The sequence below is a fragment of the Mastigoproctus giganteus genome, unplaced genomic scaffold (genome assembly GCF_048544385.1).
Source record: "Mastigoproctus giganteus isolate SK-2022 unplaced genomic scaffold, ASM4854438v1 scaffold_57, whole genome shotgun sequence".
Classification (NCBI taxonomy): Eukaryota; Metazoa; Arthropoda; class Arachnida; order Uropygi; family Thelyphonidae; genus Mastigoproctus; species Mastigoproctus giganteus.
In genome coordinates this window covers 31,092-103,180 of record NW_028328334.1, presented here as the reverse complement: position 1 = coordinate 103,180, position 72,089 = coordinate 31,092, and the positions used below count along the sequence as shown (strand labels likewise).

Below are 72,089 nucleotides of genomic sequence, written 5' to 3'. Positions count from 1 at the left end.
TTCTCCTATTTTTGTTTATTCCTGGCCATTGGCCTTGTGTTAGATTTTGCCCATGCCGTGGATAAGTCCCTAAGCACAATGCTTCCATCCACAGCTTTTGCACTCTCAACCAGTAGCTATGGGATTTATTCATTCATTTATTTTTATTTTTTTAATGATTCCAAACTCGTTTTAGACATGTAGTATGAGACAGTTTCGGTCCAGCACGGTTCACGCTTAGTTGTGGCCCCTCTTCGTGGTTTGGATGGGCACTGGGCAGGCATCACTTGATTAACACCCGAGTGCTATCCAAGTGATGGCATTCCTGGTGGCAAAGTGGCCAGAAACAACTAAACACACAACACTACACACAAAGCATACATATAATATAACACACATTTATGGTGGTTTCATAGGGTCTTGTATCATCTTAGTGTACTACAGCTGACCTAAAATAGCATTCCGGAGTCCTACAGTTAGAGTCCTACATTTGATGTTACCAACAGCAAATTCTAAGTGGGAAGCATTCAAGGAATTAATCGTGGAACCTACTAGGCTTTCGTAACAACTAAGAACTACTATTCAAGGTTTAGGCGTAAATGGAAGTCAAATGAACTAATTAGACTCGTGGCAGAGAAGAAAAATGCATGGGATGCATATAAATTTTCAAGCGACTCAGAAGCCTATGGTAGATATAAGCTAGTCTGTAATCAGGTCACAAAGGAGGTTAGGGAAGCGAAGGAAGATTACAAGACATCTTTGGCAAAGGATGCAAAGCAATACAGCAAAGAGTTCTTTACTTATGTAAACTCTAGAAGGAAAGGAATGAATCAGATTGGTCCACTTGACATCGATGGTTCGACTGTTGATGATCCTGCTCAGATAGCAAACAAACTGAATGATTATTTTGCATCGACATTCACACATGAGGAGTTATTCAATGAGCGGAATGTCAGAAGTTTATCAAACTCTAACAGGGTGCTTAATGATTTTGTAATAACTGAGAGCAAAGTGTAGGAAAAATTGTTGATGATAAACATAAGAAAGGCACCTGGGGTGGATGGGATCTATCCGGTTATATTAATAATTATGAGAGCTTCCTTGGACTCAGGGGAGGTTTCCCGGACTGGAGATGTGCAAATGTGACCCCAATTCACAGAGGGGGATCGAAGGGTAACACGAGTAATTACAGACCAATTAGTTTAACTTCTGTTCCGGGTAAAATAATGGAGTCACTGGTTAAAGATGCATTGCAGGATCATCTAGACAAGACTGCAGCAATAATTCAGACACAGCATGGGTTTGTTAAGGGAAAGTCTTGTCTGACAAATTTCATAGGATATTATGATGTGGTTACAAAGGAACTGGATGCAAAAAATAATTTTGATATCATATATTTGGATTTCAGGAAAGCTTTTGACACTGTTGCGCATGGAAGACTATTGTACAAATTGGAGCAGAATGGTATTAAGGGTAAGTTGCTACAATGGATAAAAGGATGGTTAAGTGGGAGAAGACAGAGGGTGGTAATTAATGTGTGCTGCTCTTCGTGGACTAATGTTATTAGTGGAGTCCCACGGGTTCGGTGGTGGGTCCACTGTTGTTTTATATATTTATCAATGATATTGATGAAGGTATATCAGGCTTAATGTCGAAGTTTGCAGATAATACAAAAGTTGGCAGGGTTGTTAATGACAGTAATGGCAGTGTGCTACTGCAACAGGATCTAGAAAATTTGGGTAGATGGGCTGAGAAGTGGCAACTGAAGTTGAAGCTGGACAAATGCAAAGTACTGCATATGGGTAGAAGTAACCCCAGAGAAACGTACCAACTGTGTGGTACTACACTTAAGGTGGTAGAAAATGAAAAAGACCTGGGAGTAATTGTGCAGTCAGATATGAAGTTTTCTGAGCAATGCAGACAGGCTGCCAGGGCAAGTCATGGGGTTTTGTCGATAAGATACAGGAATTTTGCTAGCAGGAAAAAAAGAGGTGATTGTCCCTGTGTATAAGGCAATGGTCAGGCACCGCCTTGAGTACTACGTACAGGTGTGGTTGCCTCATTTTATTAAGGATGTCGGTTTGCTTGAGGGTGTACAGAGAAGGGAAACAAGATCGGTGAGGGGAATGAAGGGATTCTCTTACCAAGAGAGGCTTAAGTTCTGCATCTCACGTTAAGGTGTATAAAGGCCTTGAATGTGTTGAGCACGCTGAATTCTGATGTGAATCTTCCACTTGTTCAGACTACGAACCTAAGGGGATATAAATTCAAATTGAGGAAAGACAGATGTAGATGTTCGGAAATTTGCCTTTAGCCATCGGGTGGTTAATTGCTGGAACAAACTTCCATCTGTTGTTCTGGAAGTTGATAAATTAAATAAATTTAAGGAGGAACTGAACAAACATTTAGAGGGAATTGTTTTGTAATTTTTTTTTTTTTTTTTTTTTGGCTTGTGCTGCATAAGCTCATACACTTGCTTTCTTGCATCACATGCCACCACTACTACTACATGCCAACATTCGAGAATTCGACTGTTGTCATTTGTAGTGAGCAGACGTTAGGGAGCGCATTAAATATTTTATTTAATATATTGTAGCGTTCCCCAAGTTTCAATTCTTTCTCTCATTCTTTTCCTCTTGTATATTAATGACCTTCTTCCATTGACTGGAAATCCTATCCATAGTTTTGCCGATGATAGCACATTGAATACCACTTTCCATTTTGAGAAACCTTGCCCTGCTCAATCAGCTGCAACTTCTCGAATATCCGCTACCAATTCCTTAAATGCCGATCTACAGGTAATTCTCCAATGCTGCCAAGATAACTTAGTTGATTTCAATCCTTCTAAAACTCAGTCTTATCTTATAGCTCGCAAAGAGTATTCTTCTGCTCCTATGCTTATATTCGATGACATTCTGATTTGTAGACAGGATCACATTTCTCTATTGGGGATTATTTTCACTTCTGATCTCTTTTGGGTAAGCATCCTTTAAAATATTACTTCCTCTGCATCTAAAAAAAAAACTGTATTTTTCTCTTTCGCTCTCCCACTCTCGGCATTCTTTTCTTCCAGACAGCTGTTCACTCTGTACAAATCGCAATTCCTCCATACCAGGGAATATTGTTCCCACATCTGGGGCGGCGCTCCCAAAATCTCTCTCAGGCTTCTATGTTCCATTCAGAAGAACGCAATTAGGTTAATTAATGACTCGCCTTTATGACTCACAGAGTCTCTCCACTCAGAAGAACTAATATGGCGGCCTTAGTGTCCGGACACGTTTTATCGCGCTCCTGATTTTTAATGGAATTTAGTAGTTTAAAATGTGCATATAGTTCAAAAAAGTGTTCAAGCTGAAAGAAATTTAGAAAGGGTGCAAGAATATTTGCTGATGCTATCGAGGCAGTGTTAGGTGGGTCGGAAAACTGCTAGCTTGGAGGATACAAGGACTAATAGATTAACAGTAGCCACTGGCAGAGGTGAAAGTGATTCTTGCACTGCTTCTATTGGAATGAGCAGAAGCCTGAAAAACAAGATGCAGGATATTTCAGAGACTGCTGGGAGTCATTGCGGTATAAGTAAACACATGAGTTGTGTTAGGGTAGCTAAGAATAGAAATAGGTGCATGTATAGTTGCATGTTCACCAATGCTAGGAGTTTAGTAAATAAATTTGATGAATTTGAGGTATTGCTCAAAACATCAAAGGCAGATATTGTTGGGATATCAGATACATGGTGTCACCCAGATATAAGGAATGCGGAATGGAATTCTGGAATTTGGGGAGTACAACGTCTACAGAAGGGAGAGACAGGATAGGAAGGAAGGAGGGGTTATGCTATTAGTTAAGAAATACATAAAGTCCAAGGAAGTGAAGCCAGTCGACATCGATGGACAGGGCAGTGTCGAGTCAGTTTGGTGTGACATAAGCATTGGGAGATCAAAATTGAGAGTAGGAGTGTGCTATAGGCCTAATGACTCTGATGAGTATAATAAGGAACTGTACAGGGAAATAGAGTGGGCCAGTAAATCAGAGAGTCTTATAATGGGAGATTTTAATTTCCCAGATATTGACTGGAATTTGGGGGTTGGTCACTCACACACTAGCAAGGCTTTTGTGGATTTATTGGATGATTGTTTTCTACATCAGCATGTTCGGGAGGCAACTAGAGGGAGTAATACTCTTGATTTGATTATCAGCAGTGATTCTTCATGCATTGAGAATCTGTAGGTAAATGAACCACTAGGTGGCAGTGATCACAGTGAGCTGAAGTGGGATTTACTCAAAGAAGTAACTACCATCAGGGATAAAGGGAAGGGTTATTGCTTTCGTAAAGGCGACTACGGTGGCCTCAGAGTATTTAAATTCCATATTGTGGGACCAACTGATGATGTTACCATAGCAAATTCTAAGTGAAGGTTTCGCTTAGTGAAGCCCTAAGGCAACCCTAGCCCTAAGTGAAGTCCTAAAGAAGCCTTCAAGGAATTAATTTTGGAGACTAGTAAGCTTTTGATAGCAACTAAGAAATGCTGTTCAAGGTTCTGGCCTAAATGGATGGCAGATGAAACCTGAGGCAGGGAAGAAATATGCATGGGGTGCGTATAAATTATGAGGCAACAAATAAGCCTATGGCAGATATAAGCTAGTGTGTAATCAAGTCACAAAGAAGATTAGGCAGTCAAAGGCAGATTGCGATCATTGGCAAAGGATGCATGGAAAAACAGCAAATACTTAAAAAGAATTCTGTGGGGAAGTGGAGGCCAGAAGTTTATCAAACCCTAACAGGAAGCTAAATGATTTTGAAATAACTGAGAGCGAAGTGGAGGAGGAACACAAGAAAGGTACTTGGGATAAATGAGATCTACCCAGTTATATTAAAGGAGACAGCAAAAGAAGTTAGAAAAGTCTTAGTCATAATTGTGAGAGCATCCTTGGACTCAGGAAAGTTCCCAATGACAGGCGATGTGCAGATGTGATCCCAATTCACAGAGGAATCAAAGGAAACATCACAACAATTACAGTTATTATAGACTTGGTAGTTTAACTTATGTTACGGTTAATATAATGGTGTCACTGATTGAAGAGTCATTGCAGGATAATCTAGAGAAAACTGCAGTTACAGCTCAGGCTGAACATGGGTTTGTTAAGAGGAAGTCTTATCTGACCAGTTTGACTGGACACTACTGTGGTCACAACGGAACTGGATGCGAAAAAAAAAAATTTTGTATATGATATACTCGATGGTTATAAATTGAGTTTCCTGTTAGATGAAAGGCCAACGCCAACTTCAATAACCATTATGACCCTTACAAAAAAGGAATGAGCTCTTTTAGTTAAACTCTTCCACCACAATAAGAGTAACGCTAATCAGCGCTATGTGAATATCTGAAAAACGTTTTGGGTAAAGGACCTTTGACCTTGTCAGTGGGATTTCGAAAACTAATAAAGAAATTTGAAGCGACCGACCGGAGAGTTAGGTGTAAATCCAGGCAGGGGACTGAACGACCACTTATCGGAACGGAGGTACTGGATGAAGTGGCGGTTGCAATGGTCCCAATGAGAAACACTAGCAGTCAGTAGTGCCTGCCAGAGGTGTGTGTGTCTGAAGAGGCTTGAACCTTCCTTGGTCTACTACATGTAAAGTGCTTCGAATAATTTGAAGCTGATTGACGTACAACATTCACGTAGTGGAAGAACTAGTCTCGTGATCAGCAACAACGAATAGACTTTGCTCTACGATTTCTGCCTCGTATGGGACTTGACGATACATGGGCGCGAATGATCTTGTGGTCTGATGAGGCAGATTTCACTCTTCATGAGGCTGCAAATGCACAAAACTGCAGTATAATCTCGTCCATCTGCTGTGCAAGAAAGACCACTACAAAGTCTATACGTTATTAGGTTACAATATGGTGTCAATTCACAGTAGAGTTTATAATTGGAAAATATTTCTTTGGAGAGCCTAAACCTCATGCCACCCCCTACTGTAAGGTGTACAGTAACTAGTGCACGGTACTGCGCCCTTTTAAGAGATCACATTCCCGCTCTGAAAGAAAGGTAATGCTTGGAGACCGTAGTGTTCATGCAAGATGGTGCCCCTCCCCACGTTGGTTGACAAGTGAAGGAAATGCTTCGTTGAACATTCGGAAGTGATTGCATAATTTCTAGAGACTTTCCGTAGTTCTAGCCAGCCTAATCAGCAGATCTCAATCGCTGTGCTTTCTGGCTATGAAGGATAACTGAACGCCAGAGTTTACCGTGGCGGCATGCAGACGCTTGTCGATTTGAAAGCGAGCATTAAACGGAATGTAGCCAACATCCCCAAATGAGATGCTACTCGAAACTATGCCGCACATCGTCCTTCGTTTTGAGAATCTCATCTCAAGGGAAGGATAGCACGTAGAACAATATCTGTGGATTTCTAAGTTCTGATATTAAAATCTAATCCTAAGTTAAATTCTCCATTGGTGGCAGAAATTTGAACTAACATTTTTGTTCTACAAATCGCCTCCCCATACCCTAAATGACAAACTTACCGATTTTCACAGCGCTAACTCTAACTGTTTGGACACTAGGGTCGTCTAAATAGGGAAACTTATTTTATAACCACTCGGTACTTGAATTTCACGAAAGCTTTTCATCCAGTTGCTCACCGAAGATTCTGTACAAATTGGAGCAGTATGGCATTAAAGGCAAGTTATTGCGATGGATAAAGGAATCAACGGACGCTGCTCTTCGTGGATTTAGTGGAATCCCCCAGGGTTGGTGTTGGGCCCATTGTTGTTTTATTTATTTATAAATGACATTGACGAAGATATATTAGGATCAATGTCCAAGTTTGTAGAAGATAGTAGGAAGATTGGCAGAGTTGTTAATGACAGTACGCTACTGAAACAAGATCTAGAACAGTTGGGCAGATGTGCTGAGAGGTGGCAAATGGTGTTTAAGATAGACAAATGCAAAAATACTGCATATTGGTAAAAGTAACCAAAGAATAACGTACCAACTCTGCGGTACTACCCTCAGAGTAGTGGAAAATGAAAAAGAACTGGTGGTAATTGCGCAGTCAGATATATTAAGCTTTCAGAGCAGCTCATGGGGTCTTGTCAATGATATTCAGTCGCTTTGCTAGCAGGAATAAGGAGGTCATTCTCCCTTTGTACAATGCAATGCAATGGTCAAACCGCACCTTGAGTACTGCATACGGCCAGTGGTGACTTGTGAATATTTTAACAGTGGACTCTCAGTTTTTCCGACTTCCTACCAAGTAGGAAGGATACCAAGTATCCTGAGGGGATCACATCTAGTAAGTACGGGCTTGGCATACCAAAGGTCCTGAGCTGGATATCATTATTCTACTCTCTCTCTCAGGGTAACTCGGAAATTCTACTCTCTCTCTCTCTCTCTCTCTCTCTCTCTCTCTCTCTCTCTCAGGGTAACTCGGAAATTCTTTTTAGCTGGTGCAGGATAAGTCTGAGGCTTGCTTCCATTATGTGGCTAGTAATAACAGTAATAATAAATTTGATCTGTCACGGAAGTGACGTGATCCTCGGCTTCCACAGAGAGCGCTTTCCACACTCGCACTACTAGTAGTGTATTTTGAGCGCGCGTGACGCATTTTTCCTTAATTATCTTCCTTGACCTTTTATTTAATCTTTGTTTATTATTATGTTTTTGATATTTATGTTAATTTGGGAAATTTAACTAGATTGCTTGCGTTGTTTACTTTGAAACCACAAAGTATCACCTGTGTTTACCTCAATCTGTTGAGGTTAATGTTATGAGTAGTATTTAATTTTTGTATAGTTGTATAAGATTCTTTCTTTTTTAAAATATGGGACTCTGCAGAAATAGCCAGAGTCTTCTGGCCATTTGTGGAGAGTTCTATATTTTAAATGTGAATCGAGGCGGAGATAAACTACCGTTCTACGTGCCTTCCTACACAAATACATTCAAAACAATCTCGAGTCAGGAGGGTGGACAGATGGGCTTATTACCCCCTTAACCATGCGTATAAAGCATATGTGAATAATGTTCCTAGGTCTATCTAAAAAGAAACGTAAAAACCTGGTCGTCATGGCTCCCATTACGATAGTACCCAGATACGACAGTGTGTAAAAATTCCAAAAGTTAGACACAGTTCTAACTTTTGGAATTTTTAAAGAGTATGAAGTCACAATCATTCTTCCTGAAGTTACTACTGCAGTAAACATGATTGCAACAATACAAACATTTCTCATATGACAATGACAATACAAGTGATTATCCTATGACTGCAACAATACAAATTTTAGTCCATCTGGGTGGGGGAATGATTCCCAGTATCAGTCTGAATAATACTAGGATGTTATTTACAGAATCAGCCCAACGCACGGTTGGGGTTACATCTGATTTGACAATAGTTTCCAAGACATCTGCTCTTGGCAGCTTGTTGGTTACCGTTCTGTAGACAACTACCCAAGGGTTACTGTTTCCAGTGGTTCCCACCAAGTGCTTCCAGCATTTTTTGCTGTTTTTGTTAAAATGTTTGTCATAGTCAGTGCTTGCTCGTCCGGGCTACAGTTGCGTGATCTAAACCACTCAATTTCCTGGTTTTGCAGCTCAGCTGCTGTATGTTCTGCGAAAATCTGCCAGTTTGCCTCTTTAAGGTGAAAATCTGCCAGTTTGCCTCTTTAAGGTGAAAATCTGCCAGTTTGCCTCTTTAAGGTTATACCTTTTGATACCCAACAAGAAGTGATGGGTGTTTGTAATTGCATGTTTAGTTTGAACGTGATGGCTCTATGATCTGAATGGTCCAGACTGTCTAGACACACCAGTCTGTGATTTTAGAAGCTCTTGAATTGGTGACAAGAGTAACATCAATGTCACTCTCCCCCATGGTACTATTAAAAGTTCGGAGGTTATTTGGTTGGTTTAGCACTTTAAAGGGTGAGGCAGCTATATAGTCTGAAAGTATCTGGCTGTTGTGGGTGTGCCACCGCTGGCTTCCGTACGGCTATGCCATAAAGCTGACCGGCAGCTGACATCAACCCTCGCTATATGAAATTGCTGTCCGTAGCAGGTCTGTGACTGCAGAGTTGAATTGACGTCTAGAGATCGTCCAACATAAAACACATCGCGTGTCCATGATCATGTCTCGTGGGATTATCGGACGTTACAGATTCAACGGCACTATTACTGGGGGAGATTTATATAACTGGTGCAGCTCCCACAGTGATGACCTTTTGAAATTGCGTGATATTTTTACGTGATATCTTTACCATGACCAGATGCTAATTAGTACTGCTGTAGAGTACGAAGCTGTTTGGCTTTTTATACTGCGAGCCGTGCGGCAAAGTCCATTTACGAATGGATAGTCGTAATTTAGTAATCAGAATGCTGGTATCCTTAATTACTTTTTGCCAAAATGTAGTAAAAAATATATAAAAGACGGTATTTGAAGGCTAAAATAAATTATTCTTTAAAATCCCTTTGAATGCAAACGGAAAAGAAAAAAATAATACAAAATGTAGCGTAAATTCGAATAAAACCTCTGTCCTGGACTTCATTACAGAAGAATGGTCCACCAGAGTCTTATCAATATCCACAAAGGAGCATCTGACATCCCTAAGTTAAGGAGGAATTAAAAGAAAATTCAATGCGACTTACGTAATTGAGTGGTGAAACGCAAATAGAGGATTACAGGAGTATTTGGTCGTTATTCGAATCCACGACACTCCACGATATAGTTAATGGTATTATCCTTGTCAAATCTGCAGCCATAAACTGAACTGATATATTTAGTTGTTCAGTATTATTAACTGACCTTGCAAACAAACAAACCAACAAACTAACCCTCCGTCTATTCTTGAACTAAGCCACTCGACACTATTTAAGGTATACCCCATAGAGAAATCTACGATACGATAGAGTGCACTATTGCTTCGTCTTTGGCAGTATTTACAAAATAAAAACAATATTCATTGATAATATACAATTATCAAGTATATAAAGTATATCAAGTATATCAAGTATATAATATACTTGATAATAACATTGATAATATACACGTAATAATATTCATTGATAATATACACAACAGGCCGTGCACTGCGCCAGAAAGCTCCTCGAGAACGACTTAAGCCTCCAATCCAGAACATCACTATCCACTGATGACATCTGTACCGCCCTCAACCTATGCTTATCAAGCAGCATCTTCACTTTTGAGGATTCACTCTACCAGCAGGTACATGGCACTGCTATGGGTGCCCCTGTCAGTTCCGTAGTAGCCAACATCGTTATGGAAGATCTGGAGGAGCAGAAACACCAGAACCCACCTACACCTATTACAACATGGTGTAGATACGTTGACGATATTTTTACCGTAATACCACGTGCTTCTGAAACTGCACTGCTGGAATACCTCAACTCCCTATCTAATTTCATCAAGTTTACCATAGAATCAGAGGTGAACGGTACGCTCCCGTTCCTGGACGTCCTATTGCATCGCGTAGGCCCACATCTAGAGACCTCATCATCATCATCATCATCATCAGCCATTTTCAATCCACTGCAGGATGAAGGCCTCTCCAGCAACTTTCCAGTTCCTTCTGTTTTGAGCACTGGCCATCCATTTACTACCCAAAACCTCATGAATTTCATCTGTCCATCTCCGCCTTTGTCTTCCAGGTTTTCTTCTAGCTCCTCTTGGATACCATTCTGTTATTTTCTTAGTCCATCTGTCATCATGTCTTCGAGCTATGTGTCCTGCCCAGGACCATTTTAGTTCTTTAGTTTTGATAAGAATGTCCTTTACTTGAGTTTGTTGCCTAATCCATGTGTTTCTCTTCTTATCTAACAGTCTGATTCCCAATATAATTCGTTCCATTATACGCTGTGTAGTTCTCTACTTCTCTGCCATTCTTTTGGTGAGTGCCCAAGTTTCACTTCCATAAGTCATGGTGGGGAGTATACATTGGTTCATTATTTTACGTTTCAGACAAACTGGGATATTGCTCTTCACTATGTGACTATATTTCCTGAATGCTATCCATCCAAAATTTATTCTTCTCTTGATTTCCAGCCATTTATCATTATTACAGCTAATAACTTGTCCCAGATAAGTATATGACTCCACCTTTTCAATTACTGCTCCTTCAATCTTTATTTCCCTTTCTGTGGCATACTTGTTCATCATTACTTTTGTTTTAGCCATATTCATCTTTAGTCCAAAATCCTTACTAACTGTGCATAACTGATTAAGATTTTCCTCTAATTCTTTGGGATCGTGGCTTATGACCACAATGTCATCTGCAAATCGTAAATGGTTTAGGTACTCTCCGTTCACATTGACTCCTTTCTGCGACCAGTCTAATCTTCTGAAAGCTTCCTCAAGGGCAGCAGTAAACAGCTTCGGGGATATTGTGCCTCCTTGTCGAACTCCTTTCTCAATTTTAAATTTCCTACTGTCTTTGTCTAGTCTAATAAAGGAGGTAGCACTCTTATATATTTTCTTCAAAATCATAATGTATGGGGTACCTATGCCTTGTCTTTCCAGTGCCCGAAACATTGCCTTATGCTGTATGGAGTCAAATGCCTTTTCATAATCCACAAATGCCAGGCATAATGGTGTTTTATATTCATTTGCTTTTTCCATTAGCTGTGATATTACGTGAAGGTGATCCATAGTTGAGAATCCTGTCCTAAAGCCAGCTTGCTCTTTCGGTCGATTCTCATCAAGTATTCTGTCTAATCTGTTAGTAATGACCCTTGTGAACAACTTGTAGATGTGGGATAACAAGCTAATTGGTCTATAATTTCCAATTTCTGATTTATCTCCTTTCTTACGCAGCAAAACTATGATTGCATTATTCCACTGCTTAGGCGTCACACCTTTTCTAATGCACTTTGTGAAGAGCCTTGCCAGTTTTTGTGTTATGTCTCTTCCTCCCAATTTTAACAACTCTACAGTAACTTCATCTTCCCCCGGGGCTTTCCGGTTCTTCATTTTCTTCAATGCATGTTCTACCTCATCAGGAAGAATATCGGGTATGTCGTATGTGTTGCTACTTTGCAATCCATCTTCCCCACTGCTGGTATCATACCCTCGCTCCTTGTATAATTCTCTATAGTAGTCTTCTGCTATTTGAATTATGCCTTCTCTGCTGTTTATAAGTACACCATCGCTATTCTTCAGTTTCAGTATCATTTGTCTTTCTGTATTACTGCTCATGGCTGCTGATTTAATTCCTTTGTTTTCCCTTAATGCTTGTTCTACTTTTCTTGTGTTAAATCTTCTTATGTCCTCTCTGAGTCTCTTTCTAATGGCTTTGCATAACTCAGTATACTCAATTTTCTCCCTGTCAGTGTTTTTCTTGGTTTTCATTTGTCGTCTTCGGTTCATCATGACAAGTGTTTCTTGACTAATTTTTTCTTCTTTGGATTTCTGTTTCCCTATAGGTTTCTTGGGCTTTATCACTTTCAAAAAGTTGTAATATTCCTCGTCGATATCTTGGTCCTCAGCAGTCTGCAGAAGCTCATACTTGTTCTTAAGTTCCAGTACATACTGCTTTTTCTCCTCTTCTGTTATCTCAAAGACCTTTGTATTATTTACTTGGGTCAGTTTTTTCCTTTCCTTTCCTACATCTATATCAAGTGTACATCTTACCATTCTGTGATCACTTCCAACATTTACCTTATTCAGGACGGTAACATCATTCACAATATATCTTCTGTTAGTGAGGATGAAGTCCATTTCATTGGTTGTTAATCCATTTGGACTCTTCCATGTCCACTTTCTGTTCACCCTTTTCTAGAAAAAAGTGTTCATTACTGACAATCCTTGAGATTCTGCAAATTCCACAAGTCTTTCACCTCTTTCATTTCTTTCACCAGTTTCAAAATTTCCTATAGTTCCTCTTTCTGCGCTGTTTTGTCTTTTTCCAACCTTAGCATTGAAGTCTCCCATAATAATAGTGTAGTGGGTTTTCTGTTCATCTAGAAGACTCTCAATTTCGGTGTACATTTCTTCAACCTCATCATCATCATGGCTCGATGTTGGTGCATAAATCATTATAATCTTTAGCTTGTACCTCCTAAAAATCTTGAGTATTAGTCTTGACACCCTTGGTGATGTACTTTTAAATTCCAAAATGTTGTTTTTAAAATCTTTATGGACCAGAAACCCAACTCCACCTTCACTCCTTTCACTGTTTCCATTGGTGTACAGCAGATTTCCACTTGATAAACTTATAAGTGATTCATTTCTTCTTCTTGTTTCAGCCAAACCGATGATATTCCAATTCACATTTTCTAATTCCTTTTCCAGCTCTAATATCCTGTCTTCACCGATGAGTGATCGTACGTTATAACAGGCCAAGTTCAGTTTCCGTGCATGGCAGCCTGGTCGTACCCAGTGATTCTTAGCATCCTCTACTTCCACTCTAATCCTCTCGCTGCCGTAAGAGGGAGTGTGAAAGCTGCTGGGGACTGAGGGCCATTTGTTTCGTCGTGCTTTCATGTGCTGGAGGGTTTGGTCTTTTCCTCTTCACGCTGACCAGGCGTCTTGAAGAGAACCACTCTACACGTTCGTTGCCACCTAAGTGACGTAACAGGGCTTACCATCGAGAAGGTGTGCATGAGTGGATTTTAGGGAGGCAAGTCAACCGGACTTCTCCTAAATCTTCTGTAATAGAGAGATATTGGATCCATCAGTGTTTTAGGCTGAGTGTCTGATAACACACAGGATACCTGTTCCCCTTTAAGCCACTAGAGACCTCAGTATACCGCAAACCTATGTGGTGCGGTCAATTCACTAACTACAGGTCCGGCCACGCACCAAGCCATCTCAATAGCACTGCTCGCACCCTATTCTCCATGGCTTGGAGCCATTCCAGCACCGACACAATTAGGCGTAACGAGATCTCCCGTGTGAAGACGGACCTAACCAAATGCGGTTATCCACCCCATGTACTAAGCAGATACCTATTACAGGCAGAAGAACTCACATCCAACCCAAGACCACCGAACCAAGTCGGTATATCGTCCGCCTACATTCCCTATTATCCAGGCGTGTCAGGACGGATCTCGAAGGTCCTTAGAAGTTACAACATCAAATGTGTGCAGTTACCCTGCAGGAACCTACGTTCACTTGTCTCCAGCGTGAAGACCCCTGTCACACCTGTCTTACGCAGCAATGTGGTATATCGCATCACCTGTACAGACTGTAACTGTTTCTACATAGGAGAAACATCAAGGCGTCTCCAGGATCGCCTCACGGAACACGACAGAGCAATCCGGCTTGCCGAAACTGACCAGTCCGCGCTCGCAGAACATTTTTGGGCTACCAACCACGATCTTGACCCCAAACGCGACTTTGAAATAGTAGACCACTCACGACACTTTCGCCACCGCCTATGGCTAGAATCACTCAACATAGTAAACAATCCAAAGGCATTAAATCGCCAGAAAGGCATACGTCTACATCACATCCTGGAGATAACCGTTTTATTGCTGGATGATCAGTGGTGTAGAAAGCAGCGCACGCCCGTGCAACAACAATGACGCATGATTAACGTGCCTCACTCAGCTCGTTGTATTTTTGTATTTAATTTGTCAGTTGACAAAGAGACACGCGTCTCGAAAGCTACTGATTTTGTTAGTATATATTTGTATTAAACTGGATTATAACTAACTTACGTGTATATTATAAACTATGGACCCCAGTACTCCAGGCCCATTCGTTACTAATATTCATTGAATATTTCCAATGACAAATGAAACAAAAACAAATTAAAATAGCGAATCACAATTATTAGAAATATCCTTTAGTATCACGATTAAAAATAGAGAAAAAATGTTTATTATTATTATTTTAAATTAAAAACAACAGTATTAACTGGTCATTGGCAATTTTTATCAGTAAAGGCAGAGGACTTGTTCTTGATATGGGCGACTGAGACCATAATGCACTGCTCAACAAAATTAACAGAACACGTTGACAACGTGGAGAAACTGGTGCAGCATGCGATGAAGCGGGTAAACATTTGATACGGTGGTGTGCCATAGAATAACGATGAACTCGAGAGACAGAGAAATGTCGGACAGACATAAGAGACATTTATAGGGGTTGTAGTACACTGGTCTGCAAAACTTAAGGACCAGTCAGATTTTCACCTCTAGATTCTCATAGGAGTGGCCTGGATATGGGAAAAGCATACCAAAAAACCTCGTGAGTTACAGAAATGATGGAGGAAACAACAACGGAAACAAAACGGTACAGAGGGACTTTATTCAAAAATGGCAACATAGCACTGCATACCATGATACAGATGCATCACTGCCAAAGATGGAACAAAGGGAAGAGGTGGTCCTCAGTAGGAGAATGGCCACCCCTAATGTCGGTGCAGGCTTTGCATCGCCTGTCCATACTTAAAACAATGTTGTTGATAAGTTCTTGTGGGAACATCGTCCATTCCTCTATCAGCGCCATTTTCAGCTGGTGAACATTTTCTGGTGGGTATGGACGTGCCGCTAGACGCATCCCCAGAGCGTCCTATATGTGATCATTGGGATTTCGAACGACGGAACGGGCAGCCCAATCCATACGAACAATGTCCTCACTTTCCAAAAGCTATCAACAGCTGCAGTGCGATGGAGTGTGGCGTTATCATCCATAAACACGAACTCAGGGCCAATGCCACCTCAGAACAGACTCACATGGGGAAGGATTACCTCAGTACAGTAGCGTGCACCGGTTACAGTACCACCTTCTAGTATCTGGAGTTGTGTACGTCCATCCAAGATAACGCCTCCCCAGACGAGAACACCTTGACCGCCATATCGATCGCTTTCAGTGATGTTTGCGGAGTGATACCGTGTGCCAACCTCTCTCCAGATTAGCTGAGGTCCAGAATCGCTGCTGAGACTGAATCTACTCTCTTCCCTAAAGAGTACCTTACTCCATTGCGCTGTTGTCCAGTCCTTATGTTCGATGCACCACTGTAAATGGTGTCTCAGATGAGAAGGTGTTAAACGGACACAGCCTTACTGGCCGTCGGGCAACAGTCCACCTTTGTGAAGTCACCTGGCCACAGTAAACCCACGTCTGTGCAGATGGTTTTCAATAGATCCCGCTGTCTGGTGTGGGTCCTTCTTGGCCTGTAGGAGTATATAGTGGTCTCAGAAAGTTTTTAAATTCTCTACAGTGGGATAAACTGACGATGTTAACAACAGTAAATTCTAAGTGGGAAGCATTCAAGGAATTAATCGTGGATGCTACTAAAAGTTTCATACCTATTAAGAAATATTGTTCAAGGTTTAGGCCTAAATGGTTGTCAAATGAACTAATGAGACTCGTAACAGAGAAGAAAAATGCATGGGATGCATATAAATTATCAAGCGACTCAGAAGCCTATCGCAAATATAAGCTAGTCTGTAATCAGGTGAGAAAGGAGGTTAGGCAGGCAAAGGCAGATTACGAGAAATCCTTGGCAAAAGATGCTAAGAAAAACAGCAAGGATTTTTTTACTTATATAAACTCTAAAAGGAAGGGGATGAATATGATTGGTCCACTTGACATCGATGGTTCGACTGCTGATGATCCTGCTCAGATAGTAAACAAACTGAATCAGTATTTTGCCTCTACATTCACACGTGAGGAATTATTAGGGTTTGAAAATGGCAGAAGGGTATCAATGATTTTGTAATAATTGAGAGCAAAGTGGAGGAGAAATTGTTGAAGTTAAACATAAGAAAAGCACCTGGGGTGCCTGGGATCTATCCAGTTATATTAAAGGAGGTAGCAAAGGAAGTAAGTAAACCATTAGCCATAATTATGAGAGCATCCTTGGACTCAGGGGAGGTCCCCCCAGACTGGAGATGTGCAAATGTATCCCCAATTCACAAAGGGGGATCGAAGGGTGACATGGGTAATTACAGACCAGTTAGTTTAACTTCTGTTCCGGGTAAAATAATGGAGTCGCTGGTTAAAGATGCATTGCAGGATCATCTAGACAAGACTGCAGCAATAATTCAGACACAGCATGGGTTTGTTAAGGGAAAGTCTTGTCTGACAAATTTGATAGGATATTATGATGTGGTTATGTAAGGACCCATCCTTACAATAATAATTAATAAAGTCTTGTTAAATATTGGGAGAGTTAATTGTAGAGTAAATAGTTAGCTTTCAGCTCAAATATCATGGGTTAGGAAACACTGGAATTTGAAAGTTATTCCAGACACTCCCAGTTAATTATATCTCGGTTGTAAAGGATTCCTTAAGCGAGTCGGTAAAAGTAATAGACCGAAACAAATCCCACTTAAGACAGGAGCATATACTCTATAGAAAGGGCACTGAGTGCAGAAGTGGCCCTCTTAAAAATTTCACAGTGCGACTACTAGCAGGTGTGGGCGACGTAGTAATGGATGTGAGTGTGAGGTCACAAAGAAGGCCTGAAACTTTCTTAGTTGACCGGAACTTCCGTTTTACCTTCTAGAATGATCCCGTAATTTCTAGACCAACAGAAGTTCGGACATAAAGGAATGGAAAACACGCCCACGGAAATGAAAGGAGACGAATAAGAATCGCGAAGGAAAGGATGTGGAAGTCAACGATTGGCCAGGAAGAAAGCGGAGGGATTTTTGAGAGAACGTAGAGAGGGGTCTGGAAAAATTGATATTGGGAAGATTCGGGGAGTTTTTTTTGTGGGGTGATTCGGAAAGAGTCGTGGTCTAGTTTGGGTGGCGGCTGCAGTCCTGGGGTAGATGGAAGTTGTAGCGGGAGAATTGTGATAAGAACTCTGGGTAAGACTAGAGTAGGAAGGAATGTTCGCTTGTAGATATTGAAGCAGTATGGAGGGAGAAAGGAGAAACACACTCAGAGAATTCTAGAGGTAAAGTTTAATAAAATGAGCTGTCGAGCGACTGGCCTACTCGGAAAGCACCTCAGTCCACGGAAAAAAATGCAGACTAAGAAAGAATATAGGATCCTGAATTAAATCCAGCAGCGTAGTACCCGGTAGGGAAACATCAGAAAGATTACCGTGATCCCCGGATGGGCAACCTTCCGCATTCCAGTCCACGCCTAGGAAAGTAAACCGAGCAAGGAGAAAGGCCCAGAAAATCACATAAGTGTTAGGAAGTTTTCTGAGAATAAATGAACCTAAATTAGAAAGGGAAGGACTATAGGAGAATGCTGTATAGTTACGGAGGGATGTCTAAGTGATAAATATATATAAGTGTACTAATGTAATATATAAAGAAAGATAATCAGCCTAGAGGGTGGAATAAGAGTAATGTAATTAAGGTGTAAGTAGTCTATAATTGGAAGTGAAGTTCTGTATTTAATGTTTGATAGAAAGAAATGACCTATTAAGTAATTAAGAATTGTTAACGATTGGGTAAAGGTTTCCTAACTAGTGTAGAGTTAAAAGTTGAATTTTGAATTATTGTGAATGTTGATTTATTGTGAGTATGTCTGATCGGAGTAGGAATTGATTAAACAGGTAGGCTATTAAGGAGTTGTGGATTAATTGATCGGAAGGGTACTAATTAATTTGGTTGATTAATGTTGACTGTTAACCTGGCTATAAGGAAATGTTTGATTGAATAAATGTACTTTCCTTACAATTTTGGAAAACGAACTCTTAATGAATTTGTTAGCCAGCTCATTGGCTGATAGTTGGTCGTTCATTTATACGGACTGTTTAGGAGTAGAGAGAGAGGGATTGTGTGAGGTGAATACCATGACCTATCGAAGCCTATGTAGAAAATGAAGAGACACAATGTTATAATATATAAGAATATGTATTAGAATTGGATAATTGTTGGTGAAATGATTGATTTGATATCACGATATATACACATTTAAACGTTAGTAAGATAACAAGTCTCCAACTAAATATTGTATTCAGTTAAATGTTATTGTAAGTTTTTTTATGTATGATGTGTCAATAAACATTGTTATATTCTACATTCATGTGTGTGTCTGTCATTCCGAAACTCAGCCAGTCCAGTGGAAGAATACCTAATATAATTGGGGTCCCCTTGAGTCTGGGATTTTCTGAAATCAATCAAGTCAGGTGTTAAAGTGGGAGGGGTTAAAAAGGGGATAAATAAATAAATATATATAAATAAAAATATAAAAATAAAAAATAAGAAACACCCCCACCCCCACAGTTACAAAGGAACTGGATGCAAAAAATAATTTTGATATCATATATTTGGATTTCAGGAAAGCTTTTGACACTGTTGAGCATGGAAGACTATTGTACAAATTGGAGCAGAATAGTATTAAGGGTAAAAGTAAAAGTAAAGTGCAGCCATTATCAACCCACTGCAGGATGGAAGCCTCCTCAACAATTCATGCTGAGGGAAATGGACCATAATCTGCCACGCTGGTCCAGTGCGGGTTGGCAGATCGACCGTATTCAGCAGTCAGGGGCTTGAACCCCGGTCTACTCAAAGAGCGTGTGTTACTGCACTCCCGCTCCTGCCCACTTGGCTACGGAGGCCGGTTATTAAGGGTAAGTTGCTACAATGGATTAAAGGATGGTTAAGTGGGAGAAGAGAAGACAGAGGGTGGTAATTAATGGGTGCTGCTCTTCTTGGACTAATGTTATTAGTGGAGTCCCACAGGGTTCGGTGTTAGGTCCACTGTTGTTTTGTATATTTATCAATGATATTGATGAAGGTATATCAGGCTTAGTGTCGAAGTTTGCAGATGATACAAAGGTTGGCAGGGTTGTTAATGACAGTAATGGCAGTGTGCTACTGCAACAGGATCTAGATAATTTGTGCAGATGGGCTAAGAAGTGGCAACTGAAGTTTAACCTTGACAAATGCAAAGTACTGCATATGGGTAGAAGTGACCCCAGAGAAACGTACCAACTGTGTGGTACTACACTTAAGGTGGTAATTGTGCAGTCAGATATGAAGTTTTCTGAGCAATGCAGACAGGCTGCCAGGGCAGGTCATGGGGTTTTGTCAAAGATATATAGGAATTTTGCTAGCAGGGAAAAGGAGATGATTATCCCTTTGTATAAGGCAATGGTCAGGCCACGCCTTGAGTACTGCGTACAGGTCTGGAGGCCTCATTTTAGGAAGGATGTAGATTTACTTGAGCGTGTACAGAGAAGGGCAACAAGATTAGTGAGGGGAATGAAGGAATCCTCTTACCAAGAGAGACTTAAGTTCTGCAAATTGCAGCGGCTGGAGACTAGGCACCTGCGCGGTGATCTGATTGAGGTCTATAAGGCCTTGAATGGGTTGAGCACACTGAATTCTGATGGGATCCTTCCACTTGTTCATTTTACGAACCTTAGGGGGCATAAATTCAAATTAAGAAAGGACAGTTGTAGAATAGATGTGCGGAAATTTGCCTTTAGCCAGAGGGTGGTTAATTGCTGGAACAAACTTCCATCTGTCGTTGTGGAAGTTGATAGGTTGAATAAATTTAAGGAGGAACTGGACAGGCATTTGGAGGGAATGGTGTGATTTTTAATCAATTTTAATCAAAGGTATAACTTTCTGCCTTAATGTAAAACTCCTGTTTAATGTCTCCATGATTGAGTATTATTGTTCCTCGTACTTGTACTGCACTTCGCAGCATTGAAGATAATTTATTTAAAATTTACTAAAAATGCCATTAATTTGGTATAATTTTCAAAGCTATGAAAAAAAAAAAAATCAAGGTGCTAAAAAAAAAAAATATATATATATATATATATATATATAAATACAAAAGAAACCAGCTCCAATTTATTAATTCAATTTTTATTTTGAAAATTGGAAAAATGCGAACTTCAAATCACGTCATTATGGAATTAAAAAGCAATCCAATGCTTCTATATTTAAAAAAATAATAATAAAAAAAGTATGCCATTTTAGAGAAATGAAATGTGTGGATGAATGACTGGAAATTATAAGTTTGGTGTATAATCCTTGAGAATTTTTCTTTGGGATCAGTTGAACCGCAGTTCAAGATGATCGAGATCCAATCGAGATTAATTCGCTGAATTGTCTTCACTTTTATCCCTTCAAAGAATTTGCCAGATGCTAACAAAAATGCACATATTTGAGGAAGGCACGAGACAGGTGGTTGGAGTTTACGTAACCAGCGACCGATCTCGGAGAGGATGAGTGGCCTAGAGAATAGGCGTCGCTTTGCCCTGTTGAGATCGCTTCTTATCTCGCGCTGGTACAACTGGATTTTTAAATTTTTTTTTGATAAAAGTGGAAAGATAATAGATAGAGGAGGAGTCATATTGACTGGGTGAGTGTAGTCGTCAATTTTCTTAAATTTTTACTGAACTTTAATGGAGAAATTAAAGATTAAATTCCGGGCCATCAGTCGTTAAGCGCGAGATACACATCGTGCTTCGTCTGCTGCTAAGCCTAACGCGACCCCAAAGTTTCAGCCGACCTTGAATCGGATCTGTTTGACAATTAAGAAATATTTCATCGACTTTCTCGAATCCAAAACATTAAAATTGAGGCGTGAATGTCGTCTACCTGGCTCAAATAGTGCCATGAAACATTTGTGAGTAAGAACTTAATTCTTGGAAAAAGTCAGCAACTTCCAGTCTCTTCGCCTCTTACGAGGCTCATGACCTTCAAACTTTGGACATTCGTAACAAACTTTTAAGCAGAAACTGAAAAGTGAAAATCATATTACATTATATAGAACCATTTTCGTGACCTATCTTAAAAAAAATTGTGTTAGGTTATCGAATATAATTAGCATGCGTTGATAGTTTCGGTTTCCATAGGAAACACACGCGATTTTGTCGTTTGAAAGTGCACAACCTTTTCATGATTGTAGCGGTCGACTCAAAATTATGGATGTCGTGTAGAAAGAGTTTCTGCCCTTCGCCCATATTGCGTTTGTTTATGACACGTGGATCCTGAGTTAATCACTGTTTTATAGCTCACTTAGTACGGATTCAAAAATTTCCTCAGTCACGTGACAAATCGCCACTTATTTCAGTGGGGATGTGGCTCCACCTGTTGCTTACTTCTCGAACTGTTTAAATCTCAAAGAGGAATCCATTTACTTCACGCTGGATTGGTAAATATTTTATTGGACTCATTGGATGCAAATTAGAATTATAAAGCACCATTTTATCGATAACCATTGCATTTAAAGAGCAACAATGTTTCTACTACATTGAAAATTCAACTTGATTCCGTCTACCTTGTGATCGAAACAGTTCGGTCAGAAGGTAGACGGATTTCTATCCCATTATTAAATTCTATCACCAATCGAGGTCACTGTTGGCTCTTGATTTTAAACTGACGATATTTCGCCGCTTTTCATCTTTCTTCTGATTCAAAGGTTTAGAAACAATCTTCAATCTAAATCAAAGTTTTCCCCCTAAATTTCAATGGCAAACGTAATTTTATAAAAGCAACGCAACATCTTTCCTGCAGATGTTAAATTCTTTGAAAATTTGAAACAAATTTTCAAAGAATTTAAAAGAATTTATGCCAAGCACGATCGAAAGATTCGCCTTTGAGATGTCAAGAGCAACTACTTGTGTTTCACGGAAATTTTCCATTGAATTAGTGCATAAATGGGTAACATAAGCCAGAATATCACCAGTGGATCGACACTGGCGGAATCCATACTGGCGATCGTTGATCAGACGGAAGGTTTCTAGGTAGTTTCAGAGTTGGCGGTTAATTGATTTCTCCATTACTTTAGAAAGAGTAGAAGTAACTGCAATGGGACGATAATTGGATGGGAGGGATTTGTCACCCTTTTTAGGAACTGGCTAGATATAAGCAAATTTCCAAGCAGAATGAAAAACACCTTTGGAAAAAGGAAGTGAAAAAAGGCGGCAAAGAATAAGAGTAAGTTCAGGAGCACAGATTTTGAGAACAAGTGGAAAACATCATCAGGAGATTTCTTAGCCTCAAGATTCGTCAAAATCCTTCTGACAACCTTTTAACGGAAGACCACAGGAGGCATTGAATGGAGTGTGTTGGGAATGGTGGAAGGTGTTTTACCGGAGCAGAGATGGGCAAATGCTGCGGCCAATAGCTTTGGCAAGAGACAGAATGCTCGGCTACCATTAGGGAAAGAAGCAAGTTTTCTACTCTTAGCCTGTTCAAACTGTAGTTTGGACTGATTAATAACTGCTTTGCAATTGTTTCGAGCTTTGGTGTAGGCAAAAAATGAAACTGAAGAATTAGAAACAAGCCAATTACGATATGCAACATTCTTCTCTAGAACAGCCTTAGCACATTTATTGGAAAACCAAGGTTCAGAAAAAGGAAGAGATTTTAAAGTGGAGTGTGGGATAAAGGATTCCATTCCTGCAAGAATAATTTCACTGACACGATCTGAGCAAACGTTGATATCAGAAGTTTTGAAACAGTAATCCGACCAAGGAAAAGAAGAAAAGAAATCTCGCAGGTCATCCCATTTTCCGTTCTTGTAATGCCAAACAATACGAGGTTGGGAACAGCCATGAGATAGAGGCTCCATTGGAGAAGAGACAATCACCGAGTTGTGAACTGAGGTGCCTAAAGTACTTCTCACTTCGACCGTGTGCTTAGAAGGGTTGTTTGTGAAAAAAAGATCAAGCGAATTGGCTGTATGATTGGGATTGTCCGGTATTCTTGTAGTTAAATGAACAATCTGTGTAAGGTCATCAGTAATTGCAAAAGCCTCAGCATCTCGACCAGCTGGGTCGGAGTGACTAGAAAACGGAAGCCAGCTGGAGTTGTGAACATTAAAATCACTAGGTAAATTACCTCACTGTTAGGAAAGTTGGACTGGAGAAAGTCAAGTTGCAAAGAGAGGAAGTCAAAGAGCTCCAAGTGATTAGTGGAGTTGGGAGAACGGTAGAGACAACAGATGAATTTGACACAATCCAACCCAAAAACCTGTAAGTAGGTTTAGAACCTACTTGCAGGTTTTTGGGTTTGGCTCTTTATCGCTCAAACAGCGATAAAGAGTAATACAACCATCAGTTTGTGGTACTCTCATTCCAGTGGTTACCAGCCATATGGACCTCGGAGTCTAATTTGATCCGAAGCTACGTACACAGAATGCCACCGGAAGTAATTTATCACCTTACGCTTGACAGAAAAGCAACACTCACATCACGCCAACGGTGCTGCAACCACTTCCAGATATCTACAGACCACTTTATCTGGTTATTTTATGTGATTCTCAAATTTGGGCATCTGCTCCACCCTCACTTCAAAAACCGGTGTTTGCATGTGAATACTGGACACTTCAATGGGCCACAAACAAGCATTGCTTACCCCGTCCATTAAGAACCATTGACGTGGCTCAGCAGCTAACTGAACCCAGGCTCCAAAGGTTAATAGACATCAGGCGTTTAATGACTACGGTAAAAATGGTCACAGGAGTGATAAATCCTCGGACAGGTGGAGTTTCTGTCAGTTCACAAACCTCAGCCATCCTTGATGTCTGACCGCACACTTATCCTCAAATTCAGCAGTCTGAAAGTTTGTAATCGATTCCTACCTGCCCAGGTACTTTCTGTTTTTATTTTATTTGATTTCCTAAAATTCAGGCACTGCTACGTTTTGAAATTACCGTACATAGCAGCAATAAAGATAATTCATTTATTTAAAATTTAGTAAAACTGTAATTAATTTGGTACAATTTTCAAAGCCATTAAAAATCTAGATGCTAAACAAATAATAGAAATACAGTATACAAAAGTCGCGAGCTGCAATTTTTAATGCAATTTTTATTTAGTGAAATAGAAAATGCAAACTTCAAATCATCGTTATTGGAAGTAAAAAAGCAATCGAAATGCGGATATATTTTTAAAAATTATGTTTATGGTGAATTGTCTCCAGACTCTCCTTTCCCTACAAAAAAAATAGGCAAAAGGCATTCAAAAATACACATATTTGATACGAGGCAAGTGGTTGGCGTCTACTTAAACATCGACCAATGATGTCAGAGAGAGAGAGGTGACCTAATTCAAAGAAAAGTTTCCTCATTGGAGAAAGAGTTGGCGCTTTGCCCTGTTGAGATCGCTTCTTTTCCCGCCCTGGTACAACTGTTTCTTTTTTAATTTTTTGGACTGAAAGTGGAAGAAGAACACACAAAGGAGAGCTCATACCGAATAGTGAGTGTACACGCCAATTTTCTTAAATTCTGCTGAACAAATTAGGGATTAAAATCCGGCCCATTGCTACTCGGGCCGTAAAAAAGCCCAGGGATGCATCGTGCTGCGTTTGCTACTTAAGCCTAACGCGTCCCAAAGTCTCGGCCGACCCAGAGTCGTGGTAGTGTAGCAATTAAGAAATGTTTCTTTGAGTTTCCCTAATCCGAAACATTAAAATGAAGGACGTGAATGTGTCTACATTGTTCAAATACTGCCATGAAAGATTTATAAGTAAGAACTTAATTCTTGGAAAAAGTGAGTAACTTCCGTTCTCTTCGTAAGAGGCTCACGACCTTCAACAAACTTTGGACATTCGCAACAAACGTTTAAACTGAAATTGAAAAGCGGAAATCATATCACATAATAAAGAACCCATTTCGTGACCAGTTTTGCCTTAAGTTATTGAAAATAAGTACCACTAAGCTAATAGTTTCGGTTTCCATAGAAAGCCATGCTGGAAATGGGGTTATCTCCTAAATTTGAAAGTTTACAATTTTTTCTTGATTCTAGCGATCGATTTAAAACTAAGGAAGTGGTGTAGAAATGCAGTTTCTACTCCTCGCCCAAATTGTGTTTGTAGATCTAAGTTATACATTATTTTATACCTCAACCTCAATTAGTACGGATTTCCAAATTCCCTCGGTCACGTGACAAGCAGCCATTATTTCAGGGTAGAAGTGGCGCCATCTCTTGCTTACTTCTTTAACTGATTAAAAACCGCAAATGCGAATTCTGTTTCTTCTGCTACTGGAGTGGTGAATGTTTTACTGGACTCATTCGATTCAAATTAGACTGATCAACTACCATATTCTTGATAACCATAGCAGATTCCAAACGGGTTGTGTTTATCGCTTTGACCAAAGAAGTCAAATCGGTGACGAGGCTAGGTAGACTCAAGACGTGTGTGTGCGCGTGGATTATTACAATTTATTTGATTTTTAGTTAATTGTATGCATTCTAAAACCATTCTGAATTAATTGTTTCAGTTAGTTGAGTTTAATACTAATATTTTCATTATTTGAATTGTGTTGGAATTACAGGATGTTAACAGCGCTCTAGTGCAGTGTAATGGCCGCCTTATTGGTTGAATATCGTATCGTTATTCGTTGCAGTTGCAGCTTTAAGTTATATTTGAGGTATGGATAATAAAACGAAAATCAACGAGGGGGATGAGGATGAGATTGGTGCTTTCCCCCTTGCCATCTAGAGTTCCTAGGATGCATACAGAGGGTGGTAAAAAATCCCTGACAATAAATTCTTGAAAGGAATGAGTTTGAAAGTAAGTGGTTCTAGTGGAATAGCTGCTACCACCAGTACGATTGCAAGTTCCAGTAATGCTATTAGTACTGGGGAAGTTTGTGTGCAGGCATCAGCAGACAAACAAGTTGAGGTAGCTGAGCAGGGAATTCAAATTGAAGAAACCAGAGAAGGTATTCAGGACAGTTATTTTCAGAGCCACAATCCTCTGATGTTTCAGAGGTTCAAGTGAACCTTCTAAACTTTGATGTAGACAGGTTTTTTGGTGATAATAGTAGGAAAAGTACAGGAACAAATTTGCTAGAGAGTGATATTATTGTTGCTAATATCCACGAACAGAGATGTTTAGGAGTTAATTTCAAAATTGAAGAAAATAGTGGTGGATTATACCACTAATGATGCTAACAAGGTAACTAAATCGGATTCTAATTTTATTCTCGATAAGTGAATTGATATGGAGATTGTTACCAGAGCTCTACTAATTGATAACGAGCGTTTGAACGCAAGAATATATGAACTACAGATGAGAGTTAATTTATTTGATGATCTTGTTAGAGGACAGCCCATTATTTCTGGGTTGGGAGAACATCAAATGTCGTATGCTGATAAAGTTAAGTCTGTAAGAACAGAGGAGGTGACAAATAATCGATATGTGGGGGTACATTCTATCGAAGATGAAAATAACAGGGCTACTGTTATTAAAACCTAAGACAGGCAACACCTTGATATTGAGAGCGGAGAATGAAACCACGTACAGTACAAGCCAGGAAGGTAAAGAAGTGATGGTAAATACTCTAAAACAGGGTTTTAGGGATATAAAAGTTAGGAGCTTGAGATTGATTCGCAACAGGGGGATGTTAATTGAAAGTGAGACGGAGGATTTGAATAAAGTAGTTGGTTCTGGGAATTTGGTAGTGAAAGGATTAAAGAATGATAATGTCAAGTTTGTCAATCCGACAGTTCTGATTTATGATGCACCCAAGGAAGTTACCAAGGAAGAAATTTTGGAGGATTTGTACCGTAAAAATTTAAAAGATTGATTTTACTGAGCAGGAAGTAAAAAAAGGTTTTCTTTCCATTTAATACTGGCTTAAAATCACGGGTAACTAATTGGGTTGTAGGCTTAACTGCATAAGTCTTTATTTGAATCTGATAGAATTTTTATTAAACTATGAATAATAAACTCAGAATTTCTTCTAATAAGAATGCAGTGATGTTATTGAAAGGTAAACTGGACTACAGGAGACCACCCCGATTAATTATGAATAGTAAACAGATACCTTTGGTGTCTGAGGTCAAATACTTAGGGATTTTAAATTTATTCTTTACACCCCACTAGAAATACTTAAGTGGTAACATAAAGAAATGCACAGCCTTTATAGTCCGGATTACCAGGAAAGACTAGGGGTTCAGTAAACGGGTCCTCAGTCTTTACTATAAGGCTATTTTTTTACCCATTGTAGCTTTCGCTGCCTCTGTCTGGTTTATGCGTGTAAGTAATATCAAGTTTAGAAATAAGCTGAATTCATTACAGCGTATTGTGTTATTAACGACTCTGAGAGTGAGTAAGACAGTATCGACTGATCCCCTTCAGGTGCTTGCTGGGGCACTCCCATTGGATTTGTATATCGTATATAGAGCTTTTAGTTACTTTTTAAGGAAGGGCAGACAAGTTATAATCATGGGAATTACGAATGATATTTTGATTGATCGGAAGAGAGAGGAAAAAATATTTTATTGAAGTTGACAGGAATATGGCAAGAACGCTGGAGCCCCAGTGTGACTGGTACTAGGCTTTTTATTCCTGATGCGTGTTTTAATATTGAAAATACACATAATAAATGGTTCTTTCTCTGCATGGAAGCCTCTTATATAATCACATGGCATGACTCGCTTAATTATAAGTTATGTGTCTTAGGTTTGGAGGAGGATCTTTTCTGTATATGTAGATTAACTGAAACATCGGAGCGTGTTTTTTATGACTGCCCTCTTTATGAGGAATTTAGGCATAATTTAGATCAGTTATAACAGATCTTAATCGATTCGATGCGGGAGTGCATGTGCAACGCTCATGGGGTAGGAGTTTTCACAGAATGGTCTGTGCTTGTTAACAGGAGACACTTTTTACAGGGATAGGATACACTTGAATAGAAGGGGTGCAAGAAAGCTAGCAGATGCTTGCGGGGCAATCATAGTTGGGTCTCAATACTGCTAGCTTAGGATCACTACACAGGCATTATTTAACTAGCGCTGCAGGCAGAGATGAAAGTGATTCTTGAATTGCTACTATTGGTACTTGCGGCAGCGTGTAAAGCAAGATGTTGGTTCTGGATTTCAGGTCTTTTTTGGGTCATCATGGAACAAATAAATACATGACCTGTGTTAGTTTAACTAAGAATAAGAACATATGCATGTATACTTTCATGTATATTAATGCTAGGAGCATTGTATACTGAGTGGACACAAATCATGGGATAGCAACCGAGTAATGGGTAGACCCACGTTTCGCCCGGATAAGGGCAGTCACACGACGAGGCATTGAATTCACTAGTTCACGAAAGCGTTCCACGGATATTTCCATCCATGCTTGCTGCACCGCTGTCCATAATTCCATCGCAATCCTGGGTGGAGGATCCAAAGCTAGAATAGACCATTCTGCAGCATCCCAAAGATGCTACACGGGGTTCATATCCGTTGAACAGGGAAACCATTCTATTGTGGTAAAATCTGCGGAATGGTCTTCAAACCGTGTTCTAGATACCGCAGCTCTTTGTGGGGGCGCATTGTCCTACTGGAAGATTCCATTGCTCTGTGGGTCCACGATGACCACGAAGGGAGTGCAGATCATCTGCAAGGATATACACTTAATCTGGACCATTTAGAGATTCGTCTAGACGTACCAGAGGTCCCAACGTGTGCCAGTTGAACACGCCCCACGTCAACCTGCCTGAAGAGTTCCTTGTTGACATAACGGGTGCATAGCTTAGATACGCACCCTCCCGTCCGCTCGAAATAATTGGAAACGGGAATCATCGTACCAGGAGACTCTTCACTTCTCGTATCTTTTTTTTTATTTTGAGATTATTTTTTTAGCTCAAATGGCCAGCACAACGGCAAAAGATTACTAGCATTTACACTTATAGCCCTACCTCCTGTAGTTTCAGGATTCTGCTTTATCTTCATTTAGTACAGTACAATACGCACTGACTCCACCTTTTTCTTGGCAAGGAGGGTTAACCGGGTAGAAGTTTTTTCTGGCCTTCGCTGTTCCTTGATGGTGAAGTGGCTATCAAGCATTACAGTTTCACTCCAATAATAGCAAAACTTTACAAATTTGACACACACACGACTGGCCCTTTTCGCAGAGCATTGTATCATGACAAAGAACGAAGGAGGTATTGAATTAACACTCACAGTGCCGCTATACTTCATAATCTCTTTAATCGTGAATAATATGATTTACACCCTGGTTAAAGGAAGCATCAAATTTATTAATGTTTGTTCCTAAATATTTTTTCCGAATTTGTTTAGGTAATCATGGTACCAGTGAGAGAGAGACTTCAGTCCTCGCTGAAGGATTCAAAATTTTGTGACGTAACTTTCGTTGTTGGAGAGGAAGAAGAACGAGTGGACGCCCACAAATTCATACTTGCCATTGGAAGTCCTGTGTTTGAACGCGTGTTATACGGCTCTTTGAAAGAAGAAGGAGACATTCTGATCCCTGACGTGACTCCCGAGGCATTCAACATTATGCTCACGTGAGTCATTCCTCACGTGTTTTCTTCTTATTAGAGTAATGTAATGCAATTTGTTTTTTGAAATATTATGGACAGTTCGAAGTTTTTTTAGAAATTAATTGATTTATCACCAGCTGAATTTTTGAATGTTATTTTCTTTTTAATTGTATTCAGTTTTTTTTAAAGTTAAAAGCATGGGTTTGATACCTTAGGAGAGAAGCACATTCAGGGAATTTTTTTTACATGGCTTTCAATTACAAAAAAAAAAAAAAAATGGAACTAAGAAACCAGACACACGAACCATCCCTGTGGAACACTTTCAATACCTCACTCATTTCATGTCCCGAATTCTTCAGTCGGTATTGATTGGGAAACGCGGTGCTACTTGGGATTACGTAGGGATGCAATTAATCAACTGGCTATACACAGTTTGTCAAAATTACTTTTTCACAATTAGTGTCCAACCTAAAAGTTCATCAGCTTATCGGAAATTATGGTAGGAAGGGTAACAGAAAATATGCCGATTATTTGATAAGTAGAGAATGCTTAGGAAGATATCGTTCAAAATTGGAATGTTTAGCTTAAAATGTTTTGTTTACATATCAGAATTACAGATTTTTATTTTTATTTTTATGAAAACGCCAAACACCAGAGGAGTTAGAACCTATAGTACTTATTGCTGTTCATGCGTTGGAGGATGGGAAGATGAAAGAAGATAATTGTCGTCATTGGACTTGAACTTCTGTAGACTGTAATTTACAGGATATACGTATGAAGGAAGGTTGTTCCAGAAAACGAAAATTGAATGAATGAAGGAAAAAGAAATAACAATACACCATGGTAGGGCGGATTTGCGATTTGTACAGAGTGAACAGCTGTTTGGAAGAAAAGTAACGTCGAGAGCGAAAGATAAAACCGAGTTTTTTAGATGCAGAGGAAGCAATATTTGTAAAGTGCTTGTGCCAAGGGAGATTAGAAGTCAGGGTAATCCCCAAAAGAGATATATCCTTTTGCCTAGGAAATCGGAGTATCACCAAAGATAGCCGTGGGAGCAGAAGAATTTTTTTTGCGAGATATAAATCAAGACTGAATTTTAGAAGGGTTGAAATCAACTAAGTTGTCTTTGCCCCGCTCGAGAATTACCTGAAGATCGGCATTTAAGGAATTGGTAGCAGATTTTCGAGAAGTTGAAGCTCATTGAACAGGGCAAGGTTTCTAAAAATGGAAAGTTGAATGCAATGTGCTATCATCGGCAAAACAATGGATAGGATTTCCAGTCAATGGAAGGTCATTAATATACAAGAAGAAAAGAGTGGGGGAAAGAACTGAACATTGGGAGACACCGGCATTTGTGGAGAAGTTAGAAGACAGAGAGCCATCTACCATCACCCTCAGTGAGCGATCAGACAGAAAACTGGATAACCAATTACTAAAAACAGTTGGCAAACCATAAGATGGAAGCTTGTTTAGAAGAATTTAGCGAAACACGATCAAAAGCCTTTGAGATGTCAAGAGCAACTACTTGTGTTTCACTGAACCTTTCCATTGTTTTAGTCCATAAACGGGTAACATAAGCCAGAATATCACAAGTGGATCCACACTGACGGAATCCATACTGGCGATCGTTGATTAGACGGAAGGATTCTAGGTAGTTTAAGAGTTCGCGGTTAATTGATTTCTCCATTACTTTAGAAAGAGTAGAAGTAATTGCAATGGGACGATAATTGGATGGGACGGATTTGTTACCCTTTTTTAGGAACTGGCTGGATATGAGCAAATTTCCAAGCAGAAGGAAAAACATCTTTGGAATAAGAAAGTGAAAAAAGGCAGCAAAGAATAGGAGCACAGGTTTTGAGAACAAGTGGAGAAATACCATTGGGACCCGGAGCTTTCTTAGCATCAAGATTCGTCAAAATCCTTCTGACATCCTTTTGACTGAAGCCCACAGTAGGCATTGAATGCAGCGTGTTGGAAATGGTGGGAGGTGTTTTACCAAGATCATTAATACACGAGTTGGAAGAAAAATGGGATGCTAGCAGGTTACCTTTATCCTTGCCTGAAGTGGCAACAGAACCACCTGGTTTGGACAGAGGTGGGAGCAGAGATCGACAAAAGTTGCGGCCAATAGCTTTGGCAAGAGACCAGAATGCTCGGCTACCATTAGGGCAAGAAACAAATTTTCTACTCTTAGTCTGTTCAAACTCTAGTTTGGACTGATTAATAATTGCTTTACATTTGTTGCGGGCTTTGGTGTAGGCAGAAAGTGAAACTGAAGAATTAGAAACAAGCCAATTACGATATGCAACATTCTTCTCTTGAACAGTCTTCGCACATTTATTGGAAAACCAAGGTTTAGATAAAGGACGCGATTTTAAAGTGGAGTGTGGGTTAAAGGATTCCATTCCTGCAAGAATAATTTCACTGACACGATCTGAGCAAACGTTGACATCAGATGCTTTGAAACAGTAATCCGACCAAGGAAAAGAAGAAAAAAATCTCGCCGGTCATGCCATTTGGCATTCTTGTAATGCCAAACAACACGAGGTTGCGAATAGCCATGAGGTCAAGGCTCCATTGGAGAAGAGACAATCACCAAGTTGTGATCTGAAGTGCCTAAAGGACCTCTCACTTCGACCTGTGGGGGGTGGAATCGAAGAGATTATATTTATTTATTTAATTATTGTTTTTTTGTTCTTATTTCGTTTTGTTCCCTATTATGTGTTTTTCCACTTTATTCTTATTTCCCCCACTTACGCATCTGATTTTACTTCCTAGGAGAATTCCAGATTCGTGGGAACTTCTCAATTGTGTATAATTCCCTTCGGAAAGGCTGAGTGTTCAGGAATAACAAACTCACAAATTAATAAACAACAAAGTTTATTTACATACATATATACAACATAATAAATTATTCTTATATTAACAATCAATGTGCTACTTTGATCATTATACTCTGTGTTCTCGCCATTCTGTTACAATACACTGAAGACCAATCTTTACTTTCCTAAAGTCTCTATTTGTTATTAGTCTTTCAGTTGGACCAACAATTCTTCATCAATACAAACACTATATTCAATTATCTATCCTTAGAACATTCAAAGATTCTCACTATATTCAATTATCTATCCTTAAAACATAGTCAAAACTTCTCATATAAACTTTATTATCCTTCTAACATATTATAATCATTTGAACAACAATTTAATCTATTACTTATCTTTCGTTTCTCTTGCATTTTACAATAACCATTTTGAATTAATTAAACTCTGTTAGTATTGTGGAGTTGAGGAAGATTATCTTGTTGGTGCCATTGCACAAAACAGAAAAAACTGGAAAGTTACTGGAGTGCCCTTCATTCTTCAGTGGATTGAAAATGGCTGATGACGATGATGATCTTCATCACTTGTTGGTTAAAAATAAAAGTTTGGCAATAATGATTATGAAACCTATTCATATCTAAAATAGCCTTGGCAAACTTTGCAGCCTCATACCATTTGTTCGTACCAGAAATCTGTTCTAATAGTGTTTTAATTTGAATTCTCTTAGATAAACTCTTCCTTGTACTTATCGGGTTATTTACGATACTCCATTTCTCCTTTTCAGTTATGTGCTTATCTATAAAAAAATTGATTATACACAGGGTTTTTTTTTTTGTTTTTTAATCATACCTGTCAGTTTATTCAGTTTATTTCTAACTGATTTATAATTGTGATAATGTTCTACCTTTGATGGACAACTCCTATACTGCCTAAAATATTTATTCATTTGTCCCATTAATTCTTCTGTTTCCATAGTCATCCGTGGTTTTTTAAATTCTGTCTTATATGCCTAGAATTTAAGTTGCAAACTGAGTAATTTTCACTTCTCTGTTTATTAAATTTTCACCCTCCATTTCTTGCTACCCAGTAATTCAAAACATGGTGAGTTCAAACCAATAATTCTTTAAAATCACATAGTATTTGAGTATTACATTATTTGATACATTATTAAGTATATTAATATTAAAATTTCCTACAAGTAGCCTTATAAGCCTGGATATCATCCCATTGAAAAATTATCTTTCTAATTCTATGAGGAAATTGTTCATAGATTATTATGGAGGTCAATAAAAAGCACAAATCATGAGTGTATTATTAGGATCATCTTCTAATAATTTCAAACAACAGTTTTTACAAGACTGAATTAAGTGGTATACCTGTGCTTCCTTGAATTAGAATTCCTCCCCCTCTCCTAGACTCTCTCTCTCTCTCTCTCTCCACATATACACCTTGTCATAACCATATATGTCATAATGAGGAATTTCATCTTTTTTTAATTTAACCTGTCTTAAAACTATACATGAAATATATCTGAGCAGTGTAGACGGTCTGCAAGGGTAGCTCATGGTGTATTGTCAATGATATACAGGAATGTTTCTAGCTGGCATGAGGAGGTGATTATCCCCTTGTATAAGGCAATGGTCAGGCCACACCTAGAGTACTGTATACAGGTCTGGAGGCCTCATTTTAAGAAGGATGTAGAGCTGTTGGAATGAGTACAGAGAAGGACAAGATTAGTGAATGGAACAAAGGGTTGTTCTTACGAAGAAAGGCTTAAATTTTGTAAATTACAGTGTCTGGAGACTAGGCACCTGCAAGGTGATCTGATTGAGAAGTATTGAATGGTTTGAGCATGCTCAATGCGGATGGAATTCTTCCTCTTGCTCAGAGTAATCGCCTGATTCGAAATAAATTGAAATTGAGGAAAGGCAGATGTATGATAGACGTGCGGAAATTTGCCTTTAGCCAGCGGGTGGTTGATTGCTGAAACAAGCCTCAATCTGTGGCACTGGAGGTTGACAACTTAAATAAATTGTAGGCAGAACTAGACAACCATTTGAAGAAAATTCATGGGTGAAATGGGAGGGTTTTTTTTTTTTTTTTGGCTGTTGCTGTATTAGCTTGCTTTCTTGCATCATATGCCTCTAATAATGTTAATTCTAATATTCTTTCATTGTATTTATATATTCCAAGAAGTTATACCAATTTTTTTCTTAATGATCTGACATTTAATTTTATCATAAAGAACTGATTTTTATCATGATAAGAGCTTTAATACTAGGATTGTTCAAAAAATGTAATGGTGAATTAAAAGAGCTGTGAAATAGCCGGTACCCCCACCAGGCATCAATCCTATGCCTCTTACCGGATTAAGATCAAAGGTCCCAATATAGAAAGATATCTAAACACAACTATCTGGCCCGCAGGTCTCTTGGTAATGCCATCGTTTGGTAATCATGATCAACAACCAGCGATATAACCGATCCCGAGACCGGAAATGGGCAGTGTGCCCTTCGCTGCGTAGCTAGGCAACGAACCAGACTGTCCCTTCCAACTAACAATCGTGCAGATCAATGCACAACACTTTAGACGCGTTGCGGATGAGATCAGGCTCATTGCAACGGAAAATTTATTTGATATTATATGCATTCAGGAACCTCATGTCCCTAAGCACTTTTATGGGGAATCTTCCAAAGTTATGGGATATCCCATGACTTCAAGAATCATTTAGTCCTCTGAAACAGATCCTAAATTTGTCATCATCCTATTCAACAACAAGCTGGATATCATTGCTATCTCTGGCTTGTGTAATCAAAATTCCACCTGTGTTTTAGTCTCTACATCAACTTTCTCATTCCGATTACTGTTACTATATTGATCAGCAGATATTAATTTATCACAAAGATATCTAGAACAGGTATTTGCTACTTTAAATCCCACATATTTAATAATCACAACTGATTCTAACTCAAAATCTTTCTTATGGTTCAGCAGTGTCTTGGGCAATAAAGGTAGGATTTTCGAGGAATTTTTATTCACCTACAATTTAAATCTGCACAACTTACCCAAACAACCGCACCCCTTCTCAAACGTCCACAAAGAATCAAACATTGATTTAACCATTTCGGCGTCCGCCATTTCCTCGAAGATCTCTGATTGGACCATACGTACTGACTACACAAACAGTGACCACCGAGCAATCACTTTTGAGGTATCTCTCCTTCCAAATACTATAGGTTCCTCTCCTTCTCTTCCTCCAAAATATCTCAAAAGATTTTCTGTCAAAACCATCAATTTGCCTTTATTTATGTCTTCAATTCACCAGGATTTTAACCCTCCAAAAAATCTTAGACGATTTTCTCTCAAAACCATCAAATGGCCTTTATTTTTTGTCTTCAATTCATCAGAATTTTAACGTTGCTCGCCGGTCTTTGATCCAGTTCAATGCCTCAGAATATACATTCTATGTACAGGCTTCCTTACTTCCTGCTACAGAACGCTCCGCTAAGAAGAAAATTAGCAAGCATATTACAGTTCCAAGACAGCTGAACTTTCTACTGTACGCAAAAAAGCACGCATAGTCTTTCAGCGGAGAAGGTCCTGGTCTGAACCAGAAGTCACCAGGATAAAAATATCTATAAAGGCCAGCGGAAAGAATATGCGAATACAATTGCAAAACAAAAACTTATCTCCTGGCAATACTTGGTTCACTTCACAGGAAATTCTGATCTCTGGGGTCTATTACATAAAATTAGCAAAAACAAGTCTCATTCTCATGACGTGTAGAACACTGTAGTGAACAACGATACAGAAACCACCAACTGGAATGACTCAGTTAATGCCATCCTGGATTATTTTTTTTCCTGGACGATCTCACCATAGAAACTCCAGAACAAATATCTATTAGGAATAGCCACTCAACCTACCGCTCCTCATATGAAATGGATCTCTTCACTCTTCTCGAGCTAGAGCTGACCCTAAGCAAAATAAATATCCATAAATGTCCAGGTTTAAATCTTGTGGAAAATGCTGTAATTATCAAATTTGCCGAAATATTTCCAGAAATACTTCTATGTACAACAAATGTCTTACTGAGGGGATTTTTCCTAATTTCTGGAAGGTAGCTTTGATCAAAATTATTCACAAGCCTGAAAAAAATAAATCTCATCCCAAAGATTGTTAGCACCCAGAGCAGCAGATTTAATTGAATGTCAAAACTTAATGTGTCCATGCCAATTTGGTTTCAAGAAGGGAAAATCCTGTGTGTTAACTAAAGAGACGCATTCGTCTCTTTAGTTAACCACATATCTTCGAGGGCTAAATATAAATTGACCATATTCATTGACTTCGAGGGAGCTTTTGATTCCTCTGGTGGGAGAGCGCTTTCAATTGTCTTACCAAAGCCAAATGCTCTCAGCAACTATTCAAAGCTATTAGAAGCTACTTCCAAAATAGACTCATCGAAGTAACCTCGAAACAGCAGTCTGTCTCAAGGACCATCTCAAGAGGAAGCCCCCCATTATCATTCAATCTGGGACCCTTCTTCTGGAACATAGTTTTGGACAGCTGGCTCATGCAAAAACCTTCACCTGCCTTCACCTGCGCCGGTGATTTGGTTTTTCTAATTCCAGGTCGATCGCGTCTTCAAATAGAACAATCAGCCAATATAACTCTTTCTGAGCAAATCAAGTCGTCAAGTATACATAAACTGCGAATATCTGCCACAAAAACAAAACTGATGGATTTTAAGGGCAAATTACATTACAGAAGACCTAATATAACGATAGACGGTAAGCAAATCCCTTTTGTACCCGAATTAAAACATCTTGGCCTAATTGTAGATGACAGGTTAACCTTCTCCTCTAATCAACAAGCCATTTTCTTCCACAGGAGTGCCATTGAGAGGATGTTTTCTGTTCTTTACACCATTCTCGATACACCCTTCAAACTGTGTTGTGTGAAAAGTTCAGGAGAACTGCCGTTTCAGAGAAGCATTGTCCATCACGTCTTTCACCTACTACCATGCCACGTTCGAAGTCCGTTAGCTCACTCCTTTTCCCCATTCTTGCTACGGTTTGTACGCTTAACTGATACTCGAAAGGTTGTCCTGCTGCATTTATATCCACAACTGTGGTCATGTGACTTGCAACGTTGTGGGAAAAAACCATTTGTGTGTACAACAGGGGTGTACCTAATAAAGTGGCAACACAGTGTACATTGTTTCTTCAAAATGTTTTGGTTATTATTTACAAACCATTTCCAAAATCAATTATTTTTTATAATACTTCATAATCTTGCGTAAAATTATTTAATTGTAGGCCAAATTGAACTTTGTTTCGAATAACCCGTGTATTCTCGTGTATGTTTGATTATCCGAACTATTGGATTAACCGAACCAATCTTGGTCCCAATTAGTTCGGATAATCGACGTTCTGCTGTGTGGTTATTTTTTTCGTACACGTAAAACGTAAAAAGGTTTTTTACATTTTACTTGCCAAATCGTAACCAAAAAAAAAAAAAAAAAAGAATAAAATAAAAGACATTATTTCAAAGATGCTTTAATAAAGGTACTAAAATAAAATCGTTCATAATGATAATGTAACTTTTGGCTTACACAACAAATTTAAGGTAAAATGAAAAACCTGTCTTATATTATAAATATAAAACATCAGTGAGACTTCTGTTGCTGCATCATTGAGGACAGATTCTTTACATCAGGCTTGTACTTTTTAACTTTTAGAGCTATGCACGCAGCACTAGACTCATCCGTGACACCACTCCTATTACTAGAGTTAACAAACTTCATCACTGAGAATTCACAAGAATATGTTGATGAAAAAATTGTTAGAAATTCTGTTGCCAGATTTTTTAAATGGACAAAAGTCTCAGGAATGGAATTGCAAACTTTTAATATCTCATTTTCTGCAGGTTTCTTTGCTAATCCCGTCATTAATCGTTCCCTTTCAGTAACTTTTGAAATCAGTTCTGAGGTCGATATATTTTTGTCTCAAAATTGAGCTCTGAAAATCAATCAATTGCATCTCAAAATCATCCAGGTCGATCCACTGAAACATTTTCAGGTTCCGTTCGACTAGTTTTACACTGCTGTAAGCTCAATGAATTTTGCAGTTTCTTCCGATTCGCTTAACATGACAAATCATGAAGAAAACTATCCAATAGTTTACTCATTTTTTTTGGGACGCGTTGAATTCCACGTGCACAAAAAAATTGCATGCGTGCCCGAACGTTCGCCACCTCTTCCTTCATGGTCTCCGCACATCAAACCTTTTTGAATGGGAATACCTGAGAGAGAGAATGTACTCTAAAGCCAAACAGAGCCATTCTTGCATTCTCTAGAATATTTTGTGTGTGAATAGCGATAGAGTACCAGGAAACATTCAGAAATGTTTCCTGGTACTCTATCATGTCCAGTAGAGGACATTTTCCACAACTGAAATGAGATTTTTCATTTTAAATAGATAAACGTGTAATTCGGGTGTTCAATAAAGTGTTTAAATTTTTCCCACATTCACCAATTATGGATTGTTAAAGTGTATAAACGTAACTGTGACCTTACTTTGTATTTTTTTAAAAGTAATGGAAAAGTAATAAGCTTTTCTGGGCTTCTAATTTTTTCACGTTAATGTTCAAGGAAGGTTAGAAATCAAAATAATCCGCAATAACTTTATTTAGAAATCTAAATGCTGCCGAAGATGAGATTCTTTCTTTCCAAAGGGAGAGAGAGAGGACTTAGTTAAAATAAGACGGACTTTATTTTAAGAAATGAAATTAAGTTTTCGTTGCCCTCTTGAAACTGCAGCTGGAGATCAGCATTTTAAGAATTGTTGCAGATATTTCTAAAGTTGTTGCTGTTAGTGTAGGGTTTTTCAGTGTTCGGTGAAATTTGACACAAAAAAACTGGAGATAAGATTACTCGTCAGTAGAAGAAGGTCATTAATATACAACAGAAAAATAGTGGGAAGACAAAGCCTTGTGCGACTCCTGCTCTAGTCTTGAATTAAGAAGACAGAGACAAGGATTAAAATCAATTAGATGAGTTTTGGCTTGATTTTCTTGATGACTGATTTCATTTTGCGCACAAAATTGACTTGGCAGAGCCAAATGAATTGCAGACAGGAAACAGTATTTAAGAAACATACAAGTTCGCCTATTACCATAAAAAAACTGAAGAAACAAGAAAAATTAAAATTAAATTAAGTTTTTAAGTGCATTTTTATAATTTATAAATATTTGTTTATAAATATTTGTTTATAATTCGGATATATTTATTCACAATTTATAAATAATTTATATTTATATTTAAGTATATTTATTATTTATAGCCCATTCTTCATAAATATGTTCCATTTTCATGTTGTATTTTAAAAATAGGTTAGGTTATTTTTGTAAAGTTTTTTTATATATTTCATCCCGGTTGAAGTGTTGCTGCTTTTTCTTGCAGGTTTCTGTACACGGATTTTATTTCAATTCCCTCGGTGGACGCAGCCAAGGATGTGTGCTACTGTGCAGACAAATATCAAATTCCTATGCTTCAACTGAAGAGTGAAGAATTTCTCGTGGACCACGTCACAGTTGACTACGCGCACATGTGCCAACTTTACGAATTTGCAAAACTCATGAAGTTAGATGTACTACAGTGGAAGTGTATTTGGCTGTTTACTGAGGAGTCAGAAGCCATTTTGAAGTCTCCTGATTTCTTGAATTGCCAGAAAAGCACAGTGCAGAGGTTAGCAAATACGGACGATTTGAGAATTTCCTCAGAATATTCCCTGTTTAAGGCTGTTCACGAGTGGGGTAAAAATCGCCTCAGAAAGGAAGGTGTTGAGCCAACGACAAAACAATTACGCTATCTTCTGGAAGATGTTTTCGTCCACATCAGGTTTCGTTTATTGTCTGCCCAAGAACTTTCTCTCGTTTCAGAAACAAAATTATTGAAACCTGAAGAACTTGTGTGGCTGTTCCGCCATAATGCCAATCCCGAGACTGAAATCACGAATGTCCCTTTTATCGTAGGCCGAAACAGTTCTCCGAGGAAAAAGACTGTGAACGCAATTATTTGCCATTTTGTTATAATTGAGGATCGGTTCTTAATTGAGAGTGTAAAGTGTTCAAATAATCAGGAAAGTTCGCCGCATTCCTGCAACTCTAGTTCAACACAAGAGGGCGCTGTTTCTGTTACGCTAGAAATAATAGAAGGTTCGATAGCAGTTTCGCTTGTTTCGATGGGCCTGTTTACTAAAGGCTCTAGGTTCAAGTTAAATGATGTTTCCCTGAAACCACTGAAAACCACTGAAAACCCAAATTTTCTATTTCTACATTCAGAAGAAGTGACATATTCCAGAAGCCCATATAGGACTGTATTATGTCGCCAAGGGGAGAAATTTCAAATAAATGGCAATACTGAAAGAAATATAACTGAGTACAAGGAATCTAAATTACAAAAAAATGGCGGGATTAATAGGCTAAACATCGAGACATATTTGAACCCGGCTGCTCCTGTGAGGAAGGTGTACGAAGTGTGTGGTTGCAAATTGAGTGTTGAATTAGAAAATAAATGGAAAGTGGAAGCTATCCTCGTTAATATACATTATAATAGCGCTAGGCGGTAGAGAGAGAATTGGGGTCAATCGTGAATTCTGAGGCGAATTTTGTTACGGTAATCTCTCTGGGAGATGCAACCTTCTTATAAGAATGGTTTCTGAATACGCTGTATTCCACTGTGCGTGTTGACTCTCCTTTTTCAGAGTCATGTCTGGCATAATGATGTATTACAATAAAATAAACATTCAAATTACCTTGTGCGTTTTTAATTCGGTTATTTCTTCCTTTGAAAAGTTTAAATTGGACATTTAATAGGTCTGAAGTGCCTAATGGAAAAGGCTACCACGTGTACCTGGGGAGCTTTGACGATCCTTCCCCACACATATTTCAGTCGTTCAAAATGTCCAACTATGGCGCTCAAGTTGCCGAGTTGTCTGGTGAACTGACCTTTTCTGAAGTTCCGGACACAAGTTTCAAGGAACCCCTAGTTATGTTGGAGAAAAACATGGAAGACAAATTTTCCTCTATTTCAATGACCTTTAAACTCTACTCATACTTATAATGACTCCGAAGACTCTGAACAAATTGGTAGTGCAGCTATTCTTGACTATTTCTTAGGGTTAAAAGCAAATAGATGCTTTTATGGCAGTTGAGATGTCCAAAAATTAGAACAATATGGAAAGGCTACTGATAGATCTAACTGTAGAGAATGAAAAGTTGAGAACAAAATTAAACGATCTTAATGTTCAAGGACAAATTTTTCTGTGGATTCCACTAAAAAATTAAACCCAACAATCATAATATATGACGTACATAAGATGTCAATGCCTCTGATTTTTCTGGAGGACTTATTTAATGAAAACCTTGTGGATCATGGTATTTCCCAGGAAGATTTCGAGTCTGTTAAGGTTCGTTTTAAAATAAGATCCCCGAACAAAAACAATCAACATTGGATTCTTGAGATTCCAAACAAAATTAGAAAAGTGTTTTTAGCATCAAATTGCAGGGTTTTTATCGGATGGTCCGTCCATGGTATGAAGAATGTTTACACACCATCACGCTGTTTTAAATGTCTTACCTATGGACACTCTGCTAAAAAGTGCCACTAGTCTGAATTTACCTGTGGACATTGCGGAGACTTGGGTCACCAAATTCAAGATTGTCCTAAAATGGAGGAACCTGTTGTTTGCCCAAATTGTCGGCTTAAGGAATAATTAATGCGGATCATTCCTTCAAGGACGTTAAGTGTCCTGAATTTGTGAAAGCCCAAGAGCTAACAAAAATTCGGACCGACTTTACCTACCTTTGAAATGTCTTGGGTTTATACTTTACAGCTAAACTGTCAACGATCATTATCGGTTCTAAACGACCTTTATAAGTTAATGATCCAACACAAACTTCAACTTCTAGGGTTACAAGAATTATATTCCTATAAGGGTGTGGTCAAAGGCGTCCCTCTCAGCTGTCGCATTATTTCCTCAAACCCTATTACGGTCCGTGATCGGGGGAACGCAACTACCAGGTGCTGGGCTGCCCTGGTGGTTGCTAACTCCTGATTACGGTAACAAAAATTTCGAGTCTTTGCTCCATTCATGCCGCATGTGCATGTTTGGAAGGGTGTTTGGGAAAAATTTAAATGATCTCATTGTATGCTCAATGCAGTCAGGCCGGACAGGCCATTGAGCCATTTCTAAATTATATGGAAGATGTTCTGATCCGTCTGTCTAGTTTTCCCGTCATTTTTATGATGGTTACTAATGCCAACTCTCGACTTTGGAATAGCCCTGCTACAGATTCCAAGGGGGAGCTCTTGGACGATCTTATCCAGTCCAATAATCTCACTCAGTGGAATACCCCAGGACATCCGCCAACTTTCGTTTCGTCTCTTGGTCAATCCTATACTGACATAACCCTTTCAAACTCTGCTTTTGGTAATGGCATTTCCAGTTGGCTTAGCCATACATCGTCATTCTAGAGTGATCACAGTGTCATCACCTTTACGACCAGTCATAGCAACAATCCTAGGGTTATCAGGTGCTGTTTTGACTTCCCGCGATTTAAAACAAAACATGTTATTATTATTATTAATTATTAATTAAAATCAGTTTATTTCCCAAGAAACCTTGGGTCACCCCGGGACGGCTGTGTGCCAGAAGGGTGTGAATATTTACAGACTAAGGTGCGAGGAACACAATGTACAATAAACAAGAGTACATGCGTGCTCGACCCGACACTTTTACAGGATAAAATATACAAAATATATGATTGCATGGAGACAAAAAGTCTTTGTCAAATACAAATAGGCAAGTTAAAAAAAAACCAAAAAAACAAAAACAGTCTGTCATGTCCAGGAGCAGGTGAGTATTATAAGTTCGTAATGTGGTAGCAGTTCTTGAGGATTTCCTTCCTTTAGGGCTGGTCTTCACAGAACCTATCAGGGTGGATCCTAAATTTATTAAAGATCCGAAGACAGTTGACTGGAATCATGTTCCTCAGGGAATCAATGCTTGACAGCGTAAGACGTAGAGGGAAACAGGAGTCGGGGTGCTCCACTCTTACCTTCCTATGGCCAGGGATTAATGTAGATACCGATGGAGCATCAATTTGCCTCGTTATAAGCCGTGCGAGCGTGAGGACGTTTTTTGTCATAATGATATGTCTCCAGGGAGTGGTGCCAGATTTGCTTGTAGGATAAATCTGGAGATAGTGAGGGGTGGCCTACCACCCTGTTCATCCGTCTAAGCAACCAGTACTCTAAACTGAGATACTTCTGAAGGTATGAGGCAGGGGCAGATGACCAAATTTCTGAAGCATAGAAAGGAGTCTGCGTAAATCACCTCAGGATGTGCCGAACAAGCAGCGCTGGCTGATGCACACCAACCAACTCTTGACGCACTGCCCAAAGAGCAGCGTACGTCTTCTGCCTCATCCTGGCAAAGGGAGGCTGAAATGTGAGCCCAACATCCGAGGTGAGGCCAAGATCAGTATGAGAGGTTACCTTTTGCACCGGTTCCCCACTAACAAAGATTTGAATATCATTTTTGACTTTTTTCTTGGTTATCGTCAGTTGTGCTGATTTGGAAGGGCTTAGATGCGGCCCTGTTTTGGGAAGATAACTTTCCAAGCTCAATATCTGCCTAGAAGCTTGTTGGTTGATATCTTAAATCTGATGATTATGATCTGAGCTCACGTAGAACTTCAGATCGTCAGCATAAGAGACAAAGTTCGGATTCTGAGCAAGGAAAAGGCTGGAAAGGCTCCAAAACTGCTGCAAACAGGTCAGCTGACAGGATATTGGCGTCTCAAGAGGCATCCTTGTGGGATGCCTCTCGAGACGTCAATAGTTACTTGAAAGTCATTGGGGGCCATAGATGTCTAGGAAGTAAATAGACTTCAAAATTTGAAGTAAGGTATCTGCCAGGCCGAACTAGTGTTCCAGAATGGTAAAAAGAGCTGGGAGGTGTATTTTGTCATAAGCCGATTTTATGTTGAGGAATATGATATCAATCTGTGATTTGTTGTTAAGGGTGCGCTGAATTCTGAAGAGGGTATCAAGAAGATTGGTAGTTGTGGATCTCCTTCGTAGAACGGTATGAATGTACTTGGGCCTGTGTGCAAAGCAATGTTGGGCAATTTTTGGCTGAATTACTTTTTCTAAAATTTTGAGTAAAGAACTACTGCCAATGCTTCATGATGGATATTGGTCGCAGGTCTTTAGGAGATTTGGGTTTCTTGATCTATGGAATGGGTTTAACATGGTAGGTTTTCCAAATTGAAGGAACTATTCCAGATTGCAGGATTTGTCTGAAAAGGTGAAAGAGAAGGTCGACTGTATATATGGGCTGCAAATTTTGATAGTAAAGAGTGGGAAAGCATCCGGACCTAAAGTGACTTTGTTGGGAAGTTTATTGATGACATCAATTAGGGTCTCTGTAATTATTTCTATTTTAGACAAGAGAGCCCTAGGTAACCAGTCCTCCTGCGAGAGAGAGGAATCGGAGTCAGGAAAATCTGCCTGCAGTAAGATGAACTGTGCCCATTCCTGGACAAGCTTTTTGTCAATGGCTAGATGATGATGATGCGAATGCATCCTTCTACCACACTTCAACCTATTGAGAACAGCTTGGTTTAGAACCTGCCTTTTCTTTTTCAAGAAGCATTTCTTAAAGATGGAACGGTCTGAGGGAAGTTGAGTTTTCTGCCATTTCCGGTAGGCCTTCTGCTTGGAATAGCTTTGATGTGAAGGTTAGTGAGCTTACTTCGGAAGAAATAATCATCCAGCTTGGCTCTCTTCTGCTGATTTGCCAGTTACCAGGGTCCAAGAGATTCTAAACACGGTCTGTGACGCCACACTAAAAAAGAAAAAAACGAAAAATGAACTGTGTTTCATGGTGGACCCCAAATCTCACTATTCTCAGAAGAAACTTACAAAATGCTCATCGTATTTTCAGAGAGCTAACAGGCCCAGGGCTGAGATTGACAGACTTGGTGAGTTTTATAAATATAATAGAAAGAGTTATTTCAATACCATCCACCAAGAGAAAAAACTCACCTGGGCAAGGTTTGTTCAGCACAACGTAAATGAAGATTCGTGGGGATTGCCCTACAAACTTGTTACAAACAAGATTCATTCCAGGTGATGTTTTCTCATCTATTACTGTGAATGGTAATAAAACGCTGGACTGGAGTTTGTCAATTAATACCATTTTGGATGGGCTTTTCCATGAGGACACTGCCTCTTGTGAAAACACTATCCAAACTACAATGAGATTAGATCATTTATCATACCAAGGACCCTGCGCCGAAGCTCCATTTTCGAATATTGAGCTGGAATCTGCTATCTCAACCTTAAGGGATGGAAAGTGTCCTGGACAGGACCTCCTTGAGGTTTCTATTCTTAAAAGATTTTGAAAAAAAATGCCCATTAATGATATTAAATCTTATGAATGCTTGTCTGTCTTTGGGTTATTCCCGTTGCCTAGAAAACAGGCTAGACTTAAACTTCTGCTTAAGTCCTTTGACAAACCACCAATGATCCGGCCTCTTACAGGCCCATTGCTCTACTGCCCATGCTTGGCAAAGTCCTAGAAAAATTAATTGTCTCTCGTTTTCTAAATTACTATTTAGAGAGAAATCTACGTTCCTCACTTCAATTCGGCTTTACCCGTGGAAGGTCTTCTGTTGATGCTATTTGTCAGGTTCTGAATACTGTTCAAAATTCCACTTCTAAATATGTCCTCGGTCTCCTTGTTGACTTCAAAGGGGCATTCGACGCTGTTTGGTGCCGAGTGTCCTGGCGAGGTCCAGAGAAGCCGGGGTCTCTGCTCCCATTTACCGCCTCCTTTCGAATTATTTTGATCCTCGCAGCATCCCAGTCACTTCAGGATTTTGTTCTTTCACAAGACCTGTAACCAGAGGTTGCCCTCATGGCTCTGTTCTTGGCCCTGTGTGCTGAAACATGGTCCTTGATGGGTAGCTTTCGGTTGTTCGTGACGACATCCTTTAGCTCGCTTACGCAGATGACCTTGGTGTTCTGATTTTTGGTAATTCCCGCCGTCAGCTTAAGCACAGAGCAAACGAAGTTCTCGAGGACTTGAATATCTGGTGTCAAACACATAATCTTAAAATCTGACTAAAAAAAAACAAAACAAATGTTGCTAAAGGGCTTCCTTGACGTGAATAGACCACCTCTTATTAAGCTAAATGGAGAAATGATTAGGAGAAATAATTTATGCTGCCTAGAAATGACTAGGCAGCATAAATACTTAGGAATTTATTTGGATAACCGTCTTAATTTTAATTATCATGCAAAATATGTACATCAGAAAATAAAAGCTATAATCCATTAAATTATTAAAATTACCAAGAGTACTTTTGGTGTAAAGAAATCATCTATTAAATTATAATACTCTTGTATATTTATACCAACTGTGGGTTATGCGGCTGGGGCCTGGGGATATAGAATTGGTAATTCCCTTGTTGAAAAATATCTTACTCAGGCACAACGATTTTTTTCTTCTCACTGTAAGCAGAGCTTGTCGAATTGTCTCTACAGCTGCTCTCCAGGTCCTCAGTCATCGATTGCCAATCCAATACGAAGTAATGTTACACTATCTTTTATATTGTAGAAGAAAAAATATTCCTGCGATAGTAAATGGTTTTTCTTATAATACTGACTTACAAGAAAATGTAGACGTTAAAAGAATGAGAAATGTACGTTACAGACCGTGGCAAAATACTTGGTCTACTTCTACCTTGGATAGGGAGACCTTTAGGTTTTTGCCCCGAGGTTGATGATTATCATAAGAAAATGGACTAGTTCAAACCTAGCTTATATGTTGTTTCTTAACTCTAAATTGTTCTCACTAGGATTAAGCAACAGTCCTCTCTGCAGTTGTGGTGCTCAAGAAACTGTTGAGCATCTCGTCTTTCATTGTACTCTGTATGATGCTTTAAGACTGGACTTTCAACTTCTCACAAATGTATTCGATTGCTCTGAACTGCCAATATTAATTAACTGTCTTGAATATTATACTTCTCCACCTATGCGGAGAAAATGTTTAAAAGGAGCAAAAGAATTCTTACTCCTGAGGTTCTGTCAAATACTAACTTAATGTTAATTGATAGAAAAATACCGCCGTCTGTCGGTTGGTTGGAAAAACTTTACTGGGTTTTTTGAATTTTAGATGGAAGGGTTTACGGCCCTTTCTATTGTTTTGGAAACCAGAAATTGCAACTGTTCTTTTGGTGTATAATTCTTTGTAATGCTCAGCTGGTTGTTGGGAACTGATCACTTTGGCTTGTTTGTAGCTTGTTTCCGTTTTTGGATTTTCTTACCTGATGTATTGATCAGTCTGCTGGACTCCGAAGTCGAATGTTTATTTTGTATCATTATCATTGTAAATAGCATTTATGTATCATTACCATTGTATATAGTTGCTTTAAATTATATGCAATGTATATTGTTACCTTTTAGCTGCTGATAGAGGAAACCCTGGATCCAGCAAAAATTTAATAAAATACTTTGAATACTTGAAATACTTTGAAATACTTTGAAACCATAAATAAGCGGCAAATATTTACACCGGATGACTTCTCTATAGGGTACCTCTACCCTTATCATGAAGCCAGTCTACTACTTTATTTATCATTTCTAGATTAATGACAGGTGGAATGTAAACGACTGCAATATCTAAGAGTACCGTGTGGACTTTTAAAGTGACAAGTAATGCCTCATAAAGCTCTGAATCCGAGATGATTTGAATGCTATGTCACGTACAAACAGGGCTGCTCCTTCACTCATTACAGATCTGGATTTGAAATAGGCCTTGTATCCAGCACTTGTGAGGGTATGAGGCAAAAAAAAAAAATTATTATAATATTAGGGTTATTTGTAAATGATTACATCTACCCATATATTCATTTTGTCTGTAAATTGCGTGTGTTCTCTGGTCGATTTGTTTGTCTGTTTGCTGGACGAAAAAACCCCAGTTTCTGGGGGGGAAACCTTGCGATCTACGCCTGAGACCGACTAACTCAGCCACGGAGTGAAAAAAGCCCACTAAAGATCCCCGCGTCATCGATGGGATTCGAATCTGGGCTTTTTACACCCTGTGTGGGGAGTACGGTGACGATACCACTGTGCTTCCCGCGGAGTGAGGGTATTCAAAGTATTCAAAGTATTCATGTTGAGTTAATTGCGGCAACCAGGGTTTTCCCCTATATCCGCAGTATTTATAAGGCAAATTGCCAAAAGCCGGCATGAGAAAAAAAAAAAAAAAAAAGAGAGAAAAAATTTATAAGGGAAGACAGAAGATAGCAATATGTAAACTAGTGTTGAGTAATGTGTTGTTAATGTTGTATGTAATGCCGGCACCTGGCTTTAGCAGCAGAGGGCCGAGGGCAAAGAGAACGCCCCGACCCCCCGCTCCCATCCCTAGCCTCGAGGAGGCAGCCAGGAACTACTCTAGCAAAAGTAACGGGAGAATTGAATTAATAACCCAGTTAAAAAAAAAAAAAAAAAAAAAACCCAAGTTATAAGATGATTTGACAGGTAGGCAAGACCTCCAAACCATTAAAATAATATTTATTTGGGTATACCCCAAAATAACAGATTGCAGAAAAGAATAAAACATTAATTAACTCTATAGTTGGTCAGATAACATAAGTAGACCTTTTTGACCCAAGTTTTCAGCTGCAAATTAGCGTTTTTGAACTCCCACAGAGATATCTAATTTGGAAGTCATGCCCACCCAATCAGAACTGTATACTAATTCCTATTAATTAAGGTCACAACATATCATTTAGCCCCAGAATTAAACTCAAACACAAGACAACTACAAGATGCCCAGAAACACCACACCCACCAGCTAAAATCATTTCCCAGACCCAGAATCAACCCTATCACAAATCACTTGGTAAGCCTATAATCCAATACACTAACTTTAATCATTTTATATAGTAACTATTTCCCATGCGACCCAATTATAAACAAATTAACCAATACTAACTAAGATACCCAAACAATGAACATATTTAAGGAAACTTATACAATTAAACTATAAACACTATACAACAAAATATATTACACAACTCCACAGCAGCCCCCAGAACACAGTAACCAATTAATCTTAAGCCAATTAATTAAACTAACTATCTACAATTACTAAATGGTCAAAACAACACATAAAAATCAAATTCATTCTAAGTATATTAAATATTCCTTCATAATCTAATCACTCAATATATTATAATTAAGTTTAATAGATCCTATGCACCATTTAATATCTAACAACTGTTTCCATCTAAAAAGGCTGAAACAACTAACAAAATATTTACATATAACCCAACACTCATTAAACGATTTACATTATAATTAAACTATTTACAACTAAACTTATCTTATCAGGACTGCTGTAAGAGTTCAATATAATATACAATATACCAACGGTGGGCAAATGCGGCTCTCAGAGCCGCATGCGGCTCTTCGTTGAGTTAAGTGCGGCTCCCATTGAAAATTTAAATCAGTTTTTTTTTATTATTTCAGAAATTTTTTCAGTGAATCTTGTTAAATTATAAAAATATAACTAAGTAACTAATATTTTGTTATACGGATTTTATGTTGTGTTTATTTTTTTTTTTGTCTAGATATCTTGCTATTTTTATTTTGATTATAAATAAATCCGTGAGCATTTACACTGCTGGTGCCATCAGTGGACTTGTGCGTAAAAAGTTACGAGTGTAATTTTTCCGCGCCGTAAATTAATTTAATTATTTTGTTTCAATTTCAGACTTTGGAATTAAATTTATTTAAATTGTTTGATAACATGACCTCAGAAAATATCAAAAAACGAAAATACGAACAAGAAAATAGAATCTTTCAAGAAGAGTGGGTAGAAAATTTTGCTTTTATTGACAATAATGGAAAGTCGTTGTGTCTTATTTGTAAAGTTACAATTGCAAACTACAAAGTAAGCAATTTACGTCGACATTACAAAGTAAGTCATCCCCACTTTCCAACTCAATATCCATTAAATTCAAAATTGCGAACAGAGAAACTTAAGTCCTTGCAATCTGGTCTTCATAAGCAACAAGTATTCTTGTCTTCTTTTAGTCGCGAAGATGACAGAGCAAACGAAGCTAGTTTTTTGATAGCTTGGAATATTGCTCGTGCCAAACGTCCATATGGAGAAGGAGAATTTATTAAAAGAAACTTGGAAGAAGTGGTTAAAGTTTTGGATCCAGATAATACAAAACTGCATAAATTGATCTCACAGGTTCCTATGTCACGCCGTACAACTGAGCGTCGTATTGGTGCAATTAGTAAAAATGTTGAAAATAGTTTGATGTGTGATTTGAAAAATTGTACAGCATTTAGTTTAGCTCTCGACGAGTCTACAGACATTCAGGATGTTCCACAATTGGCCGTTTTTGTCCGCTATGTATCTGCAGACGTAAATGTGAAGGAAGAAATGTTAGACCTAGTAGCTCTTATCGAAACAACTCGCGGTATCGATGTTAGAAATGCGCTTGATGAAGTAATGAATAGGTTTGAATTGCCTCGTGATAAACTTGTAAGTGTTGCGACTGACGGAGCGCCTGCAATGGTAGGGAAAAACCAAGGTCTCATTGGTCTTTTAAACAGCGATCCTAAAATTCCACGTTTCTTACCTCTTCACTACATAATTCACCGCGAGCATCTCATAGCGAAGTACTTCAAATACGAAAATGTGTGGAAGATTGTTTTGCAGATTTTGAATTTAATTAGAACAAATGCCAAAACACATCGTCAATTTAAGAACTTTTTAGAAGAGTTGCGAGGGAATGACGAAACAGATGAATTGCCCAGTGATTTATCCCTATGGTGTGTTGTAAGATGGCTGTCAACTTACAATGTTTTGGGCCGTTTTGTGGAACTCCTAAATCCTATCATAACATTTACAAAAGAAAAAGGTAAAAAATACCCAGAATTAGAAAATGAAACTTGGCTTTCTGACTTAATGTTCCTTACAGACATTATAGAGCATTTGCAAACACTTAATTTGGCTTTACAAGGAAAGGAAAAAAATATTATTGATTTGTCATAAACTGTATTTAGTTTTGAAGCTAAACTTCGACTTTTTGTGTACGATCTTAAGAACAAAATATTTAACCATTTTCCACGAGTAAAAGCAAATATAATTAATATCAAAGAAGAAAAGTTAGACGAATACAAAGAAAAATCGGAAGAATTGCAAGCAGATTTCGAACATAGGTTTGAAGATTTGAAAAGTTTGAAATCTACATTTGCATATTTTGTGAACCCATTTATTTGTGATATTATTGAAGATGGATTTCCAATTTCTGAAATAATATTTGTTGAAAAAGCGGCTGGGCAATTGGAGTTATTAGAGATGAAAGAGGATCAGGCATTGCAAATGCAGCACAAATCTACTAATGTAATTGAATTTTGGAAACTCGTGCCAGAATCAAAATATCCACATTTAAAGAAAGCTGTTTGCCGTCTAATTTCAATTTTTGGTACAACATATTGCTGTGAATCTTTGTACTCCACAATGAAGTTCGTGAAGTCGAAATATCGTTCACAGTTGACCAATCATCATCTCGCTGAATAGCTGCGAACGGCTTTAACAAACTTTACACCAAATTTCAAAGATTTGACCGAAGGTCTTCGTTAAATGTTATACTTTTTATTAATGCATTTTTATTATTAAAATTTTGAAATAATTATTTTGTATTTTCTTTCTCTTAATTATGTTTTCTTATATATGTATACTTTACATAGCACTTAAGGCTTGTGTAGAATATGTAATCATATTAACTAAATTAAATTAAATTTGAATTTGTGTATTTAATACTATGTAACTATGGTGTGGCTCTTTATAATATATGAAAAACCGGAATGCGGCTCTCATTGACCTCATGCGTGCCCACCCCTGCAATATACATTAAATAAATATAATCTGATAATTAAATCTTAAAAGTTGTCCGCAATTTAACAGCATTCAATGCAGCCAAATAAACAGGACAACTGAGATCTCTAAAAGAATGTTTAGAGTTCTTCTTCCTAATTCTGCAATTTGGGCATGAAGCCGGAGCATTTGACGCAGGACAAGATGTTGCACTATGACCAGTCAGTCCACAGTGGCCACAGGTTTGTGTAGTCTGCCTACAGAAACGAGAAGAATGCCCATATTGAAGACAATTAATACATCTTGAGGTTATGTAGAAGTCCTTTATAACATGAACTGTCCAATCGAAGTAAACACGATTATTCATATTAAGGAAAAGTTGTCTAAGTTTAGGAGTAACTTCCAACACCCAGTAGAGATTATTCTTATTTTTAGCAGCAATTTTAAATCTCATCTTAATACTGTCTAAAAAGACTGTTAAAGAAATATCAGATTCTTTAAAGTTTGTAAAATATAGATCTTCAAACAGATTCTTTTCTATTGCATCTCGAGGGACATCATATAAGATCAATGTTGGATTTAGTTTCTTTGGCAATTCAGCCCGAAGTTGCAACTCACCAAGTTTTAAACAATCCTTAATATTATGAAGATCCTGTGCCGAAGCCGTCTCAATCGCTACACACTTGTCTCTAGTCGTTCTTATGGATTTAACACGTACATGCTTTAAGTTACATCTTATTTCTTTTTGAATAACTGATTTTATCTCTTCACTTGAGTTAAGAGGACAGCTCTGCTCAGTTCTAATAAGGATAACATGCTTAGAGGTATGGTCAGAACCCACAGAAGGAGTTGCAACTACTTGAGAGAACAAAGGTTGATTTACATCCACGCCAGTAGGAACTGAAACAGATAAGGTTGCAATTTTAAAATTTTCATTAAGTACACCAATTTCCTTTTCCAGGGACACAAGTTTATCATTAATGTCAACATTCTGGTTCTCCTTTATATTAAATTTATCCACTAAGTCTGTTTGCTTAGTTGTAATATCTTCCAAAGTTTGAAGCCTTGAATGTAATTCCAAGATTTGGTTATCCTTAGATTTCATCATCTCCATTAAATATAAATTTTCTCTAGTAAGATCCTCCAAGGATGCTATTCTAGCATTCAAATCCGAGATACGCTCATCTCGAGTCAAGATATCCACTGACAATTTTTCAATCTCCCTAAGAAAATCCTTCTCCTTAAGATTGTCCTTTAATAATGCAATTTCAGCATTCTTTTCAACAAAATTTAAGTTCCCCAACAGTTTCCAATTTAAGCAGCGTGCCTCAGAATAAATCTCATATAATTTGAAGTTTGCAGCAAGTGTTTGTGAAAGTAGGTCCTTCATCCCCTCCACCGAAGACTTAACAGCAGTAAACTTCTTTGGGTCAATATGAGAACCCAGTGTACAACTTGTCAAAATTTTAGACTGAAAATCAGTAAGAGCTTTAATCTGAATAGCAATTATCCGAGAGTCATGACATTCCTCAAAGGAGCTCCTGAGGAAACTGAGTTCCTTGGAAGTAAGATATGGAGTGCTAGTTATAGTCAGCTGGGGATGAGTGATCCTAACATCTTCAAGTTGCACCACAGGGTTCAAACTTGGAGCATCTGGAGAAGCCCGACAAACAGATGGAGAATTCCCAAAATGCAAAGCAGGTATAGAACTATCTGACAAAGTTGGCGAACCTATCCTACTGACAGACAAATCTGTCAATGAAGAATCCGCCCCATGATATGTCAAGTCCCCCGGTATCTCGGACGGTGTCGAAGCCTTAGAAGCCATGAGAACACACAATCATACAAATATTTATTCCCAAATAATTTTAAAATCAATCTTAATAAGAATGCCACCAGGGGGCACCACCTTCACAAGGTGCTGAGGTTACAGTCTACCCAAATTCCAAGTTTGAGGCAAATCGAACAATTAGTTCCTGAGATATTTGATTTTCTTTAATTTCTTAAATATGGCAAATTTTGCTGGATGAAAAAACTGTTTTTCGATGCCAGCCAATATCTCCTCAGATTCTTAACCAATTTCCTTAGAAATTACAGTATAGATAGAGTACTCTGTCTACTTTCCTGTCAAGTCTGTTTCAGGGCCCCAAGGGCACCCGTTCAAAAGTTATTCACAAAAAACCTGTTCTTATCACCAGGTGGCGCTAGAATGCCTTAAATTAAATAGAGCCCTTAGAGACAAACTCTATGACACCAAGATCAAAGCCAACGGGTCCATACACAAAACGTTATGACTGTTCAAAGTTTAAGCATCTTAAGACATACAACAAATCTTGAGAAAGCACTTAGTCTGAATGTAATGTCCCATATCATACCTACCTCACATAAAGGAGTGTAGTGTATGTCTATGTCAGTATTATAAGCCAATAAGAGACAACACAATTAATTCACTAGATGAAATGGCCACCACCAGTGGGGGCAACCATCCCTCCTTGGTAACTTTATTATTATTATGTATCCAAGATATAGGTCACATGGGTGCAGCCATCTTGTAATGTTAATTTTCCATAGAAGCTCTTTAATATGTAAAATGGCTTCCCCATGTTAAATTCCCATAGGGTTTAAGAGTACAGCCATGCAACCTAAAATATTAACACTAATATTTCACGATGTCTCAGAAGAACCACATCCACAGAGACCCCAAGAATAAGTCTTCACCTAGGCACCCCTCAGGGATTATTCAGTAACCTAAAGAAAAAGATACCTGGAAGAAAAAGCAATCCAAGAAACCTTCAAAGAGCCCACATTCAAAAACTCCATAGGTTAACATTGAGAAACAAATTTCTAGATTATTGAAAGGAAAAACAGTTCTTTTTCCTCCAATTTTTGATTGTGCGCTCTCAAAATCAATCCACAGACTCACCACAACTTGCTCTACACAGGAGTCCACTTTATTTCTTCCACTAACTTCTTAAAACACATGAAATAACACAAAAACCAGGAGCTGAACTTAGCGTGACTTCACAGGTTAAAAGCATATCCAGTAGTGGAGATGAGGGTATGAGGCAGATGACCAAATTTCTTATGCATACAGAGGGATCAGCGCAATACATGAAAAATTCCTTGTCCCCATTCTTTGCTCTCTTAGCCAATCTTAAATTATAGGTGAAAACCTCATACCTTTTTAGTAGGACTGTTAATCTCTCAACACTCAATCGCGATCATTCGCGATTGAGTGTTGAGTAAAGGATATCGATTAACAGTAATACTTAACGGTATGAGGTTTTCAAATTTTAATTTAAGATTATTAAAATAATTGGATTTATTGGGCTTTATATACCCTTTTGATTTGAATTAGTAATCTCTTAGCCAATGCATTGTCATATGCAGCCTTGGCCTCCTTGATTTTATTTGTGGTACTATCACAGATCAGCTTATACTTGCTGTTGTTAGCTTCAGTACTTTTCATTGCTCTGTAACTATCCCATGCTATCTTTTTTCTGCTTTAATTGATCAGCCAACTCCACAGTCATCCATTTCAGCATCCTCATGCAATATTTTTTAAAAGTGTGTATGCGTTCATGGATTCGGTGATTTTTGGTTTAAAAGTATTCCATAACACAAAAGCATGTGCCATTCCCCTGCAATCCACCCAGTTCAAACTCCTAGAACATCTTCTAAGCAATAGAATAGAAATTCATTACTCCAAGGCTGGCCTTCACTCTGACAACCAATACGGCTTTAGAAGGGGATGCTCCACGGTGGACGCCTTAGAGAATATCGTCAAAGCAGCTACCACTACCAGCCATAAATACTTCCTTGTCATTTCAGTGGATTTTGCCGGGGCGTTTGACTCCCTCTGGTGGCCAAGCGTCCTCGGCAGACTCCGGAAAGCAAAACTACCAGCTAATTTGTACAATTGTATAAAAACCTATCTTGCAAACAGAACAGTAACCGTCAGTGCTCCGTACTGTTCAGTCACACGACCAGTCTATAGAGGATGCCCACAAGGCTCAGTACTTGACCCACTTCTCTGGAACGTGGTGCTCGACAGCTTTCTAAACCTCGACCTTGGTAATGTGAGGTCACAGGCCTATGCGGATGACCTGATCCAGATGCTGGCGGCAGACACAAGAACTCAACTAGAGATCTCTGCAAACCGTGCTATAAAGATCCTACAAGACTGGGCCACCCAAAACCACTTAAAGATATCCCCAACAAAAACCTGCTCCATCCTTCTTAAAGGTTTTCTCAATATCAGAAGGCCTCCCCAGATAAAGATTCAGGAAACAACAATTAAGCTTTCCACCGAACTTAAATATCTTGGTATTCTGCTGGATAAAAATCTTTCATTCACACCCCATCTTACTTACCTCCGAAGCAAAATCAAAAAATACTCCGCACTAATAGCTAGAGTCACTCGTCGCAACTGGGGGCTTAAGAAGAGGACCCTAGCCCTCTTCTATAAGGCAGTCTTCTTAGCAGCAATAACATACGCATCGGGAGTCTGGTTCCGCAAGGCGGTGACAGCAGTAAACAAAAGGAAGCTAGAGACCATTCAACGTTCAGTCCTACTGACAATCTCGAGAGCCTGCTGTACTGTAAGCACCCACGCCCTCCAGGTCCCCTTGGGTGCTCTCCCCCTGGACCTGGAGTTCGTCCGCTGTGGGTTGCTTTATCAACTATCCAAAGGCAGAGCAATCACCTCCCTGACATCTTACCTGCTCAAGGGACATGGCGCAATAAGAGCAAAACTCTCCAGTTTCGGATTGAGTGACACCTCTCTCTGCCACTGTGAACAGCCAGAGATGTGGGAGCACCTCATGCACCACTGCCAACTATACGAAGACTTCCGCTGCCTCTTAATAACTAGAATACGTTTCTTGCCAATAAATCAAGAACAATATCTCCTGGAGGGCGAGGACAACAATAAAGCCTTAACGCAGTTTGCGCAGGATCTCTTTACTAGAAGAAGAACATACCCACAACCTTAGCAGGAATTTTCGCACAAACTAACCACTCGTCATCCATAATAACGATCCTTAGATGTGTCAACCAAACAAAAACCTAACAGCTACAATCTGAAAAACTAATCATTAACTTAACCTGGATCTGACCACTTGCTTAAACTGGAGTCATTATGTAGACTTAACCACTCACACAGACGGGACAACGTGTCCCAGGAATGGCATACGAAGACCTGACAAAGACATTATGCAGTTTGCCGCCGAAACATCATTAGGCGATCTGAACCGGGTACCCTCACTCGGTTCACTTTCTTTCCCTTCCCTTGGCAGGGGATGGTTACTCTGTACCCTTTCCCCCTGCCATCCCCTATCTTCACCTGGTGAGGCATGGGCCTGCCCCGCCGACGTTTGTGGTTATCTTCACTATTGATTCCATATTTCTGTCTTTCACCCCCCAGTCTGTCTTCAGTCTCCCTTCCCAAGCTACCTTGCGACTAGCGTTTGACCCTTGACAAAACTACACAAACCCCACACAAAAATTTAAAAAAAAAAAAAAAAAAAGAATTCTAACCCGTATAACTTATATCTCTTTCGGCCTGACCAAATTTCTAGCGTTTCCCCCCCCCCTCCACTTTTTTTTTTTTTTTTAGGTCCTAGCCACTGAAATCTCCGGAAATTAGGTACAGGACCAGCCAGAGTAAATAGTAAATTACTAAAATGCTGGTGTACTTGGTCTGCCTCCACGAGGTATAGTGTGGGCAACGGTGGGTCTCATTTGAGACCCAACGGCTAAAAGACCAGATGAACAACGGTACAAAACATTACACACCACGATATCCACACACTTTTAAACCTCTGGCCTCTAGAGTGTTCTGTATCACACCACAATGTATACTACGCGGAGATGGGGGAAACACCTGGTGCCGTTAGACACTAAACACACTATACACTATATATATGCCATATGGTGTTTAAACTGGCAAAGCCCCTCTCCTGAAGTTAAAATTCGTGCCTTTATCTCTAACTACTGCAGCATCTTTCTTCATCTCCGAGCTGACGTTTGCATGATCACTTCCTCTCAAGGGTTCCTGTACTTTAAGCCCTGTGATGTCATCTGAACCGTTAGTAGTGATGAAGTCAAGGATATTGTTACTCCCAGTACTTTCTCTGATATGCTGGTTCAAATAATAATCTTCTAATTTATTTCAAAACGTTTTTCCCCATCGTGAGTTTTCTTCCTACTTATTATGGCCAACTTAAAGTCATCCATAATAAGACATTCACGCTTGCATGCCCATTTCATTTGCTTGTAAAGACTGATCATATTCTTCTCTATCTTCTGAACTGTGGATTACTCCCACTCCCACTTTGATTGTTCCTTTGCTTCCACTAACTCACATCATACAGATTCTATGCTGGCAGAAGTAACTTCAGACCCAGCAAAAGATTTTTTTGCCTTCAGGATGCTTTTGATAAGAAGTATTACGCCTCTACTCCACTTTATCTTGTCTATCTTTCCTAAATACTTTAGTTGAACTCGTCATCACCAATAAGTGGCGGCACCACAATTCGATTATACAGCATTACTTTTCCTAACCAGGAGTTCAAATTCAGCCCTTTTATTTACAAAGCGCCTGAAATTACTGTAGACACAGTTGAGACTAAGTAATCTTCTATAGTTAACTAAACTGACTCACCCCTTTTAGTTATTTAGGCTTGTATCCCAAGCTTTATCTTCCTCTAATTTTAAACATTGGTACCCTCAGAACATTTTATGAACATCGGCTATTCTGGTAACGAACGAGAATTCATGATGTGAGTGCAAACATTGCTTTGACCCATGTCATCAGATAAACACGGATCAAAATTACCCTTCTCCGCCTTAACTAGCAGTTTCCCTGAACCCTGAATCCTTAATGATACTGGAAAAAAATCCATGCACCACCTTTGTTCAAATACATACCATCTCTAAAAAGCAGATTCCTTCTACTTTGCAGAGATGGAAATTTTTATCAGGGCCCACGCTGATAAAAATTTCCATCTCTGCAAATTAGAAGGAATCTACTTTTTTATAAAACCTTTCAGCTAGATATTTTAAAATTAAAATAATGAAAAACGATTGCTCACCTTTGATGTGGTAGGCACGCAGGTATTGAATTGTTGCTTCGGCGAAAGCTAAATCATTGTAATTGGATTATTTGATCTCAAGTTCGCTTCTTATATCGCAGGAAACAAAAGATTAACATTTGGAAGGATTGCGATAGAGACTTAGGGGGGAGGAAACAAAGTGAAACTCTTGCTAAATGTAGGAATTGCAGAGACCATGGATATCTCCTTAAGTTTGGTTTTAAAAATTAAAGAAAACTATTACTTTGCTGAGCATTATCTTTTATCACACGTTTTTCATAAAAATTAAAAGCTTAGTACAGTTGACGACAGGAGATAATTTAACGTACGGTATGCAAATATAAATTGTTACATGGCATGGTCAAAAGTTCCTGGATCGATCTGGTAACAATGTACCAGATCGACCAAGAAGCCTCCTTCTTGAAGCTTCTTGGACTGTAACGTTCACAACTCCAACTGGCGCCAGTTTTCAAGTCACAAGGAACCAGCTGCTCAAGTCAGGCTTTTATTGATGGCATCGCATCGATGGTATTTACCGACCAGAATACCAGACAGTCACACCAGCACATTCAACACTTTTGACTTTTTTTGTAAAAACAAAATTTCAAAGTACACTGCGGAATGAATGATTCTCCAAGCACCTCAGATAACAAATTGGTCCTGGTGTCTTCTCCAATGGGGCCTTTCTCTCGTGGCTGTTCTCAGCCTCACGTTGTTTGCCATTATAAGAATGCGAAATGGGATCGATCAACTGCGAGATTTTAATTTTCTTTTCCTTGGTTTTATTACTGTTTTAAATTTGATGATGTCAATGTGTGCTCATATCGTGCAGTGAAATTACTCTTGTAGGGATGAAATCCTTTATTCAAGCGCCATCATAAAATCTGAAGTGTGGAGTGTATCTCTAGTCCATTATGACTTGATTTTCGAAGGATTACATAAATACTAGAGATATATTTTTGAATATCATCCAAATTTGGCTCGCATCGAAATGTACGGGTTTTGTGCCTACGGTACTGTAGAAGAGATTTTAAGCTGTCAAAACTATTTCAATATATTAGAGAGTGGAAAATTTGCTTCTTCTCCAAATGATAGTCAAGCATCTCTATGATCTCTTACCTCTGTGTAACCTTTAGGTTTAACAGAAGTAAGAGATCGTATTGTGTAGCATTTTCTAACTATCTTATTCCACGTGTTTCTTCCTTCTGCTTGGAAATTTGCTCATATCCAAGAAGTTCCTAAAAATGGTTACAAAACCTTTTCATCCAATTATCGTTCCACATCACTTAATTCTAATCTTTCCAAAGTAATAGAGAAATCCATAAACCGCCAACTTCTTAACTATCTTGAAACCTTCCATCTAATCAATGAATGGCAATATGAAGTTCATCATTATCCATCCACTGATGTTATATCGAGTAATGTTACTCATTTCTGGAAAGATCCGATGGAAACTCAAAGAATTGTTCTTGACATTTCAAAGGCTTTCAATAACGTTTGGCATAAAGGTCTTCTAAATAGGTTTCCATCGTATGGATTGCTAACTGTCTGCGTGTGTAGCACAGTGGTATCGTAACCGTCCTCCCTATACCGCCTGGAACAGGCCCGGGTTCGAATCCCGTTGATAACGCGAGGAACGTTTGTGGGCTTTTTTCATTCCGTGGCTGCGTTAGTCGATCTCAGGCGTTGATAGCAAGGTGCTTCCCCCAGAACCTGGGGTTTTTCGTCCAGACAAATCGACCATAGGATACGCAATTAACAGACCTAAGACACACTGCACCGCAGATGAATTTAATTATTCGGTGACCTAAATATAATAGTTTGGTTGTTTTTTGGATTGCTTTCTGCTTTTGTAAATGGGTGTGAAGTTTTCTCTATAACTGCTGATGAGAGTTATGACTGTCTGTTTTTTAACTTCTCCATTAATGCTGCTGCTCCTTGAGGTTTGGTTCTTTCTCCTACGCCTTTTGCATATTAATGACCTTCTTCTATTCACTGTAAATTCTACCCATAATTTTTCCGATGGTGGTACATTGCATTCCCCCTTCTAGCTTTAGAAACCTTGCTGTGTACAACACTTGAAGTTCTTCAATATCTACTACTAATTCTTTAAATGCTGTCTCTAAGTAAACCTTCAGTACGACGAATAAAACTTAGTTAACTTTAATCACACTAGAACTCAGTCCTTATTTATCGTAAAAAAAATAGGGTACTGCTCCTTTGCTCATTTTAATTGATACTCAGATTTCTAGACAAATCAGATATCTCTATTAGGACTTGCCTTGTCTCCCACTCTTTCTTGGCATAATCACAATAACAAATATTTCTTCCTCTGCATTTAATAAAACGGGGTCATTCCTTCATACAGTATGTCCCACCCACTATTTCTTACTATTGAATACACCATGAATTATCAAATCAACAAAGCAAGCTTATCTGCGAAAAGATCTAAACCTCTCAAACACTTCCTAATTCATTTCACAAATATACGTGGTATCAATTCTAATCTTAACGATGTCCATTTCCACTTGCAGTCTGCCAAACCCCATGTACTTTATCTGACAGAATCTCAGTTGTCGGTTGATTCTACTACTGCTCATCTCAGATGCTCAAATTATTCGCTGTATGATTCCTTTCGCCTCAAAGGTGGTACTTCTGCATATTTCAGTTCTAATATTCCCTGTCAGAGACTTGGCAATTTGAAATCTCCTCTCTTTGATCTACTCTGACTTAAAATCTCTCTACTTTATTGTGTAAAATTCATCTGTTGCCTTTACCGTTCTCCCAACTCCACTAATCACTTGGAGCTCTTTGACTTCCTCTCTTTGCAACTTGACTTTCTCCAATCCAACTTTCCTAACAGTGAGGTAATTTTCCTTGGTGATTTTAATGTTCACAACTCCAGCTATCTTATGTTTTCTAGTCACACCGACCCACCTGGTCGAGATGGTGAGGCTTTTGCAATTACTAATGACCTTGCAAAGATTGTTCATTTACCTACAAGAATACCGGACAATCCTAATCATACAGCCAATAGCTTGATCTTTTTCTCACAAACAACCCTTCTAAGTGCACGGTCGAAGTGAGAGGTCCTTTAGGCACTTCAGATCACAACTTGGTGATTGTCTCTTCTCCAATGGAGCCTTGTCTCTTCTCCAACGAAACCAAATTAAAACGCAGCTGTTTTCTTTTAGGAGTGGGGGGGGTTATTACAAGATTGCAATAACCCCCCCCACTCCTAATCAAACGCTTATCACACATGTACAAAATCCATACACTTTTGAATCTCTGGCATTTCCAGCAAACTGGCACACCCATCACAATGCAACGAACACGGAGATGGGGGAAACCCCTTGTGCCGCTTGACACTAAACATACTTTACAATTTAATCAAACCATCCTATTATCCTGGTTTTTTTTTGTTTTTTTTTTTTTTTTGCTCCCAGGCTTGGGCGGTTTGGGGGTGGGATTGCTGGCGCCCTCTGGTCTAGCACTTCCACCAGAGGGTGCGGGAATTTTGTGCGGTCAGCACAGATAGTACAGTAGACGTAGGCCCAGCTCCACGTTCATAAGGACCAGCATCAGGTAGCAGTTATCATAGGTGATGATAACTGCTACCAGATTGGGTGGCTAGGTATCGTGTATAAGGATAATAAAATCAAGTATATTAGGTGGATTTGGACAAATGTCTAGGGCCACCAAAGACAATAACAATAATAATAATAAAATAATCAAATCAGATTTCTACAAGCTCCTGGAATCACTCTTGAGAATCGAGATTAGTATTAGTAACGGCCGTATGGTGCAAGAAAGCCTTATAAGCCAAAGCCTTTTGGCTTATGCTGCACCAGCCAAAAAAAAAAAAAAAAAAAAAAAAAAATCCGAAAAAAACAATGATATAAACAAAAATTAAATAAATAAATAAATAAATAATAATAATTAATAAATAAATAAAAATAATAAAATGAAATAAAAAATAAATAAAAAGGAAATTAATCCTATCATCCTATGCGCTTCCCTTACCCGAAAGTACTATCCAGATGACCTTTGAATTTCCCCAAACTGTCGGCCTCTACCACCCATGAAGGCAACTTATTCCAATAATTTATAACTCGCTGGCTAAAATAAAACTTCCTGCAGTCCAATCTAAACATTTCCCCCCGTAACTTGAATTTATGTCCCCTAGTTCTAGCATCATTTATAATCTTGAAAATTTTGTCCTCATTCATTTTACTGATGCCTCTCAGAGCCTTAAACACCTCAATCAAATCTCCTCTAAGGTGTCTAGTTTCCAAACTCTGCAACCCACATATTCGAAGTCTTTCTTCATAAGGACGCCCTTTTGCCGATCTCACCAGGCGAGTTACCCTTCTTTGCACCCTTTCAAGAAGCTCGATGTCTTTCTTTAGGTGCGGTCTCCATACTTGAACACAGTATTCCAAGTGTGGTCTAACATAAGCCTTATATAATGGGATTATCACGTCCCTATCTCTACTTGCAAAAGTTCGATAGATCATCGATAGGACCCCATGGGCCTTCCTTGCAACCTGTTTACAATACTCAGAGAATTTCATGTCTGACCGTATCGTAATACCCAAGTCCCTTTCCTCCAGTACTGGGTTTAGTTGAACTCCACCAAGTGAATAAGTTATTTTGGGATTACTGTTTCCCAGGTGTAATACCTTACACTTTGTTGGATTAAAGCACAGCTGCCATTTTTCTGACCATTCTTGAAGTCTATCTAGGTCTCTCTGAAGAAGCTCAGCTTGACAGTGATCATTAACTACTCTACCAATTTTAACATCATCTGCAAATTTAGACATCACGACCTCTATCCCTTCATCAATGTCGTTTATGAAAATTAAAAACAACAGTGGTCCTAATACTGATCCTTGGGGAACCCCACTTCTTACATCAACCCAATCTGAGGAATAGCCATTTATCACAACCCTCTGCCTCCTGCCCTGAAGCCATCCTTCTATCCATCTAAGGATTTTCCCAGTGATTCCAACCTGTTCTAGCTTATAAAGCAACCGCTCATGTGGGACTGAGTCAAAAGCTTTGCTGAAATCTAAATAAACAATGTCGAAATTATTCCCTAAATCCAGCTCATGAGTGACCCTTTCGAAATAGCGAATCAGATTTGTTAAACATGATTTTCCCTTTACAAAACCATGCTGAGTATCCTTGAGAATTTCAATTCGATCCAAATGATCCTGAATTCCACCCTTGATCATTGCCTCCATGATTTTCCCTACTACTGAAGTCAGACTGACAGGTCGATAATTTCCCACTTCACTTTTAGAGCCACCCTTATGTATGGGAGATACATTTGCACTTTTCCAATCCAAGGGAATCTCCCCAGAGTCTAGTGATGCTCGCATAACCAGCCTCAGTGGTTCAATGCACTCGCTTGCCGCCTCTCTCAAGATTATAGGGTATATTCCATCAACTCCAGGAGCCTTACTGGTCTGTAGGCTTGAAAGTTTTTTCATTAAATAATCTTGCGAAATTTCAATATCATTAATTACATATTTTTTAACTTCGCTCCCACAATTTCCCATTGCCACAAAAGGCTTTTCATTTGTAAATATCGATGCAAAATAACTGTTGAGTTCATCTGCAACGGCAGCTGGTATATTTATTACTATCCCCTTTCCCTTACGTAAAGGTCCGATCTGGTTTGTCCTGCTCTTCTTGGCATTTATATATGTGAAGAATTCTTTATGCCCCCTCTTTGCTCTGTTTGCTAGTGATTTCTCATAAACTGCCTTCGCCTGTCGAACCTTTTCTGTGGCTCTATTACAGATCACCTTGTAGCTGTTATAGGCTTCAGTACTTTTTATTGCTCTGTAACCTTTCCATGCCACCTTTTTCTGCTCAAGTAATGTGGCAACTTCACTATTCATCCAACTTGGAACCCTTCTCTTGGAGTATTTTTTTAATGGTATATACGCATTCAAGGCATCTGTGATTAATGTTTTAAAAGCGTACCACAGTTCAATTGTATTCATTCTCTGCGCGATATCTACCCAGTTAATAGAGGCCATGTAGTACCTTAAGGCATCATAATTTCCTTTTCTGAAATTAAAACCCATTCCTTTGCCTTTTACTTCTGCTACCTCTCTCGTCATCATCCAACGTAGAACTCCGTGATCACTTCCTGCTACTGGTTCCTCTACTGTCAGCCCTGTTATGTCATCTGATTCATGTGTGATGATGAGGTCTAGGATATTCTTTTCTCTAGTACTTTCCCTGACATGTTGATACAAATAACAGTCATCTAGTTGATTTAAAAATTTTGTTCCCCATGTCGAGTTTCCTTCCCATTTACTCCAATCAATTAGAGGCAAATTGAAATCACCCATAATAAGACATTGACGCTTACTTGCCCATTCCATTTGCATGTAGAGGCTTTTGTCATAGTCTTCACAATCACCTGGTCTGTAGATTACTCCTACTCGCATTATACCTTTGTTTCCAACTATCTCACACCATACAGACTCTATACTAGCATGTGAAATGTCTGAATCCGGGAAAGCTATCGTCGCACTCAGGCTGCTTCTGATAAGAAGCATTACCCCACCACCCCTTCTATCTACTCTATCCTTCCTAAATACATTATACAAGCCGTACTGAAACTCATCATCCCCAATTTCCGGGTGGCACCACGTCTCTGTAAGCCCTATTATGTCCGCGTTACTTGTTTTAACCAGAAGTTCGAATTCGCTCATTTTATTGACGACACTTCTAACGTTACTGTATAAACAATTAAGATTTACTGTTCTTGTATATTTAACAACCCTAACACAACCCTTGAAGTTTTTTAGGCTCTCTTCCCTGATATTAGCTACCCGCTCACGTGAAACGTCTTTGCCCCCAGAACATCTAGATAATACGTCGAGTTGGGGTAACAGATAAGAACTCTTAAGGTATGTGCAAGAGTTACATTGACCAATATTATCAGATAAACGCGTGTCAGTATTACCCACATCCCCCCTAACTAGCAGTTTCCCTGAGCCTTTAAGGTATCCTCAATAATACTGGCAAAAACTTTTGCACCACCTTTGTTTAAGTGTATCCCGTCTCTACAAAACAAATTCCTTCTACCTACAAGTGTGGGCCATGCTGATAGAAATTTACCCCCTAAAGCCTTGCAGATTCCTTCAAGTCTTGAGTTAATCCACAAGGCTGTTAACATATAATCCCTCCTATCGTGTCTGGGCAGAATTGCAGACACATAGACATTATGGCCTAGCTCGCGACATTTCCTCAGCATGGTCCTGTATTTTTCCAACAAATCGTCAGATCGTGTACGTTTAATATTATTTGTTCCCACATGAATAATAATATTTTCTTTACCCCCTTTAAAATCTGACAGTCTGTTGGTGACATCATCAATAGTTGCTCCCGGCAGACATACCCTGGTTCTGCTCCACCTATCTTTATTACAAAAAATATTCCCCGTTTCCCTGACAATGGAGTCTCCTAATAAAACAATGTCCTTTTTAACCAGGGAGATGAGAAGAAAAAAAGAAAACCAAGCGACAAACTTCCAGGAAGTAACCAGAACCATCCACATAGAGAACCACACTAATAAGTGACTCAGTTTCACGAAAGAAATAATGATATTGTACCACTCAACAACAGATATGACCAAGCTACTGAAGTGGGAATCATTGACCAGATTGTCTCCCAGATTGGACCCTCAACAAGCCCCGAATCCATAAAGAGAATGTTTCTTGTGGAACACAATGCCCCCCATCGAAGTAAAACAACTTAAAACTAGGCAAACAGGCAACGCCTCATTTTAGTATGGTGTTCACCCTCTGCCTACGAAAAATTTCTGGATTCCGACTTCTGGCCCCCAGGCATACTTATCAGACCTTCTCTGAAGAAAAAGGGTCATCCCCCCAGCAATCCCTGTTAACTCGTCCTCTGCAATAGCAATCATCTATTCCAAAAAACCTCCATCCATGCTCCACATTCGGGGTCTTCTCGCAAAATGTGGCCAGTATTGTTACCAAATTGGCCCCTCTGCAAACTCTCCTCCTGCTCGACGAATACGATTTCATCTGGATCCAGGAAACTTGACTTAGCCATGGAAGACAACTTACCCACATGGCCGCTCCCCACCAATACGGAAATATTTGCAACGCCAGGGACCACAGACGTGGAGATGGCGTCTTCATCATTTACAAACACATCCATCACCTTGTGTGCGTGCACAACTCAGCAACTCCACTGCATTTGAAGCCATTTTTGAATTTTTCAAGTCAAAGAAGTGAGGACTCAAGTTATAGATGTATATTTACCTCCTGACCATAATCCCAACAGAAGGGATGGGCTAACTACCTGGATTATAACCCACCTCAAGCCTCACATGCTCACCTTTGTTTTAGGAGATTTCAACATGTCCCGTCCAAGACACGAAATTGCTATGAAGGACGTTGTATTTCCTTCTCATCTCTAGGCCTTAGACTAACTCATATGCAACCTACAAGACGACATTAAAACCCCGACCTCTTATTCCATAACCTAGACCATCTCACTCTCACAACGTCGATTTTTAAGTTTGCATCAGATCACATCCCAATTGCCTTTGATTGTGAAAGCCTATGCACTCCCCAACAACATGATCATAAAGAATCCCAACTCAAGATCTTCTCATTAAAATATATGGAACCTCAATCATCCTACAAAGATTAAAAGCTACAGACTGGGAAAAAATTGCTGCTAGCCATCCTGATCGAATGCTTACCAATTTAGCTAACTTGTTAAAAGACATCGCCTGTGAAGGAGCCTCCAAATCTGTCCGCCTGTCTCACAGGACCAAGAACTGGTTTGCCAGCGAAGCAAAACTCGCCTTCATCATGAAACAGAAACTATACAGGAAGTGGCAAAGGACATGGGGATCTAGCCGACTACCAACTCTATAAAAATCTATAGATATTCCACTAGGTGGCGGAGATGACAGCAGTATAATATTTGTGCTCCCTCTATTTGTCTATTTTCACTTACCTATTAGTCATTTACTAGATATGATTGATACTGATAGAAAGCGTAGGACTCCCTCCATCTGAATATTCCAACAGAAGAAGAAATTAATGCTCAGGTAAAGTTTTATTAATCATTTTCTGCATGTTTATCACTTGCTATTTCATCTTCGTTCCCTGCAAGTATCCCTCAAGGTCACACACCCTGCTGCGCTAAAGAATTAGGCACTACCGCCCAGAGCTAAAGTCAGAAAGAGCTTTCCTACAACAGCCAACCGTCCCTGGAGGATTAAAGAAGTCAGTTGGCTATTACAGACTCATACAGTTTACCTTTCAGCATGGAAAAACAACCACCGGATTCAACGGAACTGACGTGCAGCGTTTGTAAGACCGCAAATAAATACACGATCAAATGTTCACGGTGCAGCATCATAATTGGAAGCTCCTCTTCTCAAGTGGATATAGTGCGTTTAAATCAGAAACGACGCAGGAAGTTTCTTTGCACAGTTGTAGGTCCACAAATGAAAATGATAGAACAGAACAACTGAATAAAACAACTGAAGCGCCACAATGTATCATAGACACTAGTGACTCAGAAAATGAAGACCCCTCCCCACAGCCCACTAGCAACCACACGGTAACGGAGCGGAACGGAAACTAAATTACTCCTTAGCTCAAATCTTAGGCTGTGACACATGCCCAGAAGAATGTGAACACAAGAAAACAAGTGACGACCCCCAGGATATTAGTGACATTTTAGACCACACTATAGAAGCAGGCGGTATTGCATTTCAGAGAGAAGATAAAAACGAGGCGAAGCACAACCAATTAGCCCACGACACACGAAGGCAGGAAGACTTACTAGAAGAACACCTTCTCCCCATTTTAAAAAACTCTCCAGGACATGCAAAAGGAAAATCACGAACTCAGAGAACAAAACATGAAACTAATTGCCAGTCAGAAAGTAATGGATAAGAAACTAGACACCGTCCTAGCACAGCTACAACATATTAACAGACGACATAATCAGACAGCTGAACACGTACGAGCTGACCCTGCTACCTATCCTAAAGAAGCAAAGAAAGAGTATGATACTCTTCTGAGGACTACTCTCCCAGGCGAAATAAAAACAGTATTGCACGAAGCTGATCCCCGCAGAGAACAGATACGCCCTGAAATGGTGGAAAGGACTAAAAACTTCCCGAACAGAAGAAATCCAGACTGCAGAACAGAAAACAGAGCAGAGACAACTGTCGCTTGCACTGCGATACCCGCAAGCCAACCCTGCATAGATAAGAATCACTTCTTCAACATAGAGCTATATGCACCGAAACAACCTACCTACGCACAGATGGTTACTCTCCCATCAAAATCGGCTGACCAAAGTTCTACTAAAAGAGAAAGCCATCCGCTACTTACCAATCAGCAACAAGATGCAACGCGACCAAACGGCGATCCTATGCATAAAATCCCTGTTTCCTCGCCGAGGTCACCCACAGGATATCGTCCTTGCCTTGCCGAAAAGTACAACATCACTTCGGTTCAAACGAGAGGGAAAATATTTGTGTCGCGAATCAACTCCAATATTACTCCTGGTGTCATCAGAGAAATGTGTGTTGAGGGAATTGGTATCGATGTTGAGGTACGTCAAGTAGGAACTAGACACCCTGCCTACTCCTCCTTCACTATCTCTTGCCCCATTAATTGTGAAGCCCAACTACTGAACAGAACTATATGGCCCAGTGGCACCCTCGTTAAAAGATACAGAGAACAATCGACAAGGCCCACTACTAGTGCAGTGAACACCCTAGCAAAAAAATAGCAATTAACGAACACCTCGCCAGACTTCAAAGGGGATACAAAAGTCTCCCTTTTTCTACAAAATGTTCGCAGCATATCCAATAAACTCCACACCTTGCAGAGTCTTCTAATAAATTCAGAACAGTCATTTATCTGTCTGACAGAAACGTGGCTCCAAAATAATAAGCAGCTGAACGCCCTGGTAGCCAATTTAGGCTACAAGTGCATTGGTAGAGGGAGAAAGATCAAAAGGGGCGGAGGAGTAATGATGATATATAAAACCGACTTCCAGATTGTGAAAGAACACAGCTCTAATTCTGATAACTTTGAAGCTGTTATCGCCACATTCTCTGGTGAGAACAGCAAGGTACAGCTTTGCCTCATCTACATGCCACCAGAACATACGAGAGGGATCAGAAATGAGTTCTTTACCTGGCTGGTATCAAACTTAGACGTAAATATTGAGACAATCATCTTAGGAGATCTGAATATGCCGTTACCGAGGAATAAAGATGCAAAAGCAGAGCTAGACGCCACAGTAGAAGCACTCGGAATGAAACAATTAACAACACCTGCGACAAGAGGATTACAGCGCCTGGATTTAATTTATTTATTTTAACGCGCAAGATGTTAACTTAATAGACAACTCCTTACAGTTTTCCTCCGACCACTCTGCGCTTTCAATGGAGGTTGCTCTTCGAAGACAGACTGCCGATCAGAACTGCGGCACACATCAGGGTAATGAATCGAAGTTGGTATTTTCCACAAAATATATGAAATCCGAGGTCATCTTGCAATGCTTAGCGCGATACAACCTTCAAAGTCTACATAAGATGTCCACTGAAGAAGCCATAGACGAGATTTCGCGGTTACTCTTGCATATCGCCCGTCTAGGAGCAGCGAAAGTATTAAAGATCTCAGACAGAGCGAACTCTTGGTTCACTCCACAAGTTAAAGTTATGTTTAAAAAGAAGCAAAAGCTCTACCGAAAGTGGAAAAGAACTGGGCACCCGACTGATCGAACAACGTATAAATGCGAAAGGGCAAAGTTCATTCGACTGAAAAGACAAGCGTACTTTGAGGTTATTAAGGGAAAATTAAAAAAAGGAAAGAGAATAGTTAGCGAGAAAAACAACAAAAAAGAAATGACGGACCAGCTGTTTAGAGAGTGGACAGAAGTCGCATTCGGAAAACCTTTGAATGAAAAGCAGAAAAATTGTGAGGAAAACATCCGCGAGATGCAGAAAATGATTATAAAACTGATGGATCCCACTGGCACTAACCGAACTAGAGACAGAAACATA

At 39.1% G+C, this 72,089-nt stretch overlaps 1 protein-coding gene across 2 annotated transcripts; it reads left to right on the top strand.

Moving 5' to 3' along the window:
- The first annotated feature begins 21,160 nt into the window (after positions 1-21,160).
- Positions 21,161-41,737, top strand: LOC150074735 (BTB/POZ domain-containing protein 19-like). 2 transcript variants are annotated; one of them, XM_090389482.1, is made up of 3 exons: positions 21,161-21,226; positions 29,898-30,124; positions 40,385-41,737. In XM_090389482.1, exons 2-3 carry the CDS (start codon positions 29,904-29,906, stop codon positions 41,550-41,552), a joined length of 1,389 nt encoding a protein of 462 aa, XP_090245608.1. In that variant the 5' UTR covers positions 21,161-21,226; positions 29,898-29,903; the 3' UTR covers positions 41,553-41,737. The 2 variants fall into 2 exon arrangements, with proteins under 2 accessions (XP_090245608.1, XP_090245609.1); XM_090389483.1 differs by lacking the exon at positions 21,161-21,226 and adding an exon at positions 25,970-25,996.
- Positions 41,738-72,089: the final 30,352 nt, after the last annotated feature.

Coding starts and splice junctions, on each gene's coding strand:
- LOC150074735 (XM_090389482.1), top strand. CDS start 29,904: ATGGTACCAGTGAGAGAGAGACTTCAGTCCTCGCTGAAGGATTCAAAA. Junction 30,125..40,384: donor GCATTCAACATTATGCTCAC/GTGAGTCATTCC, acceptor TTTTTCTTGCAG/GTTTCTGTACACGGATTTTA.